Source organism: Chelonia mydas, chromosome 13, assembly GCF_015237465.2.
Source record: "Chelonia mydas isolate rCheMyd1 chromosome 13, rCheMyd1.pri.v2, whole genome shotgun sequence".
Taxonomy (NCBI): Eukaryota; Metazoa; Chordata; order Testudines; family Cheloniidae; genus Chelonia; species Chelonia mydas.
The window spans coordinates 12,306,247-12,367,194 of NC_051253.2; the positions used below are offsets into that span (position 1 = coordinate 12,306,247).

Sequence of the window (60,948 nt, forward strand, 5' to 3'; positions counted from 1 at the left end):
AAATATGCCAAGAACATACAGCTGAAGTCACTGGGAGCTGTGGGGGCTCAGAACCTCTGAAAATCAGGCCCTAAGTATCTGACCTAAAACCACGTCATGTAGATCCAGAATTAGCATTTGAGGCTTCCTGGCTCCCAGCTCCCTGCTGCTTCCTAGAATTCTGCATGACCTGGTGAGTTAGTTCTGTGTAACACACTGCAAAAGAGTGTCTGTGAAACTTTCTGGAGCCCAGGGAATTTGCTGACTGACCCTCCTCACAGCATTCCATGAGCTCAGGTTTTCCTCTACACATACATCCATATGCTGTACCCAATGTCCTGGCCTAATCTCTTGTGACATGTAGTTTTGCACAGCTGTTATATGCTACCACGGAGGTGGCTGCTCTAAGTATCAAACTGAGAGGGATTTTAAAGTCTGATTTAACGTTTGCTATTTAGACTGTTTACTTGTGCCGTTTCTTTCATTTTCGTCAATGACACTTAATGAGGTCAGTTACGTTTTTGTAACAGTCACTTTCAAGTTCTTAATGCTGCAATAATTGGGTTGTAGACTCTTCTGGCAAATATTTAGTTGTTTAAGAACAGTTGTTCCCATGGGCTTTTTTTTAATCATTAAAACATTTCTATGGGACCTAAGTTTTTAAAGTGTTCCCCCTCATCTTTTCAAATACTGGGCCAAATTTGACACTTTTCCTTTAAATACAACATATATGATTGTCAGAAAACTGTGGATGATTAGTTGTTTGGCTAATGTCTGTACAGGGTTTTGAGATACAAACTGTCAAGTGCTGTTAATTATTGTGATCACTTACAACTTCTGATTTTAAAAAAGCAAAAAACCCGTAATTTGTTCCGTTGGCAGCAAAGGGGTTAAAAATATGCTGCTAGTTCCAAGCAGCAACGGGGCTGGCCTTTCAAAGAGGGATGCTGGCTTCTTTCGTCCACATTCTTCTCAGCTGGCATCCAGCATCTGCAGTGTAACTGATGGGACCAGCAAATCAGGCACCATTCACGCTAACATAAAGAAACTCCACCACTAAGAAAGGGCATGTGTGTGTTTGTGGAGAGCCGCAATTTTAACTTTTCTGTAATGGAGCTTTTTACCATTGCTGAAAAGCTCTTTAAACAACAGGCCCCCTCCTTCCCTCCCCCGGCCCCCACGGCTCCCTGCCATTGGCTCTCTCTCATCTGGTATTCTCTGCTTTTGTTCTGTTTCAGTGGAATTGGCCAAATGACATTATGCAGTAGCCAAAACAGACACGGAAAACAGAATCCAGTGTTCTCCTTGGCACATGCCCGCTCTGCTCTGCCTGAGGCTCCCAGGTACAAACACATTCTGTGCTCTGCCATCTTCAGCGGCATGATAACACCCCTTTGGCCAAGCCTGGTGAGCTCGGGTCTGGAGGAGGCAGGGGGCCAGTGTGAGGAGGAGAGGGGGAATGTGGGGAAAAAAGCCATCCACCAAATAGAGGCAGGGTTTTTGTCTTTCAGAAGCTGCAGTTGCATTTCAGGCATCGTTCAGTGCTGTGCCGCTCGGCATAGGGGACGCGCTGTGACAGACCTGGCTCGGCACACGGAATAATACTCTTTTTTTTTTTAATTTGTAAAAATAAAATGTGATCTCGCTAGGATGAGCCCTGTTATGCCCAAAGTAGTGCTGGGACTATGGCAGCATGTGGAAAATGTAACATGGACACTAACAAACACCACAAGCAGTAAGAGCTATTTTAAGCCTTATCTCGCCACACTGGAAACAAACTACACTTCAGAGCAGGCCCTGTGAAGTCCATTGAGGTTTATCCATGGAAGTCTGATGATGGGGGAGGGGGATTTTGTCTCTGAGCTGCTGGGGCTAGGAAGACACTTCTCCTTTGGGTATGCTAGTCCATAATTATAATTCTTCAGGTGTAGGGAGGTTATACCTTCCTCTGAAGCATCTGGTACTGGCCCCTGCTGGAGTCTGGATTCTAGGCTAAATAAACCATTATGGCCATCTCAACGTATTGACGTAAGCCAAGGCTGGCAGAGTCTCACAAGTAGTAGGTGAAACCACGTCTCAGCCAAAATCACAGCTGACGTTTTCCCATGGGACTGACTGACCTGAGTACTCAGTCCCAAAGAGAGCCCTGTGGTCCTTCAGTGCTCCAAAAATCCAGCTCCAGCTCCACTCAGTGGTGATTTAATCACCTGACTGACTCGGTGTCCTTGCGAAATGAGTTTCATCCTAGCGGGAAGATGTCCACATCACAATGAAACACAAAGCCGTTTTGTACTAACTGGCCTCCTGACTGGTAGTCTCATCAGAGAAGCCAAAGACTGTATGGCAATTCTCTTGTTGATGGTGTCTGTCCAGGCATCATGGGCATGTTTTCACAAATGTTTCAGTGAAGGAGATAATCTGGTCTCTTGCTAAACTTTGAGTCTGATTTCCAATATCCTTTGGTTATTTTTTTTTGCAGACATGCTCTCTATAATAGTATCTATTAGTCATTCTTCAGAGACATAATGTTATGGCCAGAAGGGACCATTATGATCGTCTAGTCTCAATCCCTGCATAACACACCCCACATAACCTCACTGGGTAATATCTGCATCAAACCCATGTTTTCTGGTGACCTAGGGCATATCTTTTAGAAAGATATTCCAGTCTTGACACAAAGATTTGTAAGGGATTCTCCATCACTTGAACTTTTGATTAAATTAGTCCAATGGTTAATTATCCTCACTGTTAAAAATTGCCCCTTATTTCTAGTCTGGATTTATCTAGCTTCAGCTTCCAAACATTGGGTGGTCTTAAAAAAAATTTCTGCTAATTTAAAGAGCTGTCTACTTCTTTAGCTAATTCTTGTGGTGTACACACATGCAATATGAGAGAGTAATGCATCTAGATTACTAAATCATGAAGATATCTTGATTATACATGGGTATATTTCTTGTCTTACACTGAAAAAGTATGTCATTTTACTCACTGCAACACCTGTTCTTTGTTTCTTCCCACCAGCTGATCTGTATTTTCCACTGTTCTTGACTTCCTCTTTTTCCTCATATTTGTTGCATGATTTAGTTGTTCACATTTGCTGAACACTGTCTCTCTTTTTGCATTGTACATACCTTGTCTACATTGCAAAAAAAAAGTTCTTGACTTGGATTAGATAATTCAGGTTAAAATAGCAGTGATGACACAGCAATTTGACTTTTAACTCAGGTTAGTGGCTTGAATAAAAGGCTGTAAGGCTGCCTGAGGTTGAATTTAAGCTGCTAACCCAAGTTAGAAGCAGAGATGCTGTGTCTTCACTGGTATTTTAACGTGAGTTTGCTAACACAGTTTAGCACCCAAGTTAAGCACATACCTTTTTAGTTGTTTAGTGTAAACATACACTGAGGTATGATTGTAGTCACTAAATGTAATGTATATTTTCTCTTTTAGAAAAATTAATACAGCTTTTTTTAAATTGCCAAATAGTCCCTTCACCTTGTTCTCCCCATCTCCACCCCGTTGTACTACTTCCATTTAATCTTCACCCACTCGACTGCATGGTACATCAGAACATAAATGACTTCCAAACTCAGCTGTGATCTAGTGGATTGAGCAGGAGACAGGAGCCCTGAGCTATATGACTGGTTTGCTGCATGACCTTCACCTCTCTGGATTGCTGCAAGTCATGTCTCCTTTCTGTGCTTCAGCTGCCCTCTCTGTAAAACACTTGTAAAGCACTTTGTTAACCAGAGAAGAGCCTCACCGCCACATAGGAAAACATTCATAGTAATAATTTTGGCACATTCCTTCCCATAGATTTCAAACTCCTCCTTTGCTCAGATTGCATGGAAGAGACAAGCCAACTAGAAGAAAAGTCCTCAACCCCTAAAGCGTGGCTTATTCCTCATTTCAGCAAAGGAAAGCCCTGGTGTGATATTTTTCCAGGAGCTCTGACCAACCATTCAGCCTTCAACTACCTGAAGGGGTGTTCCAAAGAGGATGGAGCTAGGCTGTTCTCAGCGGTGGCAGATGACAGAACGAGGAGTAATGGTCTCAAGTTGCAGTGGGGGAGGTCTAGGTTGGATATTAGGAAAAACTATTTCACTAGGAGGTTGGTGAAGCACTGGCATGGGTTACCTAGGGAGGTGGTGGAATCTCCATCCTTAGAGGTTTTTAAGGTCCGGCTTGACAAAGCCTTGGCTGGGATGATTTAGTTGGGGGTGGTCCTGCTTTGAGCAGGGGATTGGACTAGATGACCTCCTGAGGTCTCTTCCAACTCTAATCTTGTATGATTCTATGATTTCATACTCCCAAGGTTCCTCCTCCAGCAGAATTTGCTTAAATCCACTTGATCATTCTCATGGGGGCTTCTAGGGATTATCAGTATCTGATCATGGAGGTAGGGAATGCTCTTGGTCTCTGCCCAACACTACTGGAGCCTTTTCTAATGTAACATGTTTAGGAAGCTTCAGTTTGGTGCATTTTAACACTGCAGTTTAATGATATAAAATAAATATTTCCTCATTCGTCGCCTTCACAATCTGCAGAGCACAACACATTATGCTTTGCAGTGTCTTTGAGAGGTGAATTGCCCAAGTCACCTGGGAAGCCACTGACAGCGGGAAGGAACCCAGCAGTCCTGACATCCAGCACTTGGAACCACCCAGCCCCCAAGCCCCACTAATATTGAATACATGCTGCTTAGGTTTCTCACCTATGAATTGTGTGTTCTGCTCCTGCGATGTCACCAAGGCTGTGGTGACAGATGGGGTGTCTGAGTCCTTAGCAGTGTCACCCTGTGGAAACCCCTAATTCATTTGTCCCACCCTTGAGGTTCAGCGTTGCTCCAGCATATGGTTGATAGGAGATTTGGGGGAAGTACGATCACTACTGCCATGGCTTTATTTCCCAATACATTAATTTGGTTACATGCTCTGTCTTGTTTGTGGTTTCCTTGTTCAACCCAGTCCCTAGATATTGGAGCCTGACTTCACCTCACCGCCCTTGACCCTGGTATATACTGGGACACATGAATCCCTGGGCTTTTAGCTTTCCTGTCTTTCATATCTCCTGCCGTCTGCCCCTCCCTACCTCCAGCCCTCTCTGCAGCCCATTCTGCCATTGTTGACTCTCAGTAGGGACACCACTTAAGGTCTTTTCTGGGATCATTCTCAGGGCTGTCCTAAGAATTGATCTGTAAGGATGTGCAACCCATCCAACTCCCCCTGACTCTCCAAAGCCTTCCTATGTCACCTCTAATATGGCCAGGTAGGCACCACTGCTCTGCCCAATATTACTTAAGTCACTCCTTTCCCGAAGGATTAGGTTGCTTATAGCCAGCTAGCTGCTGGGGCAGCCTCACTGTTTGACTGTATTGTGTTCCCACCCCGGTTCCACTGAGATTTTTTTTTTCTCCTTCTCCTGCCTAAGACTCCTGCTGACGTGTGGGCAAGTTTACAAACAGGCCAGTCTGAAAGTATCTAAAAACATGCCATCCCTGTATGGAAGCAGAGGGTAATGTTTATTATCAGAGTCACCCTGTCAGCTGCTGGAGTCGAGATTAGGAAGCTGGTTCTTATCATCCTGGCAGCTCTACAGCCCAGACCCAGCAGCCTTTCACTTTGCAGTTAGAAGAGCCTACAAGAGAATAGGTTTGTGGTCTTTAAAGTTGCACCATGAGTAAATGGCAGTAGGGTGCTGTATCTCACTTTTACTCACTGCAGAAATGAGTAAGTGTCAGTTCTCTTTTTGTAACCAGATGGTGAATGAAGAACGTTTTAATTTTTTAAAATCAGCTTAGCATGCAACCCTTACCATGTACCAAGCCAGGACTCTGCCCTGTAACAATGCCTGGAGGGCGATGCAGGCGCTAGGCAGTATGAAAGCATTTCTCTCTGGCATTTCATCTATTACATATCCCTACTGATAGCAGTTATGGCTGAAAGGCGGATGGTGTATGTGTGAATCAAGGGTCCAAATTTTGAACAGTCTGCAGGGAGCTGCATTAACTTAAACAAAGAAATCGTAAAACCTTAAAACTGTATGTTCGTAGGATGCAAATTACAAAACGAATCGTTTGCTCTTCTTTATTATTTGTCCTCGGGTACCACCTGGAGGTCTCCAGCCACTGCGCTGGGTGCTGTCTGAACACATAATAAGAAACAGTCCCTGTCACAGAGAGCTAAACAAATGAGGTGCCAGAGGAAACTCAGGTGCTGTGGCCTGCCCAGGGTCACACAGCTAATCTGTGGCAGAACCCAGAATACACGCCAGGGCCCCTGAGTTCCAGGCCTCTCGACTCCGCTGCCAGTATTTTTATTGTATTATATTATATATTATAATATTAAGTCCAGCCAGAACTTGGTCCTTTTTTTTTTTTTTTTTTTTTTTTTTTTTTGCTTTCATTCAAAGCACTTTGCAAAATATAATTAACCCCCAAACTAACTTTGTGATTTAGGGACTGTTTATAGTCCACCTTATCAATAGACCCATTCAACAGGTGAAAAAATTGAGGTGTTCAAAGAGCTGGGAGTGCATTGCCTATGTTCACCTAGTGCAGTGATGAAACTAGATCAGTGTTTCCCAAACCGGTCCTGCCAGCCAGGGGCTTTCCCTGAACAAGTGGCGGCCCTAGTTTGGGAAACACTGATCTGGTGAATCAGGAGCAAAGCAAGACTGAGAACACAGGAACCGTGACGCCCAGTACCCAGCCTCAAGAGTCAGACCAGACTCCTCCTCACTGAACATAGTGTGGTGGGTCTCCAACCCTCCTATATTCGTTGTGCAAAGTTATCTAAAACAAAGGAGAGAGCAGACAACACCTTTTGTCCTGAGCTGCTTGGATGCTTGTTCGGATGCTCGTTTGGCTCTTGGATGCTTAGAAAGCCTCAGGGAGGCTGGAGGCTGGTTGTGCCCGCATCTACATTGGTGAAAGTCACTTTTTACAGCAGTGCAGCACGTCATCGTGATCAGTTGTGCTCGAACAGTCCTATCAGTGTAACTACCCTGCGTGCAACCAAACCTCCAAGGTAGGCAGAGCCTGTCAGGGAGTTTGCAGCTTCTTTGATTTCAGAGCAGGCAGGGGCCTCCTTGCAGCATAGAGAGTGGCTGTTAATTATTTGGGCCCTCGTGGAACAATGCAGTCCATGTTCGCGCTGTAGTTCTTGCCAGGCAGGCGTTGCCGGGCTCCTGCTTATTTGCAGAAGGCTTTGAAAAAGCATCCTGCTCATTCACCTGCTGCTCCTTCCATTCTTCCACAAAACCTGGGCTTAGCGCCTTGCTTTTGCCTATACGTTGCCTGCAGAAATGCTGACTCTGGCAACAGCGTGTATAGGAAGCGTTACAGAAGTGTGTCGTCATCACATGGCTTTAAAGTCACATAATCAGTCTCTGGCAATTTGAAAGCCAGTGAGAACAACACGTTTGTTCAGTCGGAATTTGGCATTTATTAGCTCATCAGTTGCCATAAAAGCTATGGCTAGAATTTGCAGCAGGTCTAGGAACCTGCACCAAGGGTGGGTACTGCGCACTTGAAAATCTGGCTGTGCGCTTTTAAAAGATCTGGCTCTATGGCTCGCTAACCCTGCAGTATATTGCAGCTGTTGTTAGGCACCCATGACTGATAACATCTGGTTTAACCACAAGTTGCTTCACTATGCAACACGTGTCTACATCTTGGCCAAGTACAGCAAACCTAAATTCACCAACATGATTTATATAGGAGGCTTCTCTCCTTCAAACGACTGAACCAGGTTCATAAAAACAGAGATGTCTGCAAGAAACCTTGGCCCGGGGTTCTCAAACTTCATTGCACTGTGACCCCGCTTCGGACAACAGCATTACAACAAGACCCTGGGAGGGGGGTGGGGCCTGAACCCCGCCACCCTGGGTGGGGTGGAGAAAGGGTCACAGCCTGAGCCATGCCGCCCCAGGTGGGGCTGGAGCTAGAGCTTCAGCTTCAGCCCTGGCTGGGTCCCAGCAACTCTAATGCTAGCCCTGGTGACCACATTAAAATCGGGTCGCAACCCACTTTGGGGTCCTGACCCACAGTTTGAGAACCGCTGCCTTAGACAATGCATGTGAAAAAGACTTAAACCCTTTTGTGGAAGGGGAAAAACAATTATGCTGATTACAAACTATGATTCTTAAATGCTGTTTTGTGTGTATAAAAGGGAAAAGCCCATAATACTGAGGGTTAGGAAACAGGAGCCTGTTGCCCCTTTTAGGAGCATTTTTGGGTATTTACATCGTCCAATGAAGCTGCCAACATTGGCCACTGTTGGAGCAAGGCTGTCAGGCTACATGATCCATAGGTCAGGCCCAGTTTAGCAGGCACTCAATGGACCCTGCAAACACAGCCACCGTATTTAAACAATTTTCATATGGGCTTTTTCCACATGTGCTAACACCATGCCTCTACCGAGTTCTCAGCAAGATTAGTACCTTCAGGCACAATGCAGATAGCTGTTTATTGACAGGCCAGGCTGAAACTAAAGACGTCTGCATGGTCTACTGGGTAAATAGAACATTTAGAACTCTAGGACTATATGGTTCACGGGACACGGCAATATACATAGCCAAAGAACTGCCTAAATATATATTATACCAGTAGACCAAACTGAGTCCAGAGAGCAGCTTTAAAAGCTGCCCTGAGTTTCTCACATTCAGAATGGTGACTTTTAGTCGCAGATCAGAGGTGACCAGTTTACGTCACTGAGAATTAACTGCTTTGAAGGGGATTGGGGAAATGTGCCTAAGCGTCAGTTACAAAAGTGCTTCAGAGTCAAATCTCACGGACGCACCGAAGTGCCAAAGTCACTTTTGAAAATGGAACTCAGGCGCTTGAAATTTTTACCTATGTCTTAAAAAATAAACATTTTTTTCATTAAAAAGTGGTTTCCTACTTTTACCCCACTCCCCCGCCCTTTTTCCACCCAATGAGTGTGCTGTACTATGGGCTGTCACAGAACACCTCACTGCTGAGGTTAGAAAGTTGGAAGCATTGTGTAAAACCTCCTGGAAGTATGTGGGTTGTTTATTCCCTCTTTGCTGCTTGTCTTAAATTGTTATTTAGTCTTACAATGAGTGTTCATCATTTGCTGTGTGCCACACCAGAAATGGCTGCATTTCAGGGCTGCGTCTTTGCATCATAGGTGTATACAGTGCCTGGCACAGTGGAACCCTAATCCCTGTTTGGGGCATCTAGGTTTTACCCCCCTCGGATCTGATGAAGTGAGCTGTAGCTCACGAAAGCTTATGCTCAAATAAATTGGTTAGTCTCTAAGGTGCCACTAGTACTCCTTTTAACATGAACAGTTAGTATGCAGCAGGACGGGTGTAAATCTACCTCACATTAACTGTCCATATTGCCCCTGCTTAGGGTGACCAAAGCAGGACACCCCCAGGGCGGCCTTAGCACCCCACCCCCGCAACGTGGGCCTGGCCCAAGACCTCCCTGCCTCCTGCTGGCGCAGGGCTGGGCTGAGGTCCCCCTCCCACTGGGGCAGGCCCCAGCCCCCGCTTTCTCCCCCACCACCACTTGCGGGGACGCCCAAGCCCTCCTGCCTGCAAAGGGCCAGCCTGAGGTTCCCCCTCCCCATTGGCACCCAGGGCCGGCCAAGCCCTGCTATGCCACACTGAAAGTGCCCTAGTGCGTGTTGACCCACTCCCATGTCAAAGTGGGGTTGAGAAATACCCACTAGGGATGTTTTAACATGCAGCAGCATGGTCTATATGAGGCGTTAGTGCACAGCGTGGTACCTCAGGGTAGATTTATATCCCAGCTTGTTGAGCACTAATTGTTCATACGCACAAGCACTGTCTTACAGAAAGGCACCTGTTTAGGGGTTGGGGAAAATTTTACCTAAGTCTCTTTCCCTTATTATTGAAATGTTAAGTTAAAGGTGTGTGTAAAAGAGCTTGAAAGCAGAGGCCAAACAGTAGTTTGTAAATGGCTGATAATGATGGTTTAATGTGGCACCAGCACAAACCAGAGCATTCGGAAAGACAGTGATCCCTCACCGAGGCCCAGGCTGACATCCACATGCTACCACAGCACAGCACAAGAATGGGCGGATGCCACTTGTGAATACGTATCTGATGTCCTTTAGTGTGAGGTGTGGAGCTTCAGGGTTAATGCAGAGCTGGTTCCTATATGGGGTTTGTATTGTTGGCTGAAGTTAGGACCCGGGTGACAATCAGACCAAATGCCTGTGCCATGTGTCAGCAAAATGAGAGTGCATGTGAAACCTGAACACTGCGAGTCTCATTTATTCGGGGCTCAAAGCCTTTTTGTTACCATTGATTTGTTTGTCACTCTGCCCTAAGTTTGGTTTCAGCCTGCAAGGCACAGAATGAATTGGACAGTTTGCCAGTCGCCTGGAAGGCCCCCACCCCCACTGCACACACCAGCACTGTCCCTCTGTGCTCGGCAGTTTCAGACAAGCTTTTGCTCTCGGGGCCGTAGGAAGCGAGAAGGATGTTTGCCACGGCTTGCTTAGCGCCTTTGTCCAAAAAATGATTACTTGCTCCCCATGCCTTGAGACCGTCTTCTGCATTTGAACTGGCATCGTTCTGCATCTGAATAGCAAAAGGAGTGGAGCAAAGGGTGTGAGGGGGAGTGCGGAATAAGAGACATGCTCCTGGGAAGTCCCTGCATTCATTAAATCTTTGGCTGAAGGTATAATACTAATCTCTTTGAACCAACCCCTCTGCTTTGGCTTTTTCTTTTATCCATCCTGTGAATTGGTTGCAGCAATTTAAAGGCAAGTTACTTTTCAGGGGAATAGTGGAGAGAAAACTAATTGGGCCACATCCTGGGAGCCTTGCTCAGTCCACATTTCTATTGACTGCAGTGGGAGTTTAGGTTAAGAAGGGCTTGCTGTGGCTTTATTGCCCCAGGGCACATCCTAGTTTCATATTTACCATCCCCTTTATTTTAATCATCACCGGGCTGTCAAAAACCTTTCCTGTGCAGCAATGCAAAGAGAGCGCCACATACACTTCATATAAACCACATCCGGGACTCCATTGTGACGTGTCAAGGCTCCCCATAGAAACAGGGATGTGGAGCTTTTCCTTCACTCTGCTGCCATGAGAAACCACAACTCAACCAACCATTCATAGCTAAATAAGCTGCTCAGTTGTTCACCGCTGGCTCCTAGCATAGCTCTGGCCTCACTTGGACTTTTCTTCTGGAAATTCCCCCTCCGTGCGTTATCTCAGGTGTGACTCCCAATGAGCACAATGGAAGGAGCTCGAGCGAACACAGGAATTTAACCATCCGACTGGTCAGGCTCCTGCATTTGCAGCTGTGTGCACAGTCATCATAACAGCAAGTGCAACTGCGAGAAAATTAGGCACACAATTGGATGCGCATTTCTAACAAGCATGGGCCTCAATCTCCTTCCCACACTCTTTATCCTTATCTGAGACAGACTCTTCCCTTTGCCAGAGCTACCCCGCTGTAGCTCCTTTGAGTGAACAGATCTATTCTGATATTATTATTGGTGGTGGTGTTGTCACCAATAGACTCAAGCTGCAAAACTCAGATCCTGAGCCAGATGCAAATGTCAAACACCCCAGGTTTGGGATCTGCTGTGTGGAGTCAGCTCTCAGTAATAAGAAGGGTTGTTTGTGAAAATCAGATTTCCAATTCCTGCCCCCGCATGCTCCCTCTCCCCACGGCTAACTATATCATTTGCGCCCACCTCGTTGATTAGCATTGCAACCACTCTAAGAAAGGCTGGAACAGTTCCATGTCAATAAATAAATAAATAAACAAACGGTGGGGGAAGCTGGGGTGAGAAGAAAGGTGGAATCCTTGCCGGCAGCGTTTCCCAGAGAGGATGACGGCTCAGCCCTTCAGCTCAGTTTTCAACAACAAGGCCAGCTTCCCCCCTCCCATCCCACGTAGTGCTCATATCATCATTCTAAATGTGTGTACTACAAGGGTTTGAAAACATGCACAGCCTGGATTACCATTTATAGTTGTTTATTATTCAGGTCACAAGAAGAACCAATTTCTATTGTATCACAGGAGGATTTTTTTTTTTATTAAGTTTAAGAAATTTTCCACCACCACCATAGCTGGCAAGCAGACGCAGCACATCCATTTAAGTGCAAGTGCAGAGATAACAGCAGCCAGGCATTCTATCAGGCTGAACAGAAACTTTTCCAGGAACCATCTAGTAAAACACATGACTGCCCCCCTCTACCCCCCTTGACAATATCCTGATATGTGGCAGCCATTCACTGGGCACGATGCAATAGAGTCAGTTGACTTTGTTATTCAACCTATTGTAGGGATGGTTTTTAATCCAGACTTTGTTTGTTTTTTTTTTTAGACAAGGGAATCTCTACGTTGGCAGGATTGAGGGTGGCAGAAAGGAAGGGAAAGCTAGTTCCAGCCAGAAAATGAAACAGATGGTGTTAGCATTCTTTGTACTTGTCACGGGGGTGAAATCATTACCATGCACTCGAGCCTAATGGGTAAACTGCAGCAAAAGTGCAGTTACCTCGGTTAATGTGCAAATAAATGCTCATCCTTTTCCCCGCTAGGCCTCACCCCTTTGGGCACTGGTCTCATAAGCTAAGGAGGCTGGCTGTTCTCAATGCTTGCCTGGGAGACATTTGAGGAAGATTCATTGAGCTGTGGAAAATGAGGTGGAGATACAGTAGGGGGTCACTCCTCTTCCCATGGAATCAATCCTGGACCCTGGTTCCAGCCAGATGAGAACAGGCACAGGCCTGTGTTTTTGAATGAAATTGATAACCCAGGTCCTTGGCTCTTTGCACTTATCAAGGATCCCCTGGTACGTAAGGCTAGCATCCCACCCCCGTTTCATTCCATCTGGCCCCGATACTCTGATTCACTTCCTGCCCTAAACTATGCAAAGTTAAAATGCGATTGTGTGACACTTCTCAACAGGCTCTGCTTGAGCTGTGGGCAAAGCATCTTTAGAAAGAGACACAAACCCTACCACCTGCTTGTGCAGTCACTCAGTTTGTGATGCATGTATCCATCCGGATGTGCAAATATAGGTGGCTGCAGGCAAAAGGGATGCCTCCACTTTCTGACGTAGGTGCTGGGATACCTTATCTACAGAGAAGTTAACGGAGTCCCAGAAAGGTGAGGTGAACTCAAGAGATCTGACTCCCAGTTGTCTGTTCTAGTGATAGTATTACACTGCCTTGCACCAACTGCTATTCCACACCTCTTCAGTCCCTTTGTCTAGGCTCTGGTCTTCTACAAGAAATTGCATCTATTTCTCTTGGGGTGTCACCAGGGGAGTTAAGGGCACTTAGCAGCTCAAGGACCTACTCAGTACTTTGCCACATCAAGCCCCTAGCAACTGCAACACTGCAAGCAAACTGAACAAATTAGCTGATGTGGCTGCTGGCTGATTTCACATTTAACTAACCACCACCAGCGTTGACACTTCTCCACAGCACATCAGGGCTTCTCCCAAACCCCAGCCTGGTTTTCTTGGTCTCCCGCGTTCACAAGAGACCAGGGAATGGGTTAATGCAGGATGGCTGTGACTTGGCCCCTTTCTCTAGGGATTGCTAATATACCAGGGAGTGAGGAAAGCTATTCATTTAGTTGCAGCAGTCGCTCTAACTGTTGCCAGGCTGATATGCAAACCCCAGGCCTCCAGCAGGAAACATTTAGTCTCCACAAGTGTCTGAGCCCGATAAAACACGTGACTGCAGTGACTTCAGGCCACTGCCTTCATCAGGGCAGTTTATCAAGAGCAGCAAGTGTTTTAAAATGAGACTCAGTTGTTGGGTCACCCCTTTGACCTCACATGTTAAATCTGGAGGGGAGGGGAGGGGAAAGGGTGCATCTTTCTTTAGTAAAGGAGAAACTCCAGTGGGATTTGAGCAAACTTTTTTGCCTGAGGGCCATGTCGGATTTCAAAAATAGTATGGAGGGCCGGTTAGGGGAGGCTGTGCCTCCCCAAACAGCCAAGCGTGGTCTGGTCCCCACCCTCTATCCGACCCCCCCCCCCCAGACCCCTGCCCCATCCACCCCCCCGCTCTCTGTCCCCTGACCGCCCCCAAACCTCCTGCCACTAACTGCCCCCTGCTACCCCATCCAACCCCCTCCTCCTTCCTGACTGCCCCTCCCCGCAACCCCTGCTTCAACTGCCCCCCGCTGGCCCATCCAACCCTTCCCCTCCTTCTTGACTCCCCCCGGGACCCCTGCACCATCCAACCACCTCTTCTCCCTGACCATCCCTGGAACCCCTGCCCCCATCCTAGCCCCCTGTTCCCCACCCTCTGACTGCCCCACCCCCATCCACACCCTCACCCCCTGACCAGCCCCCAAACTCCCCTGCCCCTTACCACACTGCCTGGAGCACCGGTGGCTGGTGGCGCTACAGCCGTGCCGCCCAGCTGGAGCCAGCCATGCGCCCCGCAGCACAGAGCACCGGGTCAAGCCAGGCTCTGCAGCTGCACTGCCCCAGGAGCTCACAGCCCCCTTGCCCAGAGCATTTCGCCAGCAGCGCCGTGAGCCGAGGCTAAGGTGGAAGGGCCCGGGGACAGCCTCCCAGGCCAGGAGCTCAGGGGTTGGGCAGAAGGGTCCCGTGGGCCATAGTTCGCCCACCTCTGTTCTAGGACCTTGAGAGGTGTGTAGAGACTTTTCCTATGAAGGACTAACAATCAAGAAGCTGAAACCTCTTATTCCTACATCAGCATTAGCAGATTGCATTTTGAACCGGCCCCTCCCTCTAACCAAGGGATCTAAGGGGGCTTTTGGGGTTCTAGCCTGTTGGGGGGGGGTGAGGAGAATGTTTTGTTCTCTTGCAAAAGGCTAAACGTTTCACTTTCCATTGTGTGGGTCACCACTCCATTTCCACCTGGAAAGCTCTACAGGGTGGTTCATTGTTATTCCACCAAGCCCCCCCTGGGTTTTCATAAACAGGGAGCTGGCAGCTTAGACTATTGCTCTGATGTGGCTTTTTCTAGAAATACGCCTGGGGCAAAACTGATCTGGAGCCAGGAATCTATTTCTATAATAACAGGCTGAACATCCATTGAAAGGGAGACATCAGGATCAGTTTTTCCTTGTAACTATTGCTTCCTGTTTTGGGCACCTGTTAGGAAGTTAGCTCTAAGAGGAAAATCTCCTCTTATTAATCAAAAAGGTAGACTGTCATACAGCTTTTTCATTCCCAAATTAATCTTTAGGGGCCTCAGTCTCTCCATTGGCTGCAGGGGAAGCTAGGTGAAGATCCTGGAGGAAGACGGAAGACTCCATTTAGCCCTCCTAATATTGAATTCAAAGGAGCTTTGCTTGAGTGAAGAACAAGGAATGCTGACAGAAGGTGCAGGGAGAAAAAAAAAGTCACTTGCACATCAACAGATTTGGGTTTTGGGACCACCAAAACCATTGATTAAAAGGCTTGAAGGAAAAAAAAATTTATTTATATATATATATATATATATATATATATATATATATATATATATATATATATATATATATATATATATAGCCAAATAATCTGCTGCCCTTATAATATTTCTAAGGGTACGTCTTCACTACCCACCAGCTCAGCAGGTGGGGAATCAATCATCGCATCTCGTCTAGACACTATAAATCAATCCCCAAATCGACACCTGTACTCCATCTCAGCAGGAGGAGGAAGTAGAGTCGAGGGGGGAGCTGCCGCAGTCGATTCGCCGCCGTGAGGACGGCTAGGTAACTCAAACTAAGCTACTTCAACTTTGGCTACATGAATAGCGTAGCGGAAGTTGCATATCTTAGTTCGAACCTGCCCCCGGCCCAAGCTAGTGACTTCAGACCAGGAACCTCCTCCTAAGTGTAGAATCCTATTGAGACAGCATTCAATGGTGGGCTGCCATTACCACTTAAAAGTCCTGCGGCAGCTAAAGAACCTAATTACCTACACCCACAAAAAAGTTCTAGGCTTATACTCCTCTCCCCCTGTCCCACCCCACCGTGACCTGGATCAACAGTGTATGAAATGTATCTGCAGCCTGAAACAGCAGCAGTGACAGGAGTAAACAATGTCCAATAGTCTAAATGGGGTGTTCAGGCTGAATCATAACGATGACACCGTAGAGGTCAATATTGTTACCTATTTAACTGCTGAGATGTAGCAAAACCATCCAACCATCTAGGATAATGCGTGGGAGCTGAGATTGTGGATAGAGTCTCACCACTTTTGCCCCTAACCTGACCCCCCCCAATGATTCTGTGAGTCAGAATCTTATTAGCAGCAGCATAGGTTGGTGCTAAAAAACATAGGGCTGGCTTAGTCTCACTTTTTCAGTGACCAGCACTGGGGGGGGAGGAGAATGAAATAAAAAGGAAAATTAAACATGTTTAAATAGATTCATTTTATTTACTTTAAAAACAGCTGTTTTTGAGTGTCAAAAGTTGAAAACCAAATTACTAAAAGGAAATTCAAGTGGAAAATAAAATGGAACCATGTGGCCAACTCAAGGAAGGCTCAGGGCCCTAGAGCCACCTTGCCTGAGGGCAAGTGCCAATCCTAGCATGTCTCTGGCCTGTCTGATTGAAGAGGCCCTCAGAAACCCAGCCCTTACACGAGACAGAATTTTGGCGGATCAGACTTTTGGATGGAATCAGTCGCGCAAACGGTTCCCTTTAAACAACTTCCATTAGAAGAAGCATGTGGTTTCTTTGCGATACCATGACAACCCCCTCAGGACAATATTGATACTGCACTCCTTGCCAGTCTCCATTGCCCAGCACCTTGGGTGATCATTTACATCATCAGCAAACGGTGGCTGCAAAACGCTACCAGCTTAGAAAGGGAGCACTGAAGACCCACTTGACACTGTACTCAATGACAACACAATGTACGGGGCAACTAAGGGCCAGGTGCCTTAAAAGGCATGTGACTCCAATGGGAGATGCTGGAAACTGTAGTTTGAATGCAGAGAGGGGTCCAGGAGACTTGAAGGTGGCTCAGAACCTCTCAGGATCAAGTCCACAACAGCTGCAGAGTAAGGCCCAGTGTATCCAATTCAAGTCAATTTCATTTGTCTCTTTAATACCATATTTATTTGGCTGGAGCCTACAAAATAGTATTGAGTGGTTAAAAAAAATAAGCTGATTGCTGCTCCTTGTAAAAAAAATGCACTTACCCTAGGTGGTCTGTTGTCTCTTTATTTGGCTGTTGTACCATAGGCATAAAAATGTTACATTTACCCATTTGTTCAAATATGTAAAAAAGTTTTAATCCATTCCTGACATTCTCCTAAACTTTGCCAGCCAACAGCCTGAAAAAAACTGTCTAACTTTTACATAAATACTGTCAATTTCTTCATTAGTTGCAGCATAACAAAAGATCCATCAAAGTAGACAATATGTTCATTATTCCAGGTGGGGGGGTTTTGTTTGATTTTTTTGCATTTTAAAAATATACCTAAGTCTGAGATAATCTTAAGAGTAACAATTACAAGAAGAAAAATATTACAGTGCGTTGACTAAAGGAATATTCTGCTTTCCTTAAAGCCAATATTCCCTTTTGCATGTTGAAGTGATTCAGCAATTACTTAGGAACTTTTACCTACATACAATAATTTAGTAAAATGAGAATTAAACAAGGCAGATACTTACTACTATTCTTCTGTCTGCAATTCACAGCTCATGCGAATAAAATCGCAATAAATATTAAAAAATAGTTTCTTTTTCTTTTTTCTGTAAGGCATCTCTGAGTATTACAAAGTTTTTGTACAACCAAAAAATACGATTGCTTTTTATCCATGTTCTCCAAGTACCTTGTGTACCTCGACAGTAAATGAGAGGATTGCAGATTTGATTTGGGGAAGGGGAGGGGAGTAGGAAACAACTGATGGATGGGGGAAGGAGGGGGTGTGAGAAGATGACAGGCAATGGAAGCAGATCCCTAAGTGTGCAAGAAACTGTAGTTTTCCTTTTAACATTTCAGTCAATTTAAGTCCATCTTCAAGACAATATTTGCCCTGATTGAAAGAAACTTACCGGAAGTCCTTTTCCATGAGCATAGTCAGACAGCAAGGGTTTAGACTTGTCCTTAACACTATAAATAGCTTAGGTATTCGTATGCACCTAGTAAGGTTGGGTGGTTTTGTTTTCTGCTTTTTTGTTTGTATCCTTCCACAGTAAAAGAGATTGTCCTACATGGTGAACGCACGGGCAGGGCCCTTACTGCATACGGTCAGGCTGCAGCTGCTGGGGCTGATACTGAACAAAAGCCGTGGTGTGCGCTGCCGGATTGCTAGCAGTGATGGGCTGCTGAACTGCGCTCGTGTAGCCGTATCCCACAAAGCCAGCAGCAGGAGAGGCGGCGTAGGGGTACTGGTCGTAGGCAGCTGTGGTGTACTGGGTGTAGGCTTGGCTCGCAGAGGTGTAGTCTATGTAGGGAGATGTGATAGACTGCACAGGGGTTGGGATGACCACGCTAGGCTGAACAATAGCTTGAGGGTAAATATAGTGAGGGGTGAGCCTGTGGAGTCAAACAGACAGAAAGTCAGTCAGGTTTCCACCCCAAAAAAAACCCTTAAGTGCACTGAAAACAGAGACAGTGAGGCCTGCCAACACTATCCAGGTGCTAGGGGTGCCAGCTTAATTAAAAAGGTGGGCACAATTAAAGAAAGGCAAAATCCTGAAGGTTAGAAGTAGCACAAGGAGAAGCTCATACTGTGGGTACTGAGTGGATCCTTATCCTCCCTTATCTCTGCTCCTCTAATCTTGGTTCTCATGCCCCTTCCACTACAGTACCCTCCACTGAATTGCAATGACAGGGGAAAGAAACCTGGCTGGGATGTCTTGAGGGAAAAAACCCCTCCGGCTCCACTGAAATGGTTCTCACCGGCTTCTCCCTGAAGTCTTGGGGCCTCTCTTCTGTCTTCCATCTGCCCCATCACCTTCCTCTCTCTTGCTTCTCTGACCTTCCCCTCCACTGTGTTGCTGTCTCCTTTGGCAGCTCCTCCTGCTGGTGTCCTCAGAGCTGTATTCTTGGTCACCGCCTCCTCTCATCTACTCTCATGGCCTCTACTCTCCCCTTTATGCTGGTGACTCACAAGCCTCCTCCTCTACCCAGTGAGTAGATCTGACTCCAAGATAGCATGCTGGCTTGTTGCCAACTCAAGTTAACAAACAAACAAAAAAACGCTACAGCCCAGCTTCAGCCTGCTGGCTTCCTAATCCCTGTGTGCTTTCCCCAGTGCAGCTTAACAGCACCACCCGCCGCCTCCTCACACTTCCCTTGTGTCACCTAGACTCCTTCCTGTATGTTACTTCTTTCGCCTCCTTTTAATAATCTGACTAGCCCAATTTGTCCCAGGCACTAAAACACTTGTCTAGGAACTCTCATCTCCTGCTCTGACTACTGCAACTGCCTCCCAGCTACCTGCATCATGCGCACCAGTCCCTTTCCCAGTCTTTCCATACCACCACAGCCAAAATTACCTCCCAGACCCTCAGTCCCAGCATCACGTGTGTCTAACTGGTCCACTGAACCTTACATACCAACCATGTCTCTGCACCTTTGCAGTCCCAAATAACCCTGATCTGGCATATGTCTATCGTGCTTCCTTCAACAATACCAGCCTCACTATCTTTTGTTTCCTTCTTCTACACTGTCCTTTGTGCCTGGAATGGCCACCTGCCCCTGGGGCACCAGACCCTCTGCCCTTCCATCAGTTAAACCTTCCCAGAGGCTTGCTCCTTCTACAAGGGCCAGACATAGAAATAAGAGTGTGTTAGATTAACAAAGGGAGGTAAAAAACAAAGCTAACTGCCTTCTCTGGCCTGGCTGCAAGCTCTAAGGAGTAAGGACTCCTGATCTGTGTCTTGCACAGCACCAGGCACAATGGTGGTGCTTAAATAGTAGCAAGGGGGAAGGGAGGGGTGTCCATCTTGGGCTGGCATCCCACAGCTGCCTTTCCCCCCCAGGCTCAGCTCCTTGTTTCCTCCCGACTCTAGCTCAGTGGGCCAGTCCCATGGCCTCTGCACTTCCCAAGGCACCATTAAAATGGCATGATCTCCTCTCCCTTGGGAATTCCTCTGTAAACAGATGTGAGGCTATTCACCCCTAAGCCCCTATCAGGATGCTTTTACTAGGTATGGACTGGTAGCTCCAGGATATAATCAGAGTAAAGGGCTTATCATGCCAGCTTATCATCTACAATATATTTACACTAGTGTTTCCCCAATGCCAGGCTGCTTGGAGGAAACAGCTACATGGCGATTGTTGTAAAACATGAACCGTTAGTTTGGTTTGCTTTCCTTTGCTTCCCAGCAGTTACCATGTCAACAATCTGCTGCCCCCCCAAAACCAAGCTGTGACTTGCATTATTTTCCAGTATTTGTGACCTTTATGCCACTTCTCTTTCAGCTCATGGGGTACCTAACTGGAACATCAGATAAAAGAGCACAGATGATAAAGAGGAGCTGCCTAGCTTTACACAGTGCTATCCTCTCTTGGAAAAAACAGACTCCCTGCCTGTGGTGAAAACCATTCACTGGACTGGACTTAAGGCACCATTTTCATTATCAGTGCTGGGCCCCACTTACATGAGAGCTATGGTCTTTTACTGTGAATGGGAATCCAAACTTCAGACTGAACCTTGTATCACCATCTAGCTCCCTACTTGACCAGCTCAGTCCCTAGGTATTCACTCTGCACTTTAAACTGGATACTGTATTCTTCACTTCCTGTCCTAAATTGTGGTTTTGCTGTACATGTTAAACAGCTGATAGGTCACATCCTGGACGTGGCTGTATTGCTAAGCAGAATTTAGTGATACTCTTGTAAGAGCCTTTGGGATGAAAATAATCTGAGATTATTCATACAAAAGAGCTTCTATTAATTAGCTAAAAGCTGCTGACTACGAAGAAGCCAAAAAACTCTGGGCCTCAAACTGTGGGCAAGATCGCGCAAACCTGAAAACAGAAATCTGCTCAAACAAACTGAACTGGCCCACACAAGGGATGCATGGGGATGTCCAAGAATCTGCAGGTACAAGTGTCGTTAGTCTGGACAATTCCTGATTTTACATGTAAAAACACTTCGGTGCACAAGATGGCTGCAGTTTCAGAGGCTGCTTGAGAAATTGTTGGCCCAGTGCATTTCTCTGCACGCCCAAAACTGTGTCTGCAGAAACAATCATTCTTGAAAAATAAAAACCAAGATGAGCTTCTGCTGCACCAAAAAGTTGGCATTACACTAAACTTGTTACATAGAAATACCCTCCTCTGTTGCACCAACATATTTAAATAAGCATAAAAAAAACTAAGAAGCAATTCAAAAAAAATGCAGTGTTTAAATCCTGCCAAACAGATCTGGGGTAAACATTTTCACAAGTGCTTACATGTTTTAGGAGCACAAGTCCTATTTTCCAAAGTCTCCCATTGAGTCAATTAAACGTAGGAGCCCAAGTACCTAAACCACTTTTAAAAATGAGACTTTCAAAAATGTTACCCCTGGCCAATAAATCACTGGATCACCAGTTAGAGGTGGAAAAGACCCAAACAATCTAACCTATTCCGCTGTGAGGACAGGACACAGTCCCCTGCAAGAGGTTTTATCATGATTTGTGAACAAAAATTAATTGGTTTGTGTCCGACCTTGCTTGTATTGGGCACTGTTCAGTACCTACCAGACAGTTCCATATAGATGCCAGTATAGTGGAGTTACAGAACAACCTGTGGTTGCTGTAAACTCTCCTCCTATCTAATTATTCAGTGCATGCTCCTGTTGGTCATTGTGACCATCAGAACATGGCATAGCCTTTTCCACATCCGAGTCCCAGTTCAGGAATCTCGTCTAAGCAAGGGCTCATCTAAGCAGGGTTCAGGCCAACACTTCATTTTTTCCTAGCTAGATCCCTGGCTTAGAATGTGAACGGCTCACACAGCCACTGCAGTTGCCCCGCAGCAACAGCTGCCTTACGAGCCATAGCTCTCATCAGCAAAGCAATTCAGAAACAGCACTATCCCTTGAAGAGGCAGACTTGAGACTATTACCTCAAATCTCTGGAGGGCTAGGAGCAGTCACAAATTCAGCAGTCAACCCACTCCTAGATCTACTGCATGAATCAATAACCTCATGGCCTTTAGGTCCATGAATGTCTCTATCCATTGGCACTCATCTAATGGAGTAGAATGAAACAAGAACCTGCTAGAAATTCGTGTCTTTTTGTTGGTTTTAATTCTGATCTGAATTAGGGTTAGGATGGAGTCTGAGGCTAAATCAGGGCTAAAGTGCAAATTCATATCCAACGGTGTCAAAATCTCACAAGCTCTTGCAAGGTTTCAGCCGTACCCAGCTCAGAACCAGGCCCTTTACAGATCTGAACCTAGCTTAGAACCATAAAGGTGGGTTCAGATTGGAAGATTTGAATCTAATCCAGATGCAGGATTCTGGTGCTGGCCCATCTCTTGTTTCAAATATTTTTTTAAAATATATTTCTGCATCAGTGTTAATCTTCCCCAATCCACGTAAAGGATTAAACAGTTGCTCTCACCTGTACTAGCCTATGTGACAAAGTTAAAGAGTGGGTCAGATCATCTCCCTAAATCTAACATTCTTCCATCAATGAGTCCTCTTTTAAAAAGTTTGTTTTTGAAGCAGTGCTCCTTCCAGACGAGAGGGTGACCTGTAACCAACCCTCTTCCCTACCCATCCAAGTGCATTCTCATAATGCATTCCCAGTGACTCTAGGGAAAGGGCTTGGTATGATTTTTAAAAGTGAATGCCTGTAAGTTCAACAAAAAGCCCCACACCAACCCCAAACCCCTGCAGGCCTTGTGTTTGCACTCACAATTCTGTCCAATCATTTTTGCCCACCCATGCAAATTTACAAGTGCTCACCTAGAGGCTGTGGGTTGAGGCCCTTTTGAGCATTTGGCTCTAAACAGTCTCGTTAAAAACAGCTCTCCCAAGCACCTAGTAACTCCCATGCAGAACTCTGGGCCAAGCTGCTCCCACTCAGACCTAACTGTCCACACTCCAACATGTAAGCACACTGAAAGCATAAAGATGCTGAGTGGGAGAGAAGTCTTTGAAATGCCTAATGATGTCTATGGGTGACATGAAAATTTGTCACCAGACACATCAATTCTCTTTGCTGCATTTCAGGCCAAATTTACAAGAGTAGATGCCAGTGTTGCATGTGGAATGTATCCCTGGACAGAAACAGACCAGGAAACATTCAGAACCAACAGAGGTGCATGAGAACAATCTTTCTTACTGCAGCAGCATTGCATGTTCTCCATGTGTGCGCGCGCACAACCTCCAAGTCTATTTCCTGGCCATTTGGCTGGATGCATGTGCACTTTAAGAGAAAAAGGACCCAATCCTGCAAGGCACTGAGCCTACAACTCCCAATAACTTTGGGAGCTGAAGGTGTTCAATATCTGGTAGGACTGGACTCAACTTGCCCCAAAAACCTCAAACATCTTTATTTTCTCTGATCACTTAGCTACAGAACACTACAAACTTTTTTAAAAATGCGTGTTTCTTTAAATTGTAGCTGACAAGATGAACTGGTCAGATCTAGGACACTAACTTTTTGACTATTTTCTTCCTCTTAGTATTTGCTTCTCTCAAAATAGAACACTGTATAATAAACAGTATTAAGACCAGAGTAGCATGTACTTCTGTAGTTCCTGTCCAAAGCCAAGCCCCAGCCCAGCACATGTACTAATGCATGCTAAACACCTTCTTTTATTATGTTCAAAAATCACACACAGCAACTCCAGAATCCATTTCTATTTAAAGGGACCACTGGCAGTTTTTAGTTGCAGCTAGACATTTCAATCAGGGTATGATGCTGATTGGACTTTAGTTGGATGAGCAGATAGCAACTCATTTATTGATAACAAAAACAAAACTCAACTTACAAACCAAGGTATAGGTCAACTTTGATTACTAGCAACTACAAAGAAAACACAACAAAACCAAGTGCAGCACGATGAAGTTATCTGCTGGCTGGGTTTACTAGTCACAAGTGGTCTCAAGCTGTATTTTCAGATTAAGAAAGGCTGTTCATAGGCCTTTTAAAGCTTTGCCTCACACAACATTTGTGTTTGACGTCCATCTTTTCTACAAGTAGCAATCATCTGCGATCAAGGTAACAATGAAACAAGCTGTGTAGTTCATCAAAAGCCTTTCTGGATAATTTAATTACATTTTAAAGTGATATTTTAAGATTCTCATTTTCCTGCTGTGGAATTCTGTCACCTGGGTATGTCAATTAGTTTTGAAAGGAAAGGAAAAAAGGAGTCAATGAGACTTTAGGGCCTCCCCAAAAGTTCTGAAAGCCAGAAAAGAACTTCATCCAGAATACACTGATTATAAAATGTCAAGTGATCAGCAATTGTCATCACACATCAAAAAGTCATCCTGTGAATAGCAACAATACGAGATGCTACAGGGTATTATGATCAATCACTGGTAGAGGCCACATACACTTTGAGAACACAATGAACAACATGGTCAAACCTAAAATTAGAATCACGGGTGCTTGCTGGAGAGACTCATCAAGGGCTTTGCTTTGTGCCTCTGGCCAAAGGCAGCGTGAGATGGCTGGCGATCAGGATCGGGGCGCTAACCCAACGTTCCTAACTATGTGGCACGACGCCACACCTGCCCCAACAGCCAAAATTAAAAGACAACGAGAGACATGGTTACAGAGCCATCGGAGGACACAGACTTAGCTTTTGATTTTATTCTGCAAGTTAAAAATAATAGGATGAATACAGCTTGTTTGTAATTCAGTTCATGCTGGAAACACACTTCACATATTTGAACATTTTAGGGAGGGCTTAAATGTAAAATACATTTGATTGAACAGAGTAAAGATGCAGCTTCCAATATGTTCAAAACAGGTTTGAAAAACCACCAAAAAAAAACCCAACCACCACCCTACACAGAATGTGCTGACTGGGTAATTTGGCCTTTACGAGGCTTACTTTTAACAACTCCAGTTGTTGGATTCTCCCTGAGAGCGTTTATAGTCACACCCACACACCCTGTTAGCATCGTTACTGTAGGATGTGGTGTTCAGAATACTGTAGGTTGGGTTTGTTTTAGGCAGCTAGCTGACAGTGGCATTCTGAGGGTCACCCAGGAAGGATGCAAGACACCTAGAGGACTAGCCTCTCATGCTGCGAGGGAAGAGTGCCAACTACATTGCATACTGCCCAGGACTCTCTCCCTTCCCAACAGCTCTCCACAATAGCACGTGGGCAGGACTATTCTAAACCCTTGCAGTCCTGCTGCCACCAGCCACGCAGCAGGATTGCTACAAGGCCATTTGTAATGCCGGTGTGCTGCACAGATTGAAGAGTAGAGGAGACAGGCTCAGGGGGAAGCAGCAAGGAAGGTGGGTGGCTCATTCGCTCCCACAGCTTGCTCAGCTCTAGCTTCCAAAGCAGCCATGAGGTTGGGCTTTGCTTGGTTGCTTTAGAGAGAGGGTAGCCCGATTGCTATTCTTCCCACCATCCTCCCCCTTCTCTAGGAACAGACTTGCTACACAGCCCTTTGCAAACAGACCAGAAATAAAAAGGTAGGAGATACAGTGGGCCTCCCGTTTGACCTTGACAACATCCCTATAAATAAGACAAGCCCCATCCTATGGGGTAGACAAAAGCGCTGTCGAAGCATTTAAAGAATCAGCAGTATGTGCTAAGGTCACGTCAGAGGCATGAGCCTGCTTTGGAGGGTTAGCACAGAAATGCCAAGTTGCCTATTGCTTGAGTACACAACGTACAGGGCGCCTGGCAGCTGCACGATCAGCACACGAGTGCTATTGGCCAAACAGCCTCCTTATTTCTTGAAGAAAGGAAGAAAAAAAAAAAAAGAGCCCTTTGTGTTTGCCAACAAGTGCAGGCGTAAGACATCTGGCCACTGGAAGTGGGTCTCTCTATTTTCATTCCAGCTGACTGTTCAGCAGCTAAGGGACACGTTTAAAGGACAAATTCTTTTGGGTTTAGTGCGCTGAAAGGTGGCTAGCCTGAGCACCCTGCAGACGGAAGTCATTGTTCTAAACAGTACTGAAGGCCTCCCTACCATCCCATACCCCTGTGCCATCCCCTGGCTCTGGGATGCCAATAGGCCTCCTACTTTTCGTAGCAATAGTATTACAGCAGCACCTAGACACCTCCACTGAGATCGCCACACTGCACTAGGTGCTGTATGTATACCTAGCAAGCGACAGTCTGTGCTTTAAACGTTTACAGCTTTTAAAGAACGTATAATTCCTACTGTACAAATGAGAAATGGAAGACTGACATATAGGCCCTGGACCATCAAGCACTCAGGTAAATGGAACTACTCCCAGGGTTAAAGTAAAGCATGCGTGCAAGCATTTGCAGGATAGGGGCCTATGTACCTCACTCAAGGCCACACAGGAAGACTGTGCTGGAGTTAGGAATTGAACTCGCATATCAGGAGTCCCAGTTCAGTTGGACAAAATAGTCCCTCCTCTCCGCTGCTGAGCTGGGATAAAACAATCTTCGGGGTGAAGCACAGTTCAGACATCATACTTTAGACTCTGGTTTCTCTGCTGCGACTGCCAAGAAGGATTCTCAACTTTGGTGGAGATTTTATCGGCATCTGTCCACCAGGAATTCGACTGTGACCAGCAACCTCATTCCACATAGGCTGCCAGAACAATCAGATGGTAACAACAATTACTCTCTACTGTTGTGGGTTGGATTGGAATCAGTGACCGGACACCAAACTTCTGAACCCTCCAGTCTCCTCAAAGCTTGTTAAAGTTAGCACTGAGAAAGGAAGTCTAGGACCGCTCTCTTACTTCAATGTCTTCTGTGCCACTAACTGGTTATTTTTGCCCTTTCCAAGTGAGATCCAAACAGATATTCTACAAATGCTTCAACAATAATTCTCTCCTTACATGTATATGATTTGCCTTATGTGCCCTCTAGGTAGCCTTAAATTAGCAGGTGTTTTATTGTAACTCATTTGCCTTTAAAAAAAAAAAAAAAAAAGGAGCATCTTAGGAAAACTCTGGCCTCCTCCTCTGTCTTACGCTCTTACTCCTCCAGTAAATCAGCAAGAAGATTTACACAGCAGTCTGAGCACGCTCAGAATTTCAGTAATTGTGTTTACTGCTTCCTTGTTGGGATTATGCCGTCAACACTCTGGGAGAAAACTAGGAAAGGGCTATATGCCAGTGTCACTGATTGGGATTGGGAGAGGAGTGGAAAACGTGCACACAGTAGGACCTGAGGCTATTACTATTGGCCACAGAATTAGCACAAAGGCTACCAAACCCACTGGAGAGAATGAGAAGTGTCAGAGCTGGGTTAAATCAAAGAGGTCAAGGATTTCCCACTCAATCTAAGTTTGGAAGGCTAGGCAATTTAGGGGTGGGGGGGGAACATTAAACCCATTATGGCTCAGCAATACATCATTACTTTATTGTACTGACAAGATAATGAAGCTGTTGCATCTTGATGTTATGATGCCAAACAAAAACCACACACACCACACCCTCTAGAAAATGGTTAGTAGAGGAGAAAACTCAGTAAGGTCCAGGAAAACAGATCCCACAGAATGCAAGAGGTGGAAAAAGAGACAGAAGACACCACCCACACGTGCTCCCAGGATGTACAGCAAGTGCAGAGGTATGAAAGAGGTGACCAACCACAACCAAACATGGGGATCGAGAACAGAGCACATCCCCTAACAAGGATCTCATCCTCCTTTCTCAGCTCGACCCACGATGTGAGAACACACACCCTGTTGTGCCACGCTGAACATGGCCACAGCTTTATCCTCTAAATCTTGCTTCCTCCACACACGAGAAGTTCCCCCAAAGAGATGCTCTATCGGGACCAGAAATAGTTCTGGACAAGCAGACTGAAAAATACTCAGGCAACAGAGCTGAAGGGAAGATCTGGACAAAATGAGAATCACATCGCAGTGAAGACAAAGAAAAAAAACCCTCTCAAACTTGGAAGTCTCATCTGAGCTCAGCTATACAGCAATCTCTCCAACATAACACAGATACAACAGAAATATACTGATGGTAAAGAAGTAGTGTACTACTTTGGATACCTATATACACCAGAGGAGCTTGTAGTGCTAGAAACACTAATTAAGTCTTAGAACACCCCTGTGAGGTAAATATTTTCAAATTACAGACAGGAAAAACAGAAGCATAAAAAAGTTCACAGGAATGCTGCCTTTTGTGGAACACTTCCAACCCTTCACTGCAACTGAAAGAAGGACAGAGACTGAAGAAGTCTCTTTAAATCCTTCTAAGACCTCCAGGTAGCACTGGTCGGGGGAAAATGTTGCAAACTATTTAGAAGTATTGTTTTGGAAGGGATCAAAGTAGACTTAAATTTTGCATTTTTTGTTTACCAAAAACATTTTTGGTAAATTAAAGATAGTAACCACTGAAACAGTGTTTTAGATTTTGGGGGGGCCGGGGGGGGGGGGGAATAAAAGTTTTGTTGGGACCAAAAAAAAAAAAAAAAGTTACCCTTTCCGTCAAAATTAACTTTTTAGAGAAAAAAGTTTACATTCAAAAGATTTGTCAGCTCTACTTCCAAACCTCCTTGACCTCAAGTATCCAAGACATTTCCTTCTTCCAAAACCTACTGTTAAGGACCAGGTGGTGGAATGCCTCCCTTTGCACCATGTTTTCACCTATTCCAAAGCCCCCTGGCTTTATGCGTGGAGTGAGTCTGGCACAAACAGCTTCCATGCAAACACTGTGCAAGACATAGAACAGGTGGAGGTTCAATACATTTCTGTTTCAGGAGAGCTGGAACGTGTGAAGGCAGCTCCAGAGGGCTCACTAGCGTCAGCCAGGATCCAGCTGTCAGATCTGAGGGGGTGCAGAATGGATGGGGCTCAAGGGTTAACCTTGCAGTTCCGAGCCTTTCATCTCTAGTTTAAACAGATTAAATCCAGCCCAACTATGTAGTGATCAAAAAAGTCATTGCCAAGTCTGACGGCCTCTGGAAAACAAGTTCTTGGTCCGAGTACAATTCAGGAGTGAAAAGCTTCCTTGCTGCAAAAAAATCACTACCAGGGCTGCTAATTAGATATGCTTATTGGTATCCTCAGCGTGAATTTATTAGGGCTGCATTCATCACACTTTCAGTACCTGCTCTGAGAAAGTTTTCAGGGCACAATACTGAAGACACCTGTGTGCCTTGCACCAAGTGTAGATACCCTATTAGACACCAGATCAGAATGGTTGCATCTTGTACCCACTTAGCCCAGGTGTAAGTGTCTACATAAGGTGAGAGGGCTCGGTTCTCCGCTGCTAAAGAGACTGCTCTCACTCACACTGGTGAGAATCAAGAGTAATTCCACTAAAGCCATTACGTCAGTATGAGAGAGGAGACCAGCCCCTACTCTCACATTTTTAAGAGTGGGGGCAGAATTTATATTCTAGATTAGAAAGACTCTTCCAGTGACTTAGTGGAGTAGCTCAGAGTGTAGTAGAATAAAGTATTTGGCTCATGAAACATGCCAGACAGGGCCTTGTGCTTTGAGCAGTCATTTACCCCTGTGCAAAATAAGCACAAGATGCTATCAGATCAGAAAAAAGAAAAGGAGTACTTGTGGCACCTTAGAGACTAACCAATTTATTTGAGCATGAGCTTTCGTGAGCTACAGCTCACTTCATCGGATGCATATCTCTTGCTGGTAATAGCCCATCCAAAGTGACAGATATGCATCTGATGAAGTGAGCTGTAGCTCACGAAAGCTCATGCTCAAATAAATTGGTTAGTCTCTAAGGTGCCACAAGTACTCCTTTTTGTTTTGCGAATACAGACTAACATGGCTGTTACTCTGAAACCTATCAGATTAGAAGGGCAGTGTTTATGCATTCACTTTGCACTAGTGAAAGTGACCACACAAGATGCAGGGCAATGATGAATTGGGCCCAAACAGAACAGAATGGTGCTCGAGTGCACTCTGAATCTTTGCTCCTTTCATACACAAGTCTCAGACAAAGCGGTAAAGCAGTACAGCCTAGGTGTGTATTTACAGGCATTCAGTTCAAGAGGAACCTTTCTGACTGGCAGTAGTTTGGCCTGTGTCAACAGCCATGCTTGGGAATTAACAGCTGAAGCCACTTGGATTTGACTATTTCTTTGGAAATCCCCAAAAAAGCTTTCATGTTATTGGCAGACAGACAGACAACAGGTGCTGTGAGAGCCAGCTCAGAGGAGCCGCTTGTTGACTGACAGAGCAGCCTGGGGTCTTGCAACAGGGTGTTTTTTTGATAAGTGGTACAACAGGAAGCCAGAGTGTGGGGAGACACCACAATAAGGAATACATGTGACTTTGTAAACAGCAAAGCCACGAAGAAGAGAAGAAGTTTCCTTTTATTTGCACCCCAATTGAACGACATTAAGGATAACAGCTACCAAAGGACTTTCTTCACTTTCTGGTTGTAGCAGCAGATTGTGAAAGAAACGCCAAAAAAAGATTTAACCATTTCAAGGCATAAGTAACAACTGGGCCACACGCTGACCTGGGGCAAGCAGGCCCAACACAACTGGACTCTGTGTGCCTCATTTTCCATTAGCCTCTAACTTGTGTAGTCACTTACAGGAGTGCAAGCCAATCTGGTATGGTAGCATTTTACATCCACTTTGCACTGATATAAGTGACTTACACAAGGTGCAGGGCAATGGAGATCCAGGCTCAACAGCTGGCACCAGACCCACTTATGGCAGGTATTGTACTCAGTGGGCCACATCCTGCTGCATTAAACCACCTTTGTACTATTCCAGCAGTGCAGAAAGCAGCCCTAAAACCAGCTTACTCAGCCAAAGGAAGATTTCCCCCAATAGAGGGCTTCATATGTGGCGGTAGAGCATCTGTAGCGGTGCCTATGCCACACACTGCTGATGACCAGAGCATGAGGCATGGCTGCGGATAGAGGATGTAGCCAGGGATTCCCTATACCATTCCAGGGTATGCCAAATAACAGGCTGATGCACAGCAGTCCCTAGATCAGAGGAACACAAAAGAGGACTTAAAGTTGCTTTGTGCACACCACACTGCAGCTGCACCAAAATGTTCCTTGTCAAACAATCTACACGGTTGCCCCTCATTGCTTTTTAATAAAGTCTCAGATGTTCTTGGGAAACGTTTTAAAGGGACACTATAGCAACAAAAAAAGCTCCGATTGTTGCCTCGCCACATGTTCTGATCATATGGGTGCAATTTTATGTCTTCAAGTAATCATGCCCACAGATAACTGCAGACACAATTCATGGTGCTCAGACATCTAGCTTCCCGACTTTCCACAAACAAGGTAGCTTAATGGTGTCAATTCTACAAACCAAGCCTGTAGTTGCAGGAACAATTGGTGGGTGCAAAATTGTGCCCATAAAATTTAGAGCGTCTTTCTCAAAAATTAGGAAAATACTGTGCTTGTGTTATTAAAATCTTAGATTAGAATCTGAAGATTCAAAAAGCCTAAAGGTTTGCTTTTCTCCTTTGTGCTGTTTATTTATTGATTAGCTTTGCTTCTTCAACAGAGTTAAGAGCAGAGAAGCTGATTTAGTTTCACTTTCTGTTCTTTATGCCCTAGCCCAATGCTGCAGCTGCATTTGGTCCCCAGCAGTGCCGGGAAAGGTTTAAATTTAAAGCTACCAAAAAAAAAAAAAAAGAGTGTACCTTTTACAGGCATTTGGGGCTTTAAACCAGCATGAAAACATTCCTATTCATTTTAAGTTCAGTAAGCTCCTGTCCCCATCAGTCTGCATTTTGGGCCTTCGCTACTCAGCATTCTCTTCAGCATGATTGAGGGGTTTTTTTGTTTTTTTTTTTTAAAATAAAAAAGTTCATTGTGTAGCATTTAATAAATTTATTAACCACTTCATTGCTGTGTTCTGCGGCAGCGTCTGAGATGCAGAGGACCATGGCAGCTGTCTCTAAATGCCAGCATTTCATTACTGGAACATTCGCACTTTAATAGGGATGTTCATGGGTGGCACGGCATTGGAAGTGTTTTGCCCCCTGTACCAAGTATGAAGGTAGCTTAAAAGCAGGTTGCTTATTTAGGTAATGTTTGTAAGTCACTGAACAGTAGACAAGTCACTACCAAAGAGGGTGGGAGATGACTAAATTAAACTTAAAGTGAAAAACAGGGGCCTGATTGTACAAGCGTAATAGATCCACAAATCCCACTGGTGTCTGGTGAAGTTTTAGATGATCAAGGAATGCAGGATTAGACCCTACACTGGCTTTTACTTTGCTGATTGCTTTGAAAAGACAAAAAACCAACAGTCAGACTTTGTTGCTCAAATGAACACCTGATGCTCTGCTTTGGAAACACAGTACAATTCATGGCACCAAGGTAAACTGTATGACTTTTTTGCCAACGCACGTTTCCTGTGATTAAATCATTACCAGAGAAGAATGCCATGAAATTCTTGTTTCCTGACGCTTGCAAATGAGATCTATAATCCCCTCCCTCTTCCTCCCGGTCTCTTGGCAACTGATAAATAAATTTGTAGTGCTCATTGTCATATGTACTAAATGTACTCCACCGTTGGTTTTAATGATGAAACTGAGGCCTAACAAATGGAACACTAACTGTAGATCAAAATGAACACTTATTCAGTCTCACACTTCTCAATATGTGAAGCTAAAAGGAAGTTATAAAAACCTCTGCAAAAAAGAACCTATTTGTTTGCCCTGCCTATATGGCTGAAATGGCTGTGCAGAGAGAGTCAGAGACAGGAATGACAAGAGTATGTTTGCATGAGTTAGGGCTTGATCCAAAGCTGACTGAAGACAGTGGAAGCTTAGTTTGTTTCACTGTATTATTCTTCTTTTTACACTTCACATGGGGAGAGTCTTGTTGAGGGCAGTTTTTAAGATCTACATTAATTATGTGCTTGTGCACCCTTTAGAAAAGCCTCTAGTGTTCATGTGCCAGAAATACCAAGGTTACTGGTTGTCTCATCGGCTGAGAAAGTTGTTATATTTCACATGCAAACAAAGCTTTAAAAAGACAAGACCAAAAAAATACTGTCTACCTGAAACACTTCTGCTCTTCGCACCTCAGAGGAAAGACTCTTCTTTTCACAACAGATGTTACTCCAGTCCTTTGAGCACAGACTTAACTATTTATGAAACCTAGCATGTTTCAACAATACACATCCAGCATATGGTGTGAGCACTATTATGGCAACACTGCCTCTTACATCCACACATTGGCTGGAATGATAATACCAAGACAGTTGTGGGCCTATAGGTGTGAGGGAACAGGAACGAAAGAAGGAGACTATGAATTAAAGGACAGGGAAGGAATGGAATATTGTTTAGTTAAACCAAAAAAGAAAAAAAATTGTCATATAAAGTTACAAAATGGCAGTGCTCAAGAACTTTAAGAAAATGGGTGCACTTTTTTGATGCTCTAAACAAAAAACCCACTATCAATATTCACTTTTTGAAACGATGTGAAAAAGAATGGCATCAATCATTAAACAGTTAAATGAAGGCAGTATGACAGTAGCTATTGTTCTCTTGAAGCACACTTGTATTTTCCAGAGCAGCTGCCAGATCCTATTAGATGTATAAAAAGAGGACTTCTCGGACTGAGTCAGGATGGTATAAGCTATTGAAAACAGCAGACAAAAGCCCACTTTTGCAGACTATTCAAGCCCTGTATAACATCTGTCCAGAATCAGTTTTTGACCTAATGTTACTTTCATTAAGTATTAGACTTTGTTTCCAATTCAGTTGGTTTCCCTGACTAAAATTGTACCCCAAGTGTGATTCCATGGGAAATAAGATGGAGAAAGCAGATTTTATGTGAAAAACATGCTATGGAACATGTTATTTCCTTGACTGTTGACACCTTAAATATTATGACAAGAAAAATACATGCCATTTATTTGGATTCTTCTGCATTCTTTGAATTGCTACAGCAGCAAGCAATGTATTACAAAACAAATCTCTCGTGATTTATGAAGACTGATTTGCTGATGCTGAAAAGAGGATCTTTCAGAGTCATATGAAAACTGAAAAATTAAAACAAACAAACAAACAAAAAAAGACATGCGACACAACTTTTCCAAGACTCACCTAAACAAAAAGTACTATGAAGCTGAATTACTGCTGCTGAAGCTGCACTCCTCTTTATGACTTAGAGTTTTCTCACACATTTTAAAAATGAGGAAGTTGATTCAAGCGTTTGACTTCAAACTGACTGAAGTTAACTACGTAAAAAATACTTCCACTTACCCATATGGTCGCTGAATAAAGGCTGGATGTAGCTGCTGCACACCTATGGTGAAACCTGAAAAAGCATTAGTATTAAACAAAAGCATTCACTGTAGCGTGTAGGTATTATAATGCAAACATGCACAACTTCAAGTGAGAGAGAGAAAACATTTTAAACTCCCTAACAGAATATTTTTTAGAGATACAATTGTTTTAATATACTCATGTAACATGCATGCAGATCAGATAGGAATTCTGAATTAGGAACACAGAAAACTCAGTCATACAAAGAGATAAGCACTCATTTTCTACAACGTGCAATAAACCCATAGAATCAAGAAGGTGGAGTGGTAGAAACAATGTGTTATAGCAGTTGTAAGAAGAATATAAATGCATTAGCTTCTGGGAACAATGTCTTTACCCCAACTATGTGTAATTTTGGCATAGAAGGTTCAAGTAAGGAAACAGGGAGCAGAGAAGCTGAATTACATAATGCACTAAATACACAGGGAAAATTGAGGGGCCAGTGCAGCTCTTAAGATCAATTACCAACACATTTCCCATTTTGCAACTAAGGCTTATTCGAACAGAGAGAGCAGAGAACTCACCAGTTTGAATACTCCTTGGTTTTGCTCCCAGATATGCCAGGTTCACATTTGCTTTTCTGCCATCAATGATGGGGTTGGGATCTTTGCATGCTCTCTCAGCTGCAGCTCTGTCTGCCATGGTCACCTGGAGTTAAACACAACCTGTTTTGTAGCAATAGCGCTCCACAAAACCTGCACTGATTGGGGCTTGATGAAGTTTGCTTATTTTGGGTGAGGACTTAAATTTGCTTTCTTGAAATCTCAGTTCGTGGGGGAGGGGGAAGAGGGACAAGAATGGGTCCTGTGCACTGGGTTGAAAACAGAAAGCACCAACAAGTTTCTCTCCTGGGGATCGGACAGCAATTTTTTTCTCTCCACTCTAGCACACACAAGTTGTTAGAGTAACTTAACCCCTCCCCCCACACTCCCTAAAGCAGAGGCTGCTCAGGGAAACTTGAAGCAAAGGACACTCTCATGAATCATACAGAAGATGCAGAAATTGAGGACTGCACAGAATGTGCTTCACTGAAGCGCTCTAAAGAAACAAGCCAGCAACGCGTGGGGGAAGGGGTGTTGAAATGAACTACAGAGCAGCCAGCACTGGAGGTTCTCATCCCAACGCTCTCAATCAAGGGCCTTTGTCTTTTGGGGGGGGGGGGGGGGGGGGGTTTACTCTCTGCCTCACGCCCTCGGCCCAAGCTCTCCTGCGTCCAGCCGTCTGTCCTACAGGAAGGAAAACAGATCTGAGCGATGCTGAAGAAGTGGGAAACAACTTTCTAGCAGAGGATGGCTCTGTACAGAAGAGACCTCCAAACCACCCAGCCCTGTGTAATCCCCAAGCTAGCTAGCTGGTGCAAGAGCAGGGCAGGTCTTGCCCAAGGGAGAGCGTGGGGGGCATACAGAGGGATTCTCCCCTGCGTTAGAGAGAAGCCAGGGGAAGAAAGGGCTGTAAGGAGCCACCCCTGACAACTAGAGGCGGCTAATGGGATACAGGGGGGAGGGGAGGACAGTGTTTCACTGGGGTAAGGGCTTTCTTCCCTGGGAGCGGGGGGGATCCCAGGCTCACAGGCTCTTTAACCGACACAAAGCAAGTTACTATCACAACTACCCCCGCTTCAGAGACCGGGCTCCTCTGGGACATGCCTGAGCCGGGCTACCAGGGCCAACACGAGGAAGCGAACTGGGCACTAGCCCCGGCTGACACCCGCCTTCCCCTCCGCGCCCGTCACCGCAGCACCTGCCTGGGCTGGGGGAGGGGCGCACGCCGCACTTACAAAGCCATATCCCCGGGATTTGCCCGTCTGCCGGTCGGTGATCACCACGGCTTCCTCGATGTCCCCGAAGACCTCGAAGTACTTCCTCAGGGAGGAGTCGGTGGTGTGGTAGGGCAGCCCCCCGACGAAGATCTTGGTGAAGGTAGTGTCCTTCTGCACGGTGTGCATGGCGCTGCGGGCGCGGGGCGCGGCCAGGGGGCGGCGGCCGCTGCAAAGAGCATCCAAAGGCCACGGGCGGCCGGGAGCAAACGTCTCAGGGGCTCAGAAGAGGCGTGAGACACCCTCGGCCAGAGTCATCCTCCTCCTCACCACAGGCAGCTGGGGGCAGAGGTAGGCGGGGCCGCCCCCACGCGGCGGCGGCAGCAGCAGACGGCGGCGGCAGCTGTCGCTTTGTCCCCCATGCACCGGGAACCGCTGCCTGCGAAGAGCCCTGGCTCCAGCCCCTCTTGTGCAATGACCTCCCGCAGGGCGCCGGGGAACAGAGGCGGCCGCTGCCTGCCAGCCGCCGCGCCGAGCTTTGTACCATCCTCTCCCTCCGCCCCCCAGCCGGGCTCCGGCCCCGCCTCCCCACGGGAGACAAGCCCCGGGGGCGCAAAGGTCCACGGGGCTTGTAGTTCCCACCCGCGGCGGGGCGGGGCGCAGCGGCTGCCATGAAGCAGCCGCCGCTGAAATAACAAGGCGAGGCGGGCGCTCGTTCGCCAAAGGCGGCGGAGAGGGCTGCAAACCGCGCTGCAACTGAAACTCACAAAGGCCACCAAGCATAGATGGAGAGGGAGGGACACATCGGTCTCCCTCTTCTCCATCTGAGACGCGCATCGGATGATGCGTCGTTTGGTCTCCACGTGCTTTGCGAAAGCTTAGCTCATAATTGATCGTCTGTCGCTGGGACTGGAGCGAGAGAGATGTGGAGACACTGGGAAATGCCGATTTTTTCCCCCACGTCTTCGGATTTTAGCTAAATTTGCTTGTTTAGGTGTGACACATCCGAAAAAGGCAAATGAAAAAGGGTAACCCTGTCATTATTATTGTTAAATATTTATATTATGGTGGTACCCAAATGCCCCATTTGGGTTTGAGGCCCCACTGTGCTGGGTGTTGTACAAATACAGAAAGGAAACAGTCCCTGCTTTGAAGGGTTTACAGTCTAACCAGACAAGGGATAAGGGGTGAGATACAACATAAAAGCAAATAAACCCTTTCTGGCTTTCCAATTGCTAAATCTATCTTCTTTCCTGGTTAATGCGATGCTGCGGCTCTATATCTCGCAATATCTCTGTAGCTGGGATGTCTCCATTCCTCCACTTTCATAGCTAGAACTGCCTATGTAAATGCAAAGGCTATATTTTCATGCACTGAAAAAGCCAAATAAACGGGCAGTTCTCTGCATCTCTTAATTTTTCTAATCTACTTCTAGATTGAGATTTCCCCGGGAATCTAATGCACACATGGTTAGAGGTCTAGTACTCTTTGTATGTACCTCAGTACTTGAGTCTGGAGGCGCCTCCTGGAAGAGTCTTTAAAATTCCCACGAAAATCTCCCAAACGCCTGCGTAGTTTTGATGTAGACTACAAGTCCCAGCAGCCTCAGCGGGAGCCTTCTGCCGGGTGAAAGCTACATGCAAATCAGCAGCAGGAGGACAGAGGCAAGCTGAATAGGGTAGACTGAAAGGGGGAGCGGGCAGCACTGAATTTGAGTAGGAAACATACGTTTGCAAAGCAAATGTTTGTGCCCAGGAGCCCGCCAGTAAAAGCCGCTTAAAACGAGGTTTTTTTTTTTAAACTTTGCAGCAATCGTGACTGCAAATATTTAATCACTGGCACATTTTCAGCCACTCAGATAAATTCATCAAAGGGCTTGCGTGCCTTGCCTGGCTGGCTCACTTTGTGCTTTGGGACTGCACTAGACCACAAAGGGGTGCTAGATGGAGAAGGCAGGGACAACTTGTTCTCTTTTATCACGTAGTACAGGGGACAGGCCTACACTTTTAGCTCAAGCACTGGAAAAAATGAATATAGAGATGAGGCGCTGGGTGCCTTTATCAACCTCATTTCTAAACTGGCCCTTCTACATTTCACCAGTACAACTGGTGTATGTATGAGCAGGTGTTTGCATGTGCAAAGCAGCCATTTGAGTGTGCAAACACAAAGCGTGCACATTAGGCACATACACGTGTTTTCTGGGTGCAGCTTAGGCACCCTGTATCTGAGTCTGAATGCTTCCTGTTCCACCAGCTGTCACCTAGGGCACAAATAAGGCTCCACCATCCCTGTCTATCCTGGGTGGTTCTTTGCCTGTCTCCTATGTTCTTAAATCCCATAAGTTTTCCCTCTCTGAGTACTGTATGACAAAGGGATTCTTTCGGTTGGCCCATTTTTGTGTACCCTATAACTAAAAGACTGTGAGAGCCCACTCCTCTGCTAACATTCAAGGCCTATCCAGAGATGGATTAGATGGTGAGGAAATCTGTTCTGCCTCCCTCCTCAGGGATGCACTAAATGAGCTGCTGCAGTTCCTCCTCAGCTCACACACTTCTGGTTATGCCCTCAGTCTTTTGTTTTTCAAATAAGCTATCTGACATGTCTCTTTTAATGTATTGCTATTTTTTAAGGAGCACCTTCAATGTACATGGACACAGAGGAATACATGGGTGCTGCACTGCCCCAAGGACTGTGGTTACGCTGCCATTTTTCTTAAAATCTCCCACAGCTATAATTCCCCCTGTGCAGCACTGCAGATGACACAGCAGTTAAAACACTGGCAGCTGATCTACACTAGCACTTCCACCTCTGCTACCACAAACGGAGCTGCAAAGGTGGGAGATTTTAAAAGAAAAGCCAGAGTAGACAAGGTCAGGCGTGTACAGTCTGACTTAAACAGACAGTACACAATCTACATTAGCTCTTTCTCGAAGCAGGACAGACAGACAATTTTCTTTCGTTGGTGAGTTATTGTTAAAAGGCTTTGTCGGAAAAGTGTGTTTTAAACAGGGGTTGACTTGAAGGGAAAATGATACTAGTTCTACTCTTCCAAGTTCTGCCCACAAAATAAGCTCCACCCACATGAGTTGCCAAAATGAGAGTGTTCACAGTAGATTGTACAGATGTTTAAAATATGATAATACGAGTTCTCTGAGCTCCATTGGGCTCCTTGAGCTTGGCTCTCCTTGGGTGGGACATTGGATATGCCCCTGGGCTTTGCTAGTCTCCTTCAGCTTGGCTCCTTCATGATGGGAGAACAGTAAGTGATGGTACCTCCCAAACACTAGCCGCTTGTGGCACCAAAAGGAGACATGACTCAGTGAATTGTACGGTGCTGTGAATCTCCCTCTGCTTTCTTACATCAGCAATTAAATAGTTAACAGTGTGACTCTGCACTCCATATGCTTTATGAATGTGAATATGATGTAACTGGAATATGCTTTATGCAAAAGGTCTCTTGTAAGGTATCATTACCAAGGTTATAACCTACTGAATATATTCATCCTATTTACATGAATGTATCATTCTTGTATCTGAAACTAGAAATATGAAGTATAACTCTGAGGTCCTATTGTAATTATGCAAAGTGTGGGCCATTAATGGTGGTTTACAATCTTGATGGCTCCCATTGACTAGGACAATTGACTGTAAATGGCTCTGTTTACCTGCAAGTCTGCCTGTGTAGACCAGCCACTTTAATGAAAGATGAGTTCTTACAGTGACATGTGACCATGTCACCTGATACTGGAATCCATCTTAAACCTGGTGCTTTTCCATTTAGGAGGGATGGGGACCCAGAGAGACAAAGGATCCCGCCTTGTGCCAAAGCTATAAAAGGGGGTGGAGCAGGACAAGGGGGATCCCAGTCATGAGAAAGCCCCTGCTTTTCACCTAAAATGCCTGCCGGAACTAACAAGGACTAACAGGGGAAAGGATTGGGCCCAGACTAGGAAGGAGTCCAGTCTGTGAAAGAAGCTTATTGGAACATCTCTGCGGGTGAGATTTACCTGTAATCACTTTCTTAATGTATTAGGCTTAGACTAGCGTGTTTTGTTTTATTTTGCTTGGTAACTTACTTTGTTCTGTCTGTTATTACTTGGAACCACTTAAATCCTACTTTTTATACTTAATAAAATCACTTTTGTTTATTGATAAACCCAGAGTAAGTGATTAATACCTAGGGGAGCAAACAGCTGTGCATATCTCTCTATCAGTGTTATAGAGGACGGACAATTTATGAGTTTACCCTGTATAACCTTTATACAGAGTAAAACGGATTTATTTAGGGTTTGGATCCCATTGGGAGCTGGGTGTCTGGGTGCTGGAGATAGGTGACCTGCTGAGCAGTTTTTGGTTAAAGTCTGCAGCTTTGGGGGCATGGCCCAAACCTGGATCAGTGTTGCAGCAGGCTAGTGTGTCTGGCTCAACAAGACAAGGTTCTGGAGTCCCAAGCTGGCAGGCAAAATGGGCCCAGAGGTAAACTCAGCACATCAGGTGACAGTCCCAAGGGGGTCTCTGTGACCGAACCCTTCACAAACAATATTTACATTATCATCACTAGGCATCAGAATTGACACTTCACATAGATGAATGGGGCAGTTCAAACCTCTCAGAGATAATGTTCCAGACTCTCTGCAGACTCACAGAGAGGAAGTCTACCCAGCAGATAAGATGTGTAATTCCCCATACACCAGCTAGTTCTGCTCAGGCTGGCACCAAAAAATAGCAGTGTGGCCTGACAGCTCAGCCTAGCTGCCCTGCCCAACCCTGCAGGTATGTACTTGGCTGGCTAGCCCAAGCCGCTGCCTGTGTTGCCCTGGCTATGCTGCTATTTTTAGGTTGCTAGCTCAAGCCCCGTGAGCACATATATGTCTGCCTACGTTGGACTTTATGCCTCCCAGCTGCTATGGAGACATGCCCATAGCCATCGCTGCATCTTGTAGACTCGGGTCCCAGTTCTGAGGTTCTCATCACAACCATGACAACCAGAGACTTTGTTGTTGTTGTTGCTGCTGCTATTTTGAAATGAAAACTGACTGTGTGGGAAAACAAGACAGTAATTTCAGAGAGCTGTCAGTACGCCATGCTATTGCATACCAGCTGAACCCCAGCCCTGCTTTTAACAAAGAATTGAAAGACCAAGAAGGTGGGCATTAAACATAGCTATTGTTGCAAATCTGTAATACTGTTTAATCAATTAGATTCTTTTCCAAATGTTACTTTCCTCCAGTGCACATAGAAGAGTAACTGGTCTCGTTCTACATAGTACTTAAAAGTTAAATAAAGTAATTTGACAAGAAAAATCTAAATCTGATTTTTTCCCATTATCATGGTGAAGCATATAAAAGTAGAAGCACTGGCAACATATGACAAGTCATGTGGCCATTTTACTTTTATTTAGTGTTTCATACCCACAAATCTTCCCAGACATGTTCTTGACACTGGTATGACAGTTCTTCCGGTGTCCTCTTTTGGGAATCTGACCTGCTGCTTACTTGATCATATTGCTAAGAGTTTCTGGAAGTAAACCAAGCAAACAGATTTTACCTTCTGTGTGTATGGCTGGGAAGGAGAGGGTTCTGTACCAGGGCCCATTACTAGAGGTAGAAGTCTGTCCACAATAAAAAGCTCTTCTTAGTCTGTCTTGCCTTTGTAGGATGAACATTTGGGAAAAACAGATTTGGACTAGAGTTGTCTAAAGATATTTTTCTTTTATAAAAGCCCCCAAACAAAAAGCCAGTTATTTTAAGGCAAAAAAATATTTTGAAATCTGAACTCCACAGTCATCCATTTATATATTTTGTTGCATTGATTCTATTGCTTCACTAGACTTCATGAATGATTAAGGAGGGAGCAGTCCACCTTCCTGTTTCTCAAAGTGTCACGTTCCCCTTCAAGGCCACATTGACTACAGTGAGGCAGGATCGGGCCCCATGTTAATAGTTCTGGCTGAGTATCTCCCAGCCTAACTGCATGAATGACAAGATCATGCCATTTTGCAATAAAGAGAGTCAATGTTTGAAAAATGGTATGCCTGATGTAATCTTATGTTTTGTTTTGTGACATACACGTGTTGGTGGAGTCACGAGCCATTGCTGCCCTTCCACAATGTATAGTGCAGAGAGCCTCTGGACGGTCACACATTTTCCCTGCCATATGACCAATTCTTAGTGTTCCTAGGCCTAGAGTCTTCATGATCATTGATTCATGCCGCTTATGCCTACCTTATTTCTGCCATTAGAAGTGTGTGGGCTCCTTCTCGGATTACAAACGTATAATTACAAAACTCACTGATTTCACGTACCCTCCTTCCCTAGTTCTTCATCCTGCTCCAATGGATGGCAATAGCAAATCTCCACTTGATCTAAGTTGTGCAGGATCAGGCTCATAACAGATTCCCTGCTCCTGCACAAGAACAGAAGGCTAATACTTCCACCCTCTTTTGAGAGCTGAACAAATGCTCACCCCCATGTCAGCCAGCAGGAAATGTGTGTAGAGAACAATATCACCCGCTTTCTCCATGAGCGCACACACAGCACCTCTATGACATGTCTGAGCTCCAGTTCCTCTTTCTCCTCGCATGCAGGCAGGCTGCACCAGTAGAGTACTTCCAGAACTGGAGAAAAATTATGGTCAGCCTCTATTTACTTTGACTTCCCAGTTACTTTGCAAAAGCGGGCTCAGCTGCTGGTGTGACTTGGCTGAGCCACATCCCAGAACACAGGACTGTAGTAAAAGAACTGTGTTGCCCCATAATGTAGGTGTTACGACCGTAGCCAAAAGAGCCCTGACTACCAGCAATCATACCAGAGAGGGAAAGAGTAAATATAGTGAAAATAAAGTGGGCAAGGCTACCTTTATGGGAGGTGAGAATGAGGGAGGAAGACTAGTCAGAACCTATTAGGGTGAGTGGACTTCCTCCCAGACCAGGGGTAGCCAACCTGAGCCTGAGAAGAAGCCAGAATTTACCAGTGTACATTGCCAAAGAGCCACAGTAAAAAGTCAGCAGCCCCCCATCTGCTCCTCCACCCCCAGCACCTCCCGCCTGCTGGCAGCCTCCACCAATCAGCGCCTACTCCCCCTTCCTGCCTCCCCCCCGCAATCAGCTGTTTCACATGCGCAGGAGGCTATGCGGGGGAGCAGGGAGGAGCGAGGGCATGGCAGGCTCGGGGAAGGGGCAGGGGCCTTGGGGAAAGGGGTAGAGTGGGGACAGGGCTTAGGGCAGAACAGGGAGTTGAGCACTGAGCACCTCCCAGCACACTGGGGAATTAGCATCTATAGCTCCAGCCCCGGAATCAGTGCCTAGGTAAGGAGCCACATATTAACCTCTGAAGAGCCGCATGCGGCTTTGGGGCCACAGGTTGGCCACCCCTGTCCCAGACAATTCTAGGGCTGCTGAGGAAGGACCCCCCCCTGTGAGCTTTTCCAAGCAATTCCCCATCTCTCTCTGGTTTCTCCTTGGGAGAGGCCTGTGAAGTATGTGTCTATCATGGGTCTGATCCCATGGCCATTGAATGCCCACATTTCAGTGGGCTTTGGATCAGGCCTCATCACACGGAACTGATGATTACTATTTTTAAAACTGAGCAGAGCTACTGTGGAGCTTTGGCCTATTTCAGTTAACCCTGCTGTTTTTTGCCGGGCTCTAAGGGCTTTGCACTTGGATTTGCTATGGAGACCTTGCTTGTTGGTTACTGCAGCAACCTTGGATGGGACATCCCTTTTGGACGCTCTGTGGTTAAGTTAGTTATTCGAAGAACAAGAAATATACTGTGGGAATTGTTTGGCTTATCAGTTTTACTAATGCTTAATCTGGATGCTGGCCATTATCCAGTCTGAGAGTGGCAGAAGGGTTGAGACATCCTGGGGGGAAGTTGCACTGAGTCATATTTGGTTTGCTTTGTAGGAGGAAATACACTCTCCAGCCCTTTCTCTTTCTCTTAGCTTTTCAGCTTTGGTGGCCTGAACGCATGGTGACCTTTGCTCATCTCTGTGCTGCTGCTTCTCCAATAGACCTGCTTTTATAATCCTTTGTGGGTCACTTTTAATAAAACATTCAAACAGAGGACCTCTCCCTTGCCCAGGTGTGTTGCTTCGGTTGGAGTCTTTTGATGGGAACAGCTTAATCTTCTGAGTTATTTCAGAATTGGGGATTCACAACAGACATTGCACAGTGCTTTGAAAATAGGTATTAGCCCGGATTCGGTATTCTCCAACACTCTCACATCTCCAGACTTAATTTGTTACAGCTTACTTTTACCTTCTATGGAATGTCGGTTGGCAGCAGAATGTGACCCTTAGGCCATTGATAACACTAGGAAAAGAGGCCATGGTTGATACTCTTAGGTAAGCTCCCCGCTAGAGTCTATCTTGACCAGCTATTTATTTATTTAAATTATTAATTATTATTGTTTCCACGGTGGTAACAAGTAGGATCCCCAGTCATAGATTCCAGAGCCAGAAGGGACCATTCTGATACAGGTCAGACTAGATGATAACACAGGCCAGGGAACTTCCCCAAAATAATTCTTAGAGCATATCTTTTAGAAAAACATCCAATCTTGATTTTAAAATGGTTAGTGATGGAGAATCCACCACGGTCCTTGGTAACTTGTTCCAATGGTTACTTAATGTCCTGGGCCTGTTGTTCTAGTGGCTGTACAAACAAGAACAATGAGCTTATAGTTTAATAGCTGTCTACACTACGGACAAAGTCTTGGTAGTTGATGTGCTAGGCAGCATAGTGCCAATCACAATCTCTTGTCCTAGCGTAGCTAAGGCCTAACAGGTTTTTGTCTACACCCCTATTGGGAGCATGCCTCCCAGCTTGGGTAGCCAGACATGAGCTAGCTCCGCTCCAGCTAGCGTACTAATAATAGCAGTGTTGATGGGTCATAGTCAGGGGCATAGTGGACCACAAGCTAAATATTTTTGTAACGCTGTTGCAAAAAAAGCGAACATTCTGGGATGTATTAGCAGGAGTGTTTTAGGCAAGACACGAGAAGTAATTCTTCTGCTCTACTCTGCGCTGATTAGGCCTCAACTGGAGTATTGTGTCCAGTTCTGGGCACCACATTTCAGGAAAGATGTGGATAAATTGGAGAAAGTCCAGAGAAGCGCAACAAAAATTATTAAAAGTCTTGAAAACAGGACCTGTGAGGGAAGATTGAAAAAATTGGGTTTGTTTAGTCTGGAAAAGAGAAGACTAAGAGGGGACATAACAGTTTTCAAGCACATAAAAGGTTGTTACAAGAAAGAGGGAGAAATATTGTTCTTCTTAAGCTCTGATGATAGGACAAGAAGCAATGGACTTAAATTGCAGCAAGGGAGGTTTAGGTTGGACATTAGGAAAAACTTCCTGTCAGGGTGGTTAAGCACTGGAATAAATTGCCTAGGGAGGTTGTGGAATCTCCATCATTGGAGATTTTTAAGAGCAGGTTGGACAAACACCTGTCAGGGGTGGTCTAGATAATATTTAGTCCTGCTATGAGTGCCAGGGACTAGACTAGATGACCTCTCAAGGTCCCTTATAGTCCTATGATTCTATGTTGCAGCATGGGCTATCAACCCCAGTACAGACCCAGGGGTTCAGGTGGGCTTGTACTCAGATGTACACTGGTGCTGCAACATCCACACTGCTATTTTTAGCATGCTAGCTCAAGCGGAGCTAGTGTGTATTTGGCTACTTGGGCTGGGAGGCATGCCCTCTGTTGCAAACTCATTAAGATGTGCCAAGCCCAGCTCTTGTGAGCACTTGTTAGACCACAGAAGTACTCTGCTTGCAGCCTATTTAGAGCAGGTATTGCAAAGGATCCCCTGAGTTCAAACTGCAATGGCAGGTCATACAAAATGCTTCCACAGCAAGCCAGGCTCCTCTCACCAAAGCTCTCAGCCTGCCAAGGTCCATATATTGGATGCAATAGATAATAAAGACCTTCGAAGAGGAGCACAAAAATTATACATACATGAAACTTAAATTATACATACATGCTGCAGGATTCAGTGCCGTGTAAACAGCTTTTCATCTGAGTTCCATGATTGCTTATTTTTAATGATGTAAATAATTTTCATCAATAAAAAGTAAGGGGACATGAAATTTGTGCGGAATGTAGGTAACTGAGAGACTGACAGGAGTGACATCCCTAGATAGGAAGGGCACGTGTAAGGCACGCTTCTCAAACTCTGATACCCCATGAGCATGCTTTACACCGGTTTCCCAGGATGGTATGGGATGGGGATGAGAACTGGAGTCTTCATCAGAATGGCTATTTCTATTCTTGATCCCAAGATGGTCTGCAGGAAGTTTCTCATTTGTGCCAAGACCAGAGACACATTTTATTATACCTACTAAACATATATTGTGCTTTATGCCTGTAAACATTCCTCCTCTGGCCTTTTATCTAGGCTTAGGTGTTTTTATCTCTGAGCACTTAGGTAGGTCCTGAATTGGGTTTGTAGGCAGGTTTCCATGTATATTTACTCACCAACTGTATCTCTAACCACACCTTCTGGTGTAAACCACTTAATAAAAATAACAAACTATAAAAAGTGTTTTTAAATCGGCGGCGGGGAGGTGAGAGACGACAGTTATGTGCCCAAAATTAATACCTAGAGGAGAAATCACAGAGCTCAAACTCATTTGAGCATTCCTGCCACAGAGACTGAATTGCAATGCATACCTAGGACACCTGGGTGGGGTCAAAATGTACAAGTGAATTGCGGCTTCTTATATGCAGAAGCCATGCCACCTGGGCTCTTCCCACACCCCCAGCTGTCACTATAGAGAATCTGCGTAACTAGGAGCTTTGTGATTTGCTGTTTATTGAACCCAGCACGTCCTGAGAGTACCACAAAATAGCAGAGAATGCCATTTGTACTATTCCCACCCACCTAGTTCAGGTCCCCCAGGGTTCACCAGGCATCCGAATCTTATCCATGCCAGGAATTGAAGTCAGCTGGGTGGTAAATCCAGTTGTATGGTACCTTCAATTGCTAATGTTGGGTGGTGCTGTTTCAGAACCTCCTCTTGTCGTGTCTGCCAGGAGAGGTGGATTGTGGATCAGGTTGGCACCATCACTGCTTCTTGCCAGCTTCTCATAGTCTGGGCTCAACTGCAGAGTGCTAGCTTGGTGTTTTCTCTCCCAGATACTCTTGCGTTGTGTGTGGGTGTCACAGATAATCTGCCCTGTTGGGCCTTGGTTGGAACTTTCCCAGGTGTGGCCAACAGATACCCGGTTTGCCAATGTGTCCTTGACCAAGATGGTGTGAGATGCTGAAAAGGGGTGGGTGGACCGTTCAGTGGTGCACTCTGGGCTGGGAGGCGGTGGGTTGACAAGATAGATGTAGACTTCGGCTCGCTGGACAAGTGGCAAGCACTGGTGAAATTCAGTCCCAGGATGGTGCTCAGGACTCCTCTGATGATATGCCTGGGACACTGGGTGGTGGTAATCATTGTTGAGACAGGTTCTGGACTCTGGGGTGGGAGCCAGGGCAGAGTACACTACCCGCTTAGGGCCTGGGAAGATTGGGCTGGGTATGAAGTGTGCCTCACTGACTTGGGGGTGAATGTGCACAGCAGAGCACTCTGAATGGAGGCCGATGGGTCCTTCTGTGTTTGGAACAGCAGATTGATGCAGGGAACTCTGCAGTTGCGTAGCTTCTCCTGCACTGTCCAGGCCAAGCTCTTTAACCCCAGTGACCCTCTGTGGGTTGTGTATGTAAATACCCCAGTCAACCAAGCTGCCTCTGGCCTTGGCAACCTGCTCTGGGGTGCTGATGTGAAAACGCACTGATGACACAGTGGATCCGGCCGGGCACACTGGCTGCGGACTGTCACTGTCTGAGTGACGGGAGCTGGACTGACTCTCCCAGTCATGGTAACGTTGACCGGGGTTAGGCCGGTTGTTCACCTGACGGTGTTGCTGCTGGTGCCCATACCAACTGGCTTTCTCATCATCCGTGTCTTGATGGGTTGGCCAGGAACCATGGTAACCCTTGCCCTTCCTATGACCCTGGGGACAGTGGCTTTTCGGCCCATTTAGGTTATTCATGTTCACGGTTAGCCTCAGAGGATCCAGAGTGCAGTGGAAGTGCAACATGGAGATATTCCTGTGGCCTTTGGTCAGAACCAGCTCCTTCCAGCTGCTGGATTTCTTGCTGCAGGAAATGGCTGTTAGTGCCTTGATCCATCCGTAGGCTTCAGGGGAATGAAGAGGAAGAATAAAAAATGAAGAAATGAATTAACAGAAGTACAGTGTCCATGTGGTGGCTAACCTATTGTAGTAAGTTCATGTAATCTCTGGCCAGACAATGTCTGGTTCCTTTCTTCCCTCTTCCCCTGACCTGCCTGCACAGTGACCGTGGAAGAGATGGAGGGGGAAGGTAAAGGACAGAAACAGAAAGAGAGAAAGGAAAGGAGAGTGAAAGAGACACAAACAGGCTACATCTACACTGAAGATTTTGTTCTCAAATTTCCCACTGCTGCTAATCCTGGTGCAGTTCTGCTGGTGGTAGTAATGGTGAGTATGAGGGCTAGTGTAGACAGGGCTCCTGCAGACACCAGCATTTAGAGCACTGTGTCATCTAATAAGAACTGGCCCAAAACAGTTTAGAACAAATGAACCAAATTGAACATTTCCTCATCTTCCTCAATTTACCTTTGGTGATGAAATAGTGGAAGATTCTCTTCAGAAACTGACACAGGTAAATCCAGACCTGAAAGAAGGGAAGAAGGAGAGAAAACCAGTGGCCATTGTGGTTAGCAGCTTTTCTCTAGTACAGATACTTTTGCCTCCCTGAATTCCTGTCCCTTTTCAAGTCAATGGGAGTTTCATCATTGACCTCAATAGGATCAGGATATGACCTGTGATCCTAGAGTGGAGCAGCAAATGGTTTTCCCATTCCATGAGAATTTTCAAGATTTTGAAGAATTTTCCCATTTTGAACAAGGACAAAAAGTCAATCTCAAAGTTTTTCACAAACCGAAAATCTGAAAAAAATTTGGTTCAGGTCAATCAAAAGTTTTAATTTTGGTTTTGGCTTTTTTTAAGCTATAATCTGACTTATATTTGGAAACAAAAATACAACTTTCCATTTCAAAAATGTCAATTCATTGTAATCAACCCTTTCCTACAAACAGCTTCAGTTCCAATGAATTGGCATTTTTGATGAAAAAACATTAGTTAAAAAATTCTTGACCTGGTTGTACCTGAACGGCAAGTGTAAGAGCCTTCAAAAAATTCAGTATCCACTGAGCAAACTTGTAATGTGATCGCACCTGAAATTGCAGGGCAAACTTGCTAGGAATTGCCCACCCATTCTTGTTGCAAAACAAAAAAAACAAAACCCCCACAATCTTCAAGATGCCTTGGCCCTAGTATCACATGGGGGATATTTAGGCAGTCATATCTGTATGAACCTTATTAACAGCAATAAAACAGAACTGTATTCAGAATAGGAATATATCTGTAATAGTGGATCAGACACCCACATCCTGCCATATCTATCCTGTATCCCACACCATTGCTTCACTTAATCTGATACTTCCCTCTCCCCCAACCTGCTATATTAAATCAGGCCACAGGTCCATTTGGTCTAGAATCCCAGTTCCTGACAGATCAGATCAGATCAGCTAATGATCTGATATCTCTCCTCCCGGGTGACCAATGCCTCTAGAAGAAAGTGTTAAAATCCCTAATGCAGCTAGCCAACTGTGGAATGCCATTCAGGGGGAGGAAATGCCCTTTAGCTCTCTGCTGCAGGAGATCAGCATAACAGCTAATTACCCTTCTCTCTCAGGGGCATAACTACAAATGTTATTAGCCATAAAGTTATCTAGCCTCCTTTTTCAAATACAACAAATGAACAGGGATCATTCACTGCAGAGGGGCAGCCAGCTGTGGGGTGGATGGTGGCAGCTGACCAGGGATAACCACTTTAGGATAGGAAATAAAGACTATATGCAATTGGCACTGAGAGAGGAGAGAATCACCAGTCACTGAGACTGGAATTTGAGCAAGACACCATGATTAAACTCTTGTCTTTTACATAAATTGCCAGATGATCTTAGATGATCATAAGTGCTCAGAAGACCTTTTCTGTCTTTCCAGAAGGTTCAATCAGCACAGCACCACCTAGTGCCATATCAGGGCAGTAGATTCATTGTAACTTAGGGCAGAATGCCCATACTGAGTCCCTCACCACGTTCCACGGAGCACAGCTCCCCCTAGCACCAAGCTATCACCATGGAATGGCAAAAATGCCCAGTGAATCACCCAGTGCAATACAGTGCCCCCTAACGTCGCACTGTGGCAGTGGCATCAAGACTGACTCAGAGGAGAGAATGCCCCCTAATTAGTAACTCACACCTCTCCCTCCAACACAGCACTGCTTACCACTTTGTTTTTAAGTTATGAGATAAACACCCAGGGCAGGGGATGAACCCCTAAAAATATTTTTCTTAATTCCAGTAGATAAATAAAATGCTTGGACGCAGGGGTCAGTACTGATTCAGGAGAGGAGCATCTAGTTCGGGCCCTGTGGTTAGTAATGACTCAAAGAAAAGTGTCATTGGCCTAACAGAAGAAGTAACCCTCCTCACCCACAACATTGCTTGCTTACCAGGAGAGCAATTTTGATGGCATTATCCAGTAAGGCAAGGAGCCCCAACAAGAGTAGGATGGTAGCTAGTACATTCTGGTAGGACTCACTGATGGAGAGGCAGCTATTGGGAATCTTCTCTCCTAGCAGAGCCATAGTTAGAAGAGGAGTTGGCAGCGGTTAGTACACCATCTTTACTCTTGTCTTCCCAATGGTGCTGGTCATGGCAACAGCATCACCAAAGAAAGGTAGTGAGGTGGATAAGCTAGGCCAGACCATTGTGATGATGGACCTATGTCAGTCTTGAATGTGACTCAGACTGTCATACGGACCAAATATCTTAATAGCCTCTCAAGGACCCAAGCCCAACCAGGGCTTAGTAGAAGGCTCCAATGAAACAGATTTTCTTAAGCAATTCTCTCTATTGATCTCTTCCACCCCATCCCTCTATATAATCTTTGTCTTTCTTATCTGCCGTCTCTCTTTCATTTCTTTTATATTTCAAGAATTAGATAGACAGAGATGTACATTATATTATGAAGCACTGTGCATATATAACTCGTGTATATCAAGTCCCTCTTTTGAATGAGCTAAACTGCTTTACCTGCCCCAAGAAAGATCTGTATTTGTAGGTCTGGTTCAGTTTTTGGGGTCTGAATTCTATCTTGACCTTCTGGAATTTATGTTGGAGTGAAAAGATAATGGTTTGGTTCAAGTTTTGGTAATAAAATTACGGGACCTTATGTGTACACAGAAAGTTGCCAGAAGTTTAAGGATTTGAAAATAAGTTTGGGATGGAGAGTTGAGGGGGTTAACTGGCATTTGAGGGCCAGATTCTCTACTAGTGTAATTCCACTGACTTCTCTGCAGGTGTAACTGGTGAATTTACCTCTCCAAGCCACATCTTATTTTACCCAAACTGCCTTACTCTGCTCCCTAGTATCTTTCCTAGTATCTTACAGGAGGCTGTAAACTAACAGCCAAAGATTTAGATTTTGTAACCCAAACTTTTATAAAACACTGAAAATAACAAATGTTTCCACCTTAAAATAAAAAGCCAAAAACAAAATATCAACCCCAACACAAACAAAAAACCAGTGGAAACAGTTATTTGAAGACAAGTTAACATTTCCTTCCAGTGCTAGAAATTCTACATCCATTGATTTACATTGTGTGAGCTGGGAAATATGCAGAATAAAGAAAGGCAGAAATAATTGTGACATAATTTTAGATTTTAAAAGCTCGCGTTTAATAATTATTACATAACAGGCAAATAAATACTTGTTTACACCCATTTTTTTTTTATTATGTAGGCTTTTAAACTGAGCCCATAGCAATATCCAAGATGACAGAATATCATCTTTGCACACGCCAAATGTGAGAGAGGTTAGCAGAGTGGAGTGTATCCCTCTGTCCTACCGCAGAGCAAAACAGGAGCTGAAAAAGCATGCAGTCTCATTTCTAGATAAGCCCCATTTGAGCATAATCCAATCCAGGGCAATGCTATTGCTGTTTGCTCCAGCAAAGGGGACCTTGGCAGCCATTACAATAATGGAAGCTGCTACTGCCCTTCCCCTGCCAAGATCAAAAAAATGAAGTGATGTTGGCCACACTTTAAGGTCAGTTGGTTGTAATGGTTTTGATGATCAGTTGCTAAATAGCTTCTTGGCATTAATGTGGGTCACCTTCCATATACGGATAAGCAAAGCAAAGGTTCTAAGCTCCTGAGGGATGGAGCCAAGGCACTTGGAAAACAGGATCAGTATAAAATAGCCACATTTAGAGTTAAGCATTGCAGCACATCATGCAAGTTGTCTAATATATGGCTACAAGCGTTACAGGTTATAGTGCACCAAAGCAGCTTCACTGATAGAGTAGGCCCAGCTCCGGTAGGCAGTGGAGACCAATAATTAGAGCAGTAACACTCAGACCTCAGTGGTTCAGGAACCAAATTAGCAACCAATGTTACCCAAGAGCCACAGTAGTGTGAATTCATAGTAAATAAAACAATAGTACTATTCTTATTTAAACAGTATGACTGGGGAAATATTTAGTTTTTATATATACATATTATTCTCACAGCAAAGAAGTTAATAACTTAGTGCAAGTTGATAACTGAATTGGTAATAAAATAATAAAAGCATCCTGATTGGTTACTAACTTTAAGATAATGTGCTGCAAAGAGCCAAATGAGACACATTAAAGAGCTATTCATGGCTCCCGAGCCTCAGTCTGAGTATCACTGAATTAGAGTTTAAAACTGGAATACAAGATTCCAAAGTTCTACTTCCAGCTTTGTCACTGACTCCCAGCACCTTCAAGCAAGCCACTATTTCTGTGCTTCAGTTTACCCATCTGTAAATTGGAGATAATGCTATCTACCTAAGGTAAATTTACCAGGGGGTTTGGACTTGCTTGTAAAGCACTATGAGTGCAAAGTATGCTAAATATGATCATATTCAAAATAAGCCTGGAATATTTCCTAGGTGATGGCCATAGTAATTCCAAATGTTTACTCTGTATTGGTTATACAAACAGATTTCTTTAAAACAGAAAAGAGATGCAATATTCATCAGTGTCAGCTTTCTACTGACTAATTACTCAGTGTATACATTCAGCTAGAAGAGACACTTCAATAATTTAGTAGGAGTGGGCCAGGTAACCTAGGAGCTTTTGTCTGGTTGACAGTCTCTTAAATCAGGTGAAACCTAATCTCTGGTTTGTGTATGCAAGGAAGTGCTTTGGTGTAGCTCCTGTATCAAACACCACTGAAGAACAGATAAAAGATATAGCTAGAGTTACCTCTAAATAGGGAGAGATTACAGCTGCTTTGTATACATATGAGTAAAGGTCCACGATTCTGCTAGTTATAGTAATAGGAAAATGCTGAAGGTTGCCTGCAGAGGAAGAAATAATTGGGTTGGGGGGATTTTTTGAGCTTCTTTTTTTACATCTTTATGATGCAAAAGCCTGGCAAGGGTGTGTGTTTGGGTTTTGTTTTACACCTTGGAAATTCCTTCTTAAATTCTGCCTTTTTTTTTTTTGCATTAGATTTTTAATTGGAAGAGAGTGATTGAGAGAGGAAATGGTAGGACAGTGACATCAGAGATGCCATATAAGTGAAACATGATAATAAAGAGTGGTTTCATGAACAATATTTTAAATTCGTATTTAACACAACCAGTTGAGAAATACTTAGGAGAAAACCAGCTTTGTTCAAAATTCAAACACCCTTCACTTTTAATTGAACATCAGTTTTCTGGTAGTGTTGGAGGATGCTCTCATCTAGTCCAGTGTTTGTCAAACTCCTTAAAGGCAAGGGATCATTTTCCCCCTCCAAGCTTTGTGAGCCCTTTGTTATCTGCTAATTAATTACAGTCACAGTTTTGCTCTTCTCAATATAGGGATTCAGGCTCTAATGGCCTTTTTTGGGCAGCCATGAAGTAGCCCAAGTAAGCTCATTCCACTCCAAGATACTGACTAATTTGCAACAGGGGAAAATAAATCTTTTGTACAGAAAATAGAAGGCATCCTCCCCTGGGCATTTAAAACAAATATACCTTCTCCTCTGGTGCAACCTAGTGCACTCCAAAAGCATAAAAATTCAATTACACTCTAGAAATGTATTCAAGATCAAGAGCTAAAAGCCAACCCTGACAGGGATGGTTTAACAGTATTTGGAGACAGATATAGAACCCAAAAGAAGCAGGAAAGTCACATACAAAGCCCAACTGTGGGAATATATATAGGAAGTGCCCCAGACCCAGTCTTGAGAATCCTTTTTACGAGGATTGTTCCTTATTGCATATTCTCCAGTGCTTTGTCCTGGCCAATTTTATGATGCAAGTGACCTTCCAGAGGCTATTCAATATCACATCCCCCTGAATAACCCTTTCCCCCCCGATATTAAGTCCAAATATACCAGGTTTGGCAGGGGTTTTAAAAAAGCATGGGTTATCAATGTACTCTCAAAGCGCTATTTAGAGTGAAGAATCCCACAACATTTTAAGGAACTATATCCATGCGATCCTAATTTCTGGGGTAAAACACTACATAAAAGCCTGGGACAGGCAATAAATACTGTAGCCAATTAAAACAGCAGCAAGAATGTAGTTACTCAAATTGAAGTCTGGGCAAGACTGCAGGACCAAGGCCCCCATTCTCTTCTTGCCTCCAGATCTTGAATGACCAAAAACATAAGCTTTATGTTTCATTTGAAAGGAAAGCACCCTGTCCCATCACACTGTGCTGCAGATCTGATTCTATTTGGACTGAAAAGGATGACTTATCACTTGGTGATTCACATTCACCACTTGCTGCAGGAGTCTGGTTTAAGAACATTTTCAAGACCATCAACCAGAACCACAAGTTATCTTACAAACCTAGCAAAGCCGACTTTTCCTTCTCCTGCTTAAATGTGTTAGTTCACAGCCTAAAGTGGTATAGCAGCAGACTGTAATTAGTTGTTTATGAATTAATATATCTGCTTTTATGGAATGTAGCATATAAGTTTGCAAAGACCAAGAATGATCTTTGTACAATATCTACTAAGAGTTGTCAAACTTTTAGTGTTCATATATAGTACTTAGAAGCATATTGGCTTGGTTGCTTCAGCTCCTCACACACAATAAAAATCCTGAAGGCCTCAAATGCAGTTTTGGGTGCTCCATATTGGATAGAGTTGATCAGACAAAAAACCCTATTAAATATTTAAGTGATTACTTTATCTGAGAGAGAAAAAAACTGGACTCTTCAAAGACCTCAGCTTCATCCACTTCTGCATTCGAAATACAGCAGATACATATTTACATTTTTAATTTCCTTCAGAAGCTTTAAGGTACAGTGAGGGTTTGTATATGACAGTCATCCATTACTCTATTTAAAGATTTCCTGGAAGACACCAACAATGGTGCCATCTTCTGGTATAAACAGAGATTTACAACAGCAAGTTTAAATTGAAGGAACTCTTCAGGTGAAGAGCAGAGCATTTCTTCAACATAACCAGTCAGTCAGCATGCAGAATTAGCAAAATATGTGCTCATATCCATTGGGTAAATACTTCATGATGCAGCATTAACAATGGGGGTTCCCAAATGGATAGAAAGATTAGCTAGCTTCCTGGTTAAACACATTGCACAATGAAGTTCCACCAAAACAGTTCACTCCTTTAAAATAAAAAAAGAAAGGATTTGTAATTCGTATGTTTTGAGAAGGTATATCTTATGATGCAAGTGAAATTTCATCCACGGCTTAAGTAAACAAAGCCATTGGTTCCCTCATCCTCAGCCATCACAAGCACCTTCCATCCCAACGGTTATGTATCCAAAGGAAGTATCAAATATGTTGTGTTTGAGTAATCTGGAAGTAGGACTAATACAACAGACAAGTAGAATATATAAATTGCCTTAGAAGACAGAACAAGCAGATTTGTTATCTTCATCTGGTTACATCTTTTCAGTCCATGAATTCAAAACAACACAATCTAAGACCTGGCTTCAGGAGAGCACATGATTAACTTTAAAAACATATGCTTAAGTCTCATCAACTTCAGTGAGACTAATGCACATGCTTAAGTGCTCTTCCTGAATTGAGATGGTTTCCTGAATCAGAGCCTCAAGTACTACGTTTGTGATACAAAAATCAGTGCAAAACAATCATTTTTACTGGGAATGTAATATAAATCCAGGTCAAGATTAGCATCAATCCTAGCACATTTAGAAAAAAAGATTAGACAGAAAAACAGAGTATCACCTTAATGATAATCACACAATTAACCATATAATTAACAAGGTATGTTTGTTATAATTTGGAAGATATTTTTACTAGTTAATTTAAGGTATTTTATGCTTCTTTTCAGAATAAACAACCTAAAATACTACATTTGATAATTAGTTATTATTTAGATGCAGTTCAAAAGGGCATGCCATATCCCAATTTAGGATCATTAGTACAATGATAATCTCTTTCACAAAGCACCAGATCTCTGGGGTGCAAATTCTAAAATCCTTACTGCTTAGCCAACTCTCCAAAACTGATAGTAAGGCTGTAGAATACCTTAACCTTTTTTCGATATGATAGTGCAGTCAAATACAATTATGAAATTTGCAAATTTCATGTTTTACACCTTATAATAGAAAAAGCTGGGGAAACGGGTGATTGGAGATGGACTCTGTAGCCATTTACATCTACAGCTCTACTTCACATCCAGCCAAAGTCAGTAGCAAAAAAATAAAATAAAATAAAAAAAGGACTTCTCTATCCCCCTAGTCTATTTTCCCTAAGATTTCGTACTGTTAGCACTCATTCAGCTCTACCGACAATACCAATACTGAGACAACAAAAATACATGAGGTGCAAATGGCTGTGGTCATTTTAAGCACCGTACAGCATAGACCTTTTGAGCAGGGTTTGACAAAGAGCCTTAAAAAAAAAAAGCCAGTGACTGCCTGGGACATTGTCTGCACTCGGTTTCTTCCCATCACTGCCACTCCTGGATCTGAACCAATGCTGGCGATGGGGTGAAATTTCAGCAAGAGAGTGTCTTATAGTGACAACTTTTTAAAAGAACACTCAGCATAAGAAATGGCAGGTTTGGGACCCAAGATCGCTCAGTCCTAGTGATTTTTCCTTGTCAGGCAACTCTATGCAAAGTAGAGCTAGTCAGTTTTGTTGTCAAAACAGTAGCAAATTTTGAAGATTTTTTTTTTCCTTGTTAGAAGTGTTTGGTTCTCAGTGAAGTTTTCCTTTTTTGATTGAAAGACCAGAAATTCTCATAAGAAATTTAATTAGCATTTTCAGATCAGCTGTAATGCAAAAAGTTTAGAGACACTATTTCAGTTACTGTTCCTGGGAGTGAGTCGTCATGTAGTACAATCATAAATCCAAAGGAGAGTCAGATAAATATATCAGTCTGGTTGCATCAGGTCTGCATGTTTGTTACCATTAACTTTGCCTCTGTATGACATACAGGAATATTTCTTCTGTTGTCCCACTCTACGTCCTGCCATTCTAATCCCATGATTGCATAGGGGCATGCTGTATAACAAGACTATAAAAGTAAGATTCGACCCAATAATTACACAGGAGTGTCAATACTTGAAGTCTAATCTTTAAGGATGGCTCATGATGTCCTTTAAATATCAAGACTATTACAAGTGGATTGGGTACATGCCATCCCCCACCAAAATCAAACTTTGTAAGATTTTTTTTTAAATATACTTTTGGCACACAACTGCACATGAAAAATACATAGACTAATTCGAACACAGATGCTATGATTTCACATTTAAATATGCAACTTCTCAACTTCCATGTGCTTAATTACCGGATTTGTGTGCACAAACATGGCCATTGCATATGGTAATTAGACACAAATAAACACACCATTAAAACAGTAAGCAAATCTGGTCATGTTCTTATGCCAACTGTTTTAGTTTTCTAAACCTACTTTATTAATTAACATCCTTAAATGGCAAAAGTTCAATTCCCTAGTCTAGGTAGCTGATCTGGTCGCTTTTGTAAAGGTTTCTCTCCACACACTCTCATCACTTCCTTTGCTTGCTGATTAACAGGGTTGTTGTTGTTGTTGTATGTTCCTAGATATATTTCTTCTGTTCTACTTAGAATTTGAGCAATATAAACAGAGAATATAGTCATATAAAAGTGAACTCAGAAATTTAAACTAGGTATTGATCTATCTATTTAACTTTAGATACACCCCACTTCCCTCATATATATTGGCCGGAAATAAATACCATAGTATGCTGTGAATGGGTGAGTTTCCATATGTAATGTTGAGTTGTATGTGAATAAGGTCTTCCTACATGTGTGAACTTGGATGGAGTATGGATCCAGCTGTGTGTATTTTAGATGATGACCCCACAGCACCTCAAGCTGTAGTAACATATTGCCAAGGCATTTTTCTAACCTTGGTAGTTTGGATCCTGACTTTGTCCTCATAGTTAGATATATCCAATATACCGAAGTGCATAGGAAAGCAATTGACAATATTTCTTCCTAAAACTTAACCTGAACAACTGTAAGTGTGATGGCTAAATTTTTTGAACCTTTGCTGATGGGCAGAAGACATGAATTCCTACAGGAATCAGTTTTCAACACATTAACTTAACACATAAACTGCCAAGCAAAGGGAGTATCACTGTTGGTTCCACACACCATAATGAAAATATAACTTGGCCAAATTCACCACTCACATAAGCAGTCACAATTCCATTTAAGCTAGTGGAGTTGCACCTGCTTAGCCAGTGACAAATTAATTTCTTTTCTATATTTACTAAAATGTGGCTATTTGAACAAGGAATCAGATTTTTAAACTCTTAACAAAAGACAGTACATTCAGCTTCTCCCTTTTCCCCTGCACAATGGTACCAGCGGGAGTTGCACACACAGGTCAGAATAAAATATTTTGTCATCAATTATTACACTTAACCTTCATCCACATTCATGGAGTAATGTTGTATCCCAGAAGCACGTATGTTGCGATAACTCATGAACAAGTGTCCCTCCAACTATGCTGTTTTAGGACATTGTCACCTACGCACATGTACACAACTGAGCAAAAAAAAATCATAAAAACATTTTTTCTATATTAAAAATATGTGGGGTACAAATGTACTCCAAACGTGTTGCACTATTATCCTGTCTTTTTAGTAGTTTTATGTACGTTTGCTTCAAGTGAGAATATCTTGCAGCATAATAGTTAACATTTGCTAACAGCGGTGCTGCATATAGTTACCCTAAAGCAGAAGGTACTCCAGGGAGGTTTGTCCTTTCAAATTCAGGCTTGTTGGGTATCCCCAACACAAAGCAGAATGATGCTGGCTCTCTTTGCCTAACATTCTTGCGGGGAGTTTTTATCTAGGTATCGTGGCCCTCCAAATACTGCAGACTCAGGAGATTCTTGAGGGGACTTGTGTGTGTTGCGCAATTCAAGATGGCAAATGAAGAGCACAATATTCTGACCATATAAAAATGATTTGCAACTCTGAACACAAGTTGTCATGAGATGACAACATATTAGGTGATAGTGCCTTTGTGCGAGATTATGTTGACAATTGCTCTGAGAAGGAAGACCATGTTTCCATTGATTGTTCATCAAGTTAGTCTTCAGCCAATTAGGATCTTGTGTTCAGTCCTGGTACAAGATCGGATGAAATGTAGTGGGGGATACCTTCTTCACCAGTATTCAGCTTACTGAAGATCTACTTAACAAAAATTTGACCTATGCTGGAACAATCCGATGAAACAAGATAGATATACCCAATGAGATGTATCCACATAGCAACAGAGAAACATTGTCATCAGTGTTCGGGTTTGCTGGGCTACTCACCCTGGTTTCCGATGCTCCAAAGAAGGGCAAGTCAGTAATAATGTATCAAGACAAGGCTGTTGGAGGAGACAAAAAGAAACCCCATCTGATTCTCCACTACAATGACACTAAAAGTGGTGTTGATAACGTGAATCACCTTGCAAGAATGTACTCCTCAGGTGCAAGATAAATAGGTGGCCAATGGTTCTTTTCTTTAACATGCTTGATATTGCAAGTTTCATCATTTGGGTCTGCAACAGTCCTGCTAGGCACCACGCTTACCCAAGACAAAGGTGCTTGTTCTTGTCAATCTAGGAGAACAACTTGTAGATACAAAGAGAAGAATCCTTGATACCTGTCATCTCACCATGCCCATCAAAGCAGCACTCTCGTCCTTGCCTCCCATAAAAAAAACAAACAGCCACCACGGGAGCACCTAGAAAACTTGACAGTGGACACTGCCACATTTGTCCAAGGTCAGCTGACTAGAAGAGCCATAAGCAATGTGGGGAATGAATTTATATGGGCTGACCACTCCACATCGATGCTGATGTGTGAAAACTGCATATAGGCTTACACTGAATAAGACTCCTATTAGTTCTTTCAATTTGCTAGCTAAATTTTTTTTTGCCTAAAACATGGAAGAGTTGTTGTTAGTTTCTGAATGCATTTGGGGGACAAAAGTCCCCCACAACACAGTTAATGTAACTTTTTTCTCAACATTGGATTAAGTTGACCTTTAGCCTGCTCAGTACTTGTTGGCATTCATAGCATTAATTCAACTGTAGAAACTAGAAATATGCTTAGCACGAAAGATTACAATACTATTTTTCTTTCAGAAAACGTATGCAAACTTAAAAAATGACATTCAACAAAATAATAACTGCTTAAGCAAACAACCAGTCACTGCTGAAACAGTTGGAAATTCTCATCTCTATTACAAAAAGAATGGGAAACTACTCCATTCTGTGCACTTGAAA

The 60,948-nt window shown here is 44.2% G+C and overlaps 2 protein-coding genes across 2 annotated transcripts; both read right to left on the minus strand.

Annotated features, from left to right (window-relative positions):
• Window positions 1–16,328: 16,328 nt before the first annotated feature.
• RBM38 (RNA binding motif protein 38) lies at window positions 16,329–36,608 on the minus strand. Its single transcript, XM_007059772.4, has 4 exons — window positions 36,064–36,608; window positions 34,811–34,934; window positions 34,224–34,278; window positions 16,329–18,464 (listed from the first exon to the last, which is right to left on the minus strand). The coding sequence occupies exons 1-4, from the start codon at window positions 36,229–36,231 to the stop codon at window positions 18,164–18,166; spliced, it is 648 nt and encodes a 215-aa protein (XP_007059834.1). The 5' UTR covers window positions 36,232–36,608; the 3' UTR covers window positions 16,329–18,163.
• Window positions 36,609–45,503: 8,895 nt separating this feature from the next.
• LOC122462655 lies at window positions 45,504–58,500 on the minus strand. The gene is made up of 3 exons (XM_043526801.1): window positions 50,662–58,500; window positions 48,699–48,756; window positions 45,504–48,238 (listed from the first exon to the last, which is right to left on the minus strand). Exons 1-3 carry the CDS (start codon window positions 50,794–50,796, stop codon window positions 47,028–47,030), a joined length of 1,404 nt encoding a protein of 467 aa, XP_043382736.1. The 5' UTR covers window positions 50,797–58,500; the 3' UTR covers window positions 45,504–47,027.
• Window positions 58,501–60,948: the final 2,448 nt, after the last annotated feature.

Coding starts and splice junctions, on each gene's coding strand:
- RBM38 (XM_007059772.4), bottom strand. CDS start 36,231: ATGCACACCGTGCAGAAGGACACTACCTTCACCAAGATCTTCGTCGGG. Junction 34,935..36,063: donor AATCCCGGGGATATGGCTTT/GTAAGTGCGGCG, acceptor GTTTAACTCCAG/GTGACCATGGCAGACAGAGC. Junction 18,465..34,223: donor TTTATTCAGCGACCATATGG/GTAAGTGGAAGT, acceptor TTGACTCCACAG/GCTCACCCCTCACTATATTT.
- LOC122462655 (XM_043526801.1), bottom strand. CDS start 50,796: ATGGCTCTGCTAGGAGAGAAGATTCCCAATAGCTGCCTCTCCATCAGT. Junction 48,757..50,661: donor CCATCAAAATTGCTCTCCTG/GTAAGCAAGCAA, acceptor CCCTTCTTTCAG/GTCTGGATTTACCTGTGTCA. Junction 48,239..48,698: donor CCACTATTTCATCACCAAAG/GTAAATTGAGGA, acceptor ATTCCCCTGAAG/CCTACGGATGGATCAAGGCA.